At 43.1% G+C, this 72,089-nt stretch overlaps 1 long non-coding RNA gene and 1 pseudogene across 1 annotated transcript; one reads left to right on the top strand and one right to left on the bottom strand.

Annotated features, from left to right (window-relative positions):
* Nucleotides 1–13,948: 13,948 nt before the first annotated feature.
* On the bottom strand, nt 13,949–14,115 carry LOC129698460 (U2 spliceosomal RNA; annotated as a pseudogene).
* A 16,645-nt stretch (nt 14,116–30,760) lies between these two features.
* LOC129697991 (uncharacterized) lies at nt 30,761–40,200 on the top strand. Its single transcript, XR_008723602.1, has 3 exons — nt 30,761–31,344; nt 34,803–34,881; nt 36,221–40,200. It is a non-coding gene; the product is annotated as an uncharacterized LOC129697991 (long non-coding RNA).
* Nucleotides 40,201–72,089: the final 31,889 nt, after the last annotated feature.

Consider the following 72,089-nt stretch of genomic DNA (forward strand, 5'->3'; position numbering starts at 1 on the left):
CAAACTCACCGGAAGGCCTATCTGCTGAAACGCCAACTAACCGAAAGGTTGCGTCGCCTACATGCCAAGTAACCTAATGGCCACTCGGCCGAAAAGTCAAATACCAGACATGATGTCTCCGGGGGGGGGGGGGGGGGGGGGGGGGGGGGGGGCGAGACTTGTCAGCGATTGGTCCAAACCCTGACATCCATCACATCACTGGCCGATGGAGATGGGAGGGTGGGGTCATTTTCCCACACAATCCATAGGTGACTGGGCATTCTGAACCCGAGCACCAAGTTGTAAGCAGCCCATGTGAAAGGACAGCACCTACCAACAATGAAGGCACTATGAAACTAGCTGCCACAAGCCCTTCCCACAGGTAGGGATTTTAACTCAGCATTAAAAATCAAAAAAGAGTTATATTGATTTTTTTTTTTAAATGTTACATGTATAAATAGTTCTTACAATCTGGTTAATTAAGTGGTGGGAATATTTCCCTGTCCTAACTATCCCGTTGCTTTAGCCGGTGGTTACATCCATTCCAAACCTCCATCGCAAAGATGTGAGGTTTCATAAAGGATGCACTTGGATGAATAAATGCAAGCGGCATGTAAAAGGTCTCTTCCATGCGCACAACACATCAAGCCGATGAGACAACTGTCACACCAAAGATAGACACAAAATGCTGGAGTGACTCAGTGGGACAAGCAGCATCTCTGGAGAGAAGCAATGGGTGGGGTTTCGGGTCGAGACCCTTCAGTCTTCAGGGCTGAAGAATGGTCACGACCGGAAATGTCACCCATTTCTTCAATCCAGAGATGCTGCCTGGTCCGCTGAGTTACTCCAGCTTCTTGTGTCCATCTTCGGTTAAAACAATTTACGGATTATATGGTGTTTTGTGCGTGGGAGCTTGTTTTGTGCGTTACGCAGGCAACCAGACGGTAATAAATAAAACATGCTCTCTTGTTGTCAGTAGGGGAGTGGGAGGAGAAATAATTGTTCGTTGTCATGCACACTTGTCATCGGCCCGCCAGGGAATTTGTGTCCCCCCCCATGTTTTAAAAGTGATTTATTATGGCTGCCAATGGCCCGAGCTGTCTATATCCGCTGCCGGGGTGGGGGTGAATTACCCAGTATGGGTGTCAGGGGGTAAATCATCCCATATGTCGGTTGGGGTCCAGATGGCGGTGCATCGCGGTCAGTGACTCTGGGTGGACAGAGGGACCAACCTGTCCCACACCGCTGCTCCACACAACGTTGGCGACACACAGCCCGTCATAGTGCGGCCGCACGGGGTTACTTGACTTTTCAGCTGCGCGGCCATTCGGTTGGTTGACTTGTAGGCGACGCAACCTTTCGGTTAGTTGCTGTTTCGGCAGAGCGGCCTTTCAGTGAGTTTGCTTTTAGGCGACACAGCCTTTCGGAAAATTGGCATTTAGGCATCCCACCCTTTTGGTTAGTTGGTGTTTTGGCTTTGTACGCTTTCAGTTATTTGTCGTTTGGGTGGGGTTGATTGGCATACCAGTGGACATAGGCCAGAGATGAAAAGAAGACCAAAGGTTGTGAGATAAGGAAAGAAGAGGAGTGAAATGTGAAGAGAGAGGAAGGGATTTATTATTATTATTATTATTAACATTATACTTATGGGCGCCTTTCAAAGACTCTCAAGGACGCCTTACAAAATTTAATAATCAGATTACAAAACATATAAGCAGAATAAAACAAGAAACAAAAAATAGTAGGGACAACACACAATTCAAAGAGAGAGCTGCGGCAGCTAAACGTGCCAGCGTTCACGCACCCTTCTGGCAGCCATCTTGGAGACAAAACAATCAAAACACCTTTTAACATTGAACATCCACCACAGTGACTTCAACACACTCCTCACTGTGGTGGAAGACGAAATATAGTTCAAGTACTTCCCCTTGCTCTTCCTCGGTTGTGGGCCTCGAGCCCCTGTTGATGGGACAATCATGACTCCCATAGCCGGTGTTTGGGCCCTTCCTTGCTCTTCCACGGTCGTGGGCCTCGAGCCCCCGTTGACGGGACAATCTTGACTCCCAGAGCTGGTGTTCGGGCTCTCCGCATCAAGGCGCTCCACTCTTGCATTGGGGGGGGGTGGTAATATCAGCTCCCCCGCACCGGGCGAACAAACCTCGCGTCGGGGCTGGCCGAGCCTTCCGCGGCGTTGGAGCTCCCAACTAGCCTCACCCCGAGACTACAAGCCGTTGATGATAAAGTCCATGATGGTCATGGTGGGAGCGATCCCAGACAAGGGAACCACTCCGATGTAAGTCCACGCCCTGCAGTGGGGCTCACGACAATCCCAGGTAAGGACTTTGAAAAAAGATTCCCTTCCCCCTTCCCCCTCCCCCCTCCCCCCTCCCCCCTCCCCCCTCCCCCAACGTGAAACATACCAAAAGAACATTAAAACAAACTTCTAACAAGGGAAGGGATTTAGATAACATTTGAGAGGAAGGGATAAAGAAGGGTGCGATTATACGAGAAATGGGTGCATATTCATGTGGGGCATAGGGTAGAGGGGGGGGGGGGGGGAGGGGGTGAAAGGAGGTGGGTATTTTTAGGTTAGTTAACTGAAATTGGAGAATTCAATGACCATACCATTGGGTTGTTATTGAGCAGAGCTAATATGAGGTACTCTTCCTCCAATTTGCACTTGGCCATACTCTGGCAATAGAGGAGGCCCAGAACAGAAATGTCAGTCTGTTAATCGGTAACCAATTATGAGTAATTCGGACAAATGGTTAGTGAATGGGAAATTCCACAAGCCTTGGTGGACTGAGTGCAAGTGTTCGGCAAAATGGTCGCCTAATCTACGTTGGGCTCGCTGGTGTAAAATAGGCCACATTGGGAGCATCAAATGCAGTATATCAGGTTAGAAGAGGTACATGTGAACCTCTGTCTCATTTGGAAGGACTACTGGAGTCCGTGAATGAATGAAGGGAGAAGGTGTAGGGACAGGTGTTGCATCTCCTGCAGTTGCAGGGGAGTGAGGCACTACTGGATACACATGATAATTCCCATCATTGGAGTCACAAGGAACAACAGGTGCTAGAATCTTGAGCAAAACACAACGTGCTGCTGCAAAATCATCCTCAGACACAAGTGCGACTGACTCCCCTCCGCATGCTGCTGGAGCAGGATCTGAAGTCGGATACTGGGATGGAGATCAGCAACAGTCCATTGGTAAAACATGACTGGGATCAGTGGAGAAGATAGCTAGAGATGAAAAAATGACCCTCGGAGGATGGAACCAATTGATGACATCTCCTCTGAACAATGTAATACATTTTTCTAGGCAATGCTCCTGCACTGACTTGGAAATCACTCATTGGGGCATGTTAAAATGTGACTGTAAGTGCCTATAGGAAACTTTAACATGGCTAGATTGTTGTAAAAATAAAAATTTATAGTCCCATTCTATTTAACTTCTTGTCTCTCAGTCCTCCCATCTGGTCGCTGTGCTTCCATTCTCTGCGGTGCAATTTAATTACTTTTTGGCAGTGGAAGGAATACGCTGTGGGGCTTGATAAATCTTCTGTCTTATTAATTGCTTAAAAGTCTGATGTGTCTGTATTTTAAAACAGAGACTTGCCCAAATTTTTCCTATCATTCGCTCGTTATATATTGACTGTTTTGCGCCTCAAATTCATTTGTTTTCAATAATTATATCGGGATTTTTAGCGGAGGGCACGTAATACCTCATCGTAACTCCTCATAAAATACAGATCAAACTTCAAACTGGTAAGTTCTCGTTTAATCTTACTATTTTACTTCGGAGTCACATGAGTGACTATGTGAAGACCTCAAATCTCTGTGATTTCAAACCGTGTAACAGTTTTATTTCACTCACTGCCGAAGTTCTTGAGGGAGGAAGTGTGTTATCGTAACCAACCAATGAATCTGTTGTTCAAGAAACAAAAATGGTATTTAGTAACAATAACAAATTAATTGCTCCCCCGGGCTTAAATTAAATATTTGCAGTTTGTAAAAATTTTCTGCAAACGAGTCAGGTTTCGTCAACAGCTTATTGTAAAAATTTCTGAATGTCGTTTCCCTCGACCATTCTGCTATTGTCAGAAAATGGTCAACCGGTACGTCCATTCTTTCGGCCGTTGATGTAGACGCTGCCCTAGTGGAATGAGATTTGAAAAAAGTTAGTGTCTATTCCAGCAGCCTTTAGTACCTGCTTGAGCCATCTTGCAATGGTTTGGCTCGTTACCCGGCCATGAGGTTTTTTGTTGCTGACCCATAAGGCTTTTTCACTCCCTCTGATGTTATAGGTTGTGTCTATATAATATAGTAGATAGGTCATGACACACAACCGTGGCTCTGGCGGGTAACCCCGGAACATCACAACTGGTTGGCTATACCTGGCCTGCTCTGTTCTACCAGACCCTGGATGATGAACGAGATCTGGTCTGAGGTGGTCACCATGTTGTCCAGTCGCAATCGATGTAGTGACTGGACCCTCTGAGTCGATACAAATGCCATCCACATGAGCATTTTCAGGGTAGTTTGTTCGAAGCTGAGGGATCTGGCTGGTGGTCATCCCCTGAGGTACGTCAGGACCACACTGACATCCCATAAATGGGTATACCTTGGTCTAGGGGTTTGATGTTATAGATGCCCTTCATTAATTTGACCACCAGTGGATGGGATCCCATCGGCTGTTGTCCTGGTGCTGGTTTCAAATAAGCAGACAGGGCACTCTTTGCTGTGTTGACGGCACTGTAGCTGATTCCTCTTTGTGGTGTAGGTAGGCCAGGAACTCCAGTGCGTTGGTGACTGTTGTGTACGTGGTCCCTGTTTCCTGGCAGTACTTCTCCCATTTCTTGATGCTGGTTAAGTACTGCTTCTTAGTGGATGTTCGAAAGGGATGCTGACATGGTGTTGATGGTTTGTTCTGACTTCAACAAATATGTCATGCAGTACTGGGAACCATGGCTGTGCAGGCCAGTCGGGTACTATCAAACCCTGATTCAGAGTCCATCTGTAGTTTTCGTAGTACCTGACTGATGAGACAGAAGGGAAGGGAAACATAGAAGAAGGAATTTCCCCAATCCAGCGTGAAGGCATCTACTACTGCTGCTGCCTCTGGGTCTGGTTCCCAAGCGACATGCATAGGTATCTGGTGATTTAGCCTTGATGCAAATAAATCTATGTCTGGCGTGCCATATAGCTTGATAATTTTTGCAAATACTTTGGGTTTTACATCCATTCGATGTTGTCATTGAATTTGCGTGACCTGGTGTCTGCCACTGTATTTAGCTTACCTGATAGGTAAGTTGCTGACAGCCAAATATGTCTTTTTGACACACCATTGCCAAATTGTGTTGAACAATTTTACGTCTCCCATATGGTTAATGTAGGCCACCACCGTAGTATTATCCATTTGTAACCGTACATGCAGTGATGCATATTTGATGTATATGCTTTTAATCCATAAAAGGCACCCAACATCGCTAAATAATTAATGCCCCGTATAAGTAGTAATGATGACTTTAGGTTAGTCCATCTACCACCTGTTGGATAATGATAGGGCTGAAACTATGCTAACTGTTTTGATATAGTTTCAGTGGGGATTTTCATGACCCGATCATAATGACCTGCATGATATTTTAATGCCTGTACCTTTGCTCTTTGTAGATTTTATAATGCAACGGTCCAAATTGTGTAGCCAGGAACGCTGCTACCATTTTCCTAATTACTCTGCTACTTGTCGAATAGTTGGTTACTCGTTGACCATTAAATTGTGGCATAATTGTGCCAATTCAACCATTTTGTCTTTTGGCAAGTTAGTCATATCGACTGAATTAATTGTGAAGTCTAAGTAGTCCATGATAGTGGATGGCTTCAACTTTGATTTATCTGGATGTAAAACAAACCCCAGGGTTTCGAAAACTGTTTTGTAGCTGAAAAACAGCTGACATAGCCAATTCCATGGTCTTCTTATTAGTTTTGCCAGGGCTGGTTTTAGTATCTTAATGAATAACCTTGAGCTGACGTTACCACATGGGGTAATGCTTTAACTGTCATAGTTGCCCCATCCAGGTAAATTTTAGGTATCTGCGTAGATCCTTTTGAATGGGTACTGAATAGTAAGCATATTTGAGGCCAATGCTTGCCATAAAGTATCCTTTGAAATTAGATTCCTTATTTTACACATTCTTGTAGGCACCAGACCTACCTACCTCCATGGATATGGGCATTTCTTCTGTCTCTTCCCAGACCAGCGAGTCTGGCGCATTGTCTGACGTGTCGGTGATGTTGGGGGATGGCGCATTTTCCATGGGGTCCTGCTCTGGGCCGTGGTCGAAAAGACTCCCAGGCATAAAAAAATGCAGTCCCCGAGCTTTCACCAGTCCCATATGGTAGACGTCGACTGGTGGACGCGATGGGGTGCTGCCACTTGGGTATTGTATTTTTGGGGTTTGCTTGTCCTGGGGCCGGCCCTCAGCAGGCCGAAAGTTTTTATTCCCATGAGGTTTTTTGCCAAAGAGCAGTGAGGTTGATTCAGTGGCTGGGGTTTAGCACAACCCAAATTCGGGATTTAGGGCAGGTCTTATGATTTATATACGGAGGTAATTTATCTCGCTCTGCGTGTTGCACAAACGTGCGAGAGTGATTTGTTAGTTAGTGGTCATCTCCGTATTGTCCACAGAAAACGAGCAAATGGTGTGATGGCTGACGTCAGGAGCATGAGGATCCGCTGCAGTATCAGCTCCAGGTCCGAATATTTGTCCTGACGTGCCCTCAGATTTGGCTGTTGACTGCTGGCACTTTGAAGGACTATAATTTATTGGAGCTGTACATTTTAAAGCCTCATTAATGCCCTGCTCCTGTAGGTGCCTGTCGGAGAGGTGGTCAACGCTGGCTGTTAGTTTTTAGGCTCCAATGGCCTTCCTGCACGTGGGGTAGCCACGTAGCGATCCACACACACCCAGCAGCCCTTCCTGTTCCTGCACCCCTGGCATACTCCCAAATTCTTCAGCCAGCGACCCCCTCTTCATGACCAGCCCAGCCCAGGTCACCCCAAAGCTAACCACACTAAGGAGGAAGCGATGGGCAGTGCCTAGGCACTGTGGAGGGTATGTCTGAACCCTCCAGCGAGACTGCCCCTCACGTAGCGTGACTCGTAGGAGCTCCTGCTCCAGGAGCCGCTCCAGCGGCTCAGGCGGCTGTCGCTCTCCCATGCGGGTGGAGAGACGTCTGCTCTGACAAGTCGGAAGCCACCGGCCGGATGCCTTTTCGGATGGCTAAACATCCAGCCCGCAGCTCAGGCACTAGCGGGACTGGGCTCGGCGCGGTGATGGGGATAGCGGAGCGTGTGGTAATTGTTCCTACCGCCTGTTGCTGCCTCCCCTGCAATGGAACGCTCCTCCGCTGGAGTCGAGCGGGGGACAGGTTCTTCTAGAGCGTTTGTGCCTTGTAGAAGCGAGAGTGCCCCTCAAGCAGCGCGTCTCACAGGCACCTGCTCCGAGAGCCGCTCCAGCGGCTCAGGCGGCTCGTTCTCCCCCCGTGCGGGTGGAGAGACATCCCATCCGAATCGGGAAAACACCTGCCGGATGCCTCTTTGGGTGGCTATGCATCCAGCCCGCTGCTCAGGTACTAGCGGGCTGGGCTCGGCACGGTGTCGGGGAATAGCGGAACACCGTGTAAACACTCCTACCGCCTGTTGCTGCCTCCCTCCCTGACGGAAAACATTCCTCCTCGAACGGTGGACAGTTTTGTTCCAGAGCCTTTTTCTCTGCCTGTAAAACACAAGCAGAAAAGGGCTCCCGTGTAATAGAAACCCGACCTCAGGGTACTCACCTGACGGTCCGTTTCATTCTGTAGCGGGAGAGCCTAACTCCCGTTGCAGCCGCTGTTGCACTGCTAGCGTTAATGCCGCACATGCGCGCTGAGCGGGTTCTTGACGTAGTCACTCATGTGACTCCGAAGTAAAATCATACTCGGTGTTTGACCTAAAATAGTAAGATTAAACAAGAACTTACCAGTTTGAAGTTTGATCTGTATTTTATGAGGAGTTACGATGAGGGATTACGTGAAGAACCCACTCAGTGCGCAGGCGCTGCATACTTCCAAGCAGCGGTGTGGAATCACAGATAGACACAAGTATTTGAAGTAACATAGTAAAGAAAAAGAGACATCAATTTATCAGTTTGATCCATATAATGAGGGTGGGAGCAGGAGGGCACGTAATCCCTCATCGTAACTCCTCATAAAATACAGATCAAACTTCAAACTGGTAAGTTCTCGTTTAAATCTTACTACTTTACTTCGGAGTCACGTGAGTGACTACGTGAAGATTTCAAAGCTCTGTGATTTCAAACCGTGTAACAGTTTTACTCACTCACTGCCGAAAGCTCTTGAGGAAGGAAGTGTTATCGTAATTAACCAATGAATCTGTTTTTCAAGAAAAACAAAAGGTATTTATTAACAATAACAAAAAACAAAATTGCTCCCCCGGGCTTAAATTAAATATTTGCAGCTTCTAATATTTTTGCTGCAAACAAATCAGGCTTCATCAATGGCTTATTATAGAATGTCCGGAATGTGGATTCCCTCAACCATTCTGCTGTGTTCAGGATGAGGTCAATAGGTACATCCATCCTACCTGCCGTTGATGTGGAGGCTGCCCTGGTGGAATGAGATTTAAAAGTGTTAATATCTATCCCAGCAGCTTCCAATACCTGTTTTAGCCATCTTGAGATGGTCTGGCTTGTTACCCGGCCATGAGGTTTTTTGTGGCTGACCCATAAGGCTTGTTCACTCCCTCTGATGTTGTGGGTTGTGTCGATATACTGTGTTAGGTGGGTCACCACACACAACCGTGGCTCTGGTGGGTAGGCTACCACTAGTGAATTGGATGTTCCTGGCCTGCTTTGTTTTACCAGACCTTGTAGAATGAATGTTATCTGGTCTGGCGTTGTTTTCATGCTGTCCAGTCTCAATTTGTGTAGCGACTGAACCCTCTGAGCAGATACCAGTGCCATCAGCATGAGCGTCTTCAGTGTTGATTGCTCGAGGCTGAGGGATCTAGCTGGTGGCCATTCCCGGAGGTATGTCAGTATGACACTGATGTCCCAAATATGAGTATACCTGGGCTTGGGGGGCTTGATGTTGTAAATGTCCCTCATCAGTTTAACCACCAGTGGATGGGATCCCATAGGCTGATGTCCTGCTGGTTTGAGGTAAGCGGAGAGGGCACTACGTGCCGTGTTGATGGCACTGTAGCTGATCCCTTCATGATGGTGTAGATAGGCCAGGAACTCCAATACGTTGGTAACTGTGGCTGTTTCATATGAAGTCCCTGTTTCTTGGCAGTACCTCTCCCATTTTTTGATGCTGGTTAAGTACTGCCTCTTGGTAGATGTTCGTAGGGATGCTGACATGGTGGTGATGGTTTGTTCAGATAATCCCAGGTCCAGGTAGGGTCTGTTCAGAATCTGCAACCCAGGAGTTTAATGTCTTGATGGCATGGGTGGCTTATGCCCGACACTGGGTGAATCAATAGTCCTGGATGACTTGGAAACACCATTGGTGATTCCACCACCATGTCATGTAGTACTGGGAACCATGGCTGTGTAGGCCAGTCGGGTACCACCAAAATACCAGAAGCCGAGTCCATCTGGATTTTGCGAAGTACCCGACTGATGAGGCAGAAGGGAGGAAAGGCATAGAAAAAGAACTTTCCCCAATCCAGCGTGAAGGCATCTACCGCTGCTGCCTCTGGATCTGGTTCCCAAGCGACATACGTAGTTAATTGGTGATTTAGTCTTGATGCAATTAAATCGATATCTGGCGTTCCATATTGCTTGACAATTTTAGCAAATGCTTTAGGATTTAACATCCATTCGATGTTGTCATTGAATTTGCGTGACCTGGTGTCTGCCACTGTGTTTAGCTTACCTGTTAGATAGGTAGCTGAAAGCCAAATATGTCTTTCGACACACCATAGCCAAATCATATTGACCAATTTGTCGCACGATAAAGATTTTATGCCGCCCATATGGTTAATATAAGCCACCACCATAGTATTATCTATTTGTAATCGAACATGCAAGTGCTGCATATTTGATGCATATGCTTTTAAACCATAAAAGGCGCCCAACATTTCTAAATAGTTAATGCCCAGTGTAGATAGTAATGATGATTCTGAGTTAGTCCATCTACCACCTGTGCTGGATATGGAGTTAGTTGCTCCCCAGCCTTGAGCACTGGCATCTGTTTGAAGAACTAAAGTAGGATTAGTAATGATAATAGTAAGATTAAACGAGAACTTACCAGTTTGAAGTTTGATCTGTATTTTATGAGGAGTTACGATGAGGGATTTCGTGAAGAACCCCGCTTCCACGCATGCGTGTCATACTTCAAAGCAGCGGTGTGAGGTCACAGGAACCTATAATGATCTAACATAGTAAGATTATCAAAGAGATACCAGTTTTTGATATGATCATAAGAGGGTGGGAGCGGAGGGCACGAAATCCCTCATCGTAACTCCTCATAAAATACAGATCAAACTTCAAACTGGTAAGTTCTCGTTTAATCTTACTATTTTACTTCGGAGTCACGTGAGTGACTTCGTGAAGATTTCAAAGCTCTGTGACCTCATGCCGTGGAACGAGTCCATGCTTCACAACTGCCTTGGGTATTGGGAGAGAGCATCATTAGTAATTTTAAAACACAATTATACAAAGAGTTGTGTGGTATAATGAAAAAATTATATAACATTTTTTAAAATTTGAGAATCATAGCCCTGTAACCTTTCGGGCAATTATTTTGTTGGACATAAAATGTCTTCTTAATACAAATGATGGCTCCAAAATTTAACTGGTTTATTATAAGAACCTGTGGAAAAACCCTTTTTGAATGACCATCCTGCCATTCTGAGGATTTGGTCTGTGGGTACCTGTACAAATTTTTGCTGCGGATGTTGCTGCAGCCCTGGTGGAATGAGAGTTAAAACATTAGTGTCATGTTTAGGACCTATTTGAGCCACCTAATATAGTTTGAGTCGTGACCCTTTCATGCGGTTTCTTTTAAGAGATAAACAACTCCATTTCCTGACCTCGAATGTTCTTAGTATATTCCATATATTGTTAGATGTGTCTTGCTATACACAGTCGGTTGCCATATGGGTGTACCATAAATTCAAACACTTGACCCGAGGAAACCCGATCTGTTTTCTTTTATTAAATCCTGTATGACAACACCAGTTTCTCGGTGAGATGATCAGGGAGTCCAGGCTCAGTTTGCTAAATGGCTGGACTTATTGTGCGGTAAATAACACCATGAGCATAACCATCTTCCTGGTCTGTTACTGAAGTGACAACGCTGTTATGAGCTACAAGCTCCTCAGCATGTTGAGAAACGACACCCACGTCCCAGATTTCGGAGTACCTGGTTTTCTTACCAGGGGTGCGTTCCCACCGCGTGCCGCTCCGTTCCTTGTGATAGGTAATTGGAGAGTGCACCTGTGGCACTATTGATGGCACTGTAGGCCCATCGATTATCATAATGGAGGCTTGTTAAAATTCCAATACGGCCAGAATGTTCTTGGCCTTTTGGTCGAGGTTGTTGTCCAAGCAGTTTATGCCCCATTTCTTGATGTGTCCAAAGGTACTGCTTCCGTGTTGACAGTCTTAGTGCAGATGAGATGAGATTCATCGTCCTGTCTGACAGCCCAATGCCGTGCAGTGGGTCTTTTAGACTCTATAAACCCATAATCCATAGTCTTATGGCATGGATGACTGCCCGCAGTCACTGGATAAATTAATAATTTTTGGCTATGTTCATTAGGGAACATGGTTCTAAACCATCCCCTGTATGACCGAATACCATGATTTAGAAGGTCAGTCGGAACTCTGAGAATTCCAGATGCCGAGTGTAGATGAATTATCCCTAGTACCCCATTGATGGGGCCGATCGGGGGAAAAACATCACCCTATGGTTTTGTTACATAACAATGCCAAGCTGGTTTTAGAATTTTAGTAAATAATATTGGAGCTAATAATTACCCCTATTGTAAGCTCTATTGCCAAAGTTCCTCTTTTAAGTCAATGCCTGCCATATAGAACCCCGCAGCTGACACCAAGTCTTATCAAGAATAAGAGTATCCATCTTAAAATGAATATCTAGAACAAATGTGTTTAGGGTTAAAATCAATGATAATCCTGCAACCCTACTCTATTTTATTTTTAATAAATATGTTTGATACAATTCTAATGTTCCATGAAAAGTATGCTCAATCACATCTTTTGTGTACAATTTTTGTAGACCATGTGGGTTTTATGTAAGGACAAAATGCCCTTCTGGTGTATGTTGTACTGTGGTTATTGGGATGAGTAAATCTTATCAGATAACCCTGAATACTGCTGAGATTATATGAATCTGTAGTGATTATATACCATACATAACTGTAGTGTTGTAACCTCCCCTACCATCGTAGGTCCCTATTTTAAACAGAAGAAACCCCACCCACCTACCTCCATGGTTACCGGTGGTTGCGTTATTTCCTTGTTTTTTTTTTGTTTTTATTTGAAAAAAGGAGGTTCTGGTTTGATATCTCTTGTTCGGGGTTGTGTGGGAGGTTGAGGTTTCCGCATCTTCCAGGGTGGCCGCCCTGGCCATACCCTAAAAAAGGATCCTGCGGGTTATTGATTTCTAGCACTGCCACTGGTATGAGCCACATTATTTATGGCGTTGCCTGTGGCCGGTATCATGCTCCAAAATAGGCCCTTGCACTGGCCTTGATGAGCCCCAGTGTCTTGGCTTTGTCCACTCACGGTTCTTTGTTTGCAAATGGTAGCATTTTTTGGGGTCCCAGTGCTGGCTGAATGGCCGCCTTCCACGTGTAGTTCAGGTCATATTGCATATTACTAAACAGAGCTAGTGCGTCTTGATGGTCTTTGGTTACCTAAGTTTAGTCCAGGGTGCGGGTGTATTCTATGATGCCTTCCGTCAATCCCTTTAAGGTTCTCTGGATCTTGAGGTCCTGTTCCTGATGTTCGTCCCCATATGCTGCCAAATGCATTGGTTTACACTGGGCACCTGTAATGCCTCACCGTTGCCAGGTGGCAGATGTCTGGCCAGTGTCTGTAAATTTTTCCCTGTTGGCGTTTGTGGCCAGACATATAGTAATACTATTGCCATCCTGGATCCAAGTCTACCCATGTTTGACTTGGTTAAAGTAATCAGCCACCATGTCCAGCAGAGTCCCTGCTGTGATAGGATCATGGGACGCTGTATTACCAGGCTCTGGCCCATCAGGGTCCTGCCTACTCTTTTTTATAGAGTTAGAGATCTCTAGGGTCCCGCACGGGGTACCCATGTGGGCTTAACTGCTGCCCACTTGTCTTTTGTTCTGCGGACCCCTCTTGCAAGTCAATCCAGAACAGACCCACAGTGCTCCCCTCTGATGGGGTAGAAGCATTGTGCAGCCCTCAAAAAGGTACTGCTGTGGGTTTATCACGTTGGAGCAAGGCTCCATACACCGCTTCTTCCCGCTCTAGCCCTCTCGGGCGCTGGTTGCCGGCGGTTTTATGCAAAGTCGGACCCTCTGAGTCCACTACCTCGTTTGATTTGTGTCTAGCCTTACCGCTCGGCCTCATGGAGCTGGCCCGTGTGGGGCCGACATCGGGCACAGCTGATCCCACTACGGATGATCCAAGTGCCGCTGGCTGCTGCTGGCTGCCCGCTGTTCCACGGTCCTCCTTCTCCAGTATTGTCCTTCCTTCCGTGGAGTGGATATGGCCGGTGTGGAGGATAACTGGCACAGCTGCTTCCATCTATTCCTTTAAACCCGGCACCAACGCTCTCAGCACTCCTGGCTGCTCCTTTATCTTAGACCCCTGGGACCCACCCCCGTACTGACGGTACTGGTCCCTTCCGGTCGTTGCAGCCGGTCAACCCCACTGTAATGCCCTCAATTCTGGGCACTCCTACTTATATGGTCCTTAGCTAAGGGACATATAAGACATTAAAACTGATGATAACAGCTACTATAGATTTTATTAATATATGGTCCCTAGATAAGGGACGTATCAGATATTAAACTGATAAGAACAGATACTACACTTAATCTTAGCCAAAAAGCCTAGAAGCGATCATTGTAACTAAAAAACACCGCTGGGACCGACCCTGGTACTCACATACTGGTCCCTTGTAGTAGAGTGCAGCCAGTCAACTGCAAAGTCCTTTGCTGCTGAGAAATGAATTTTTTCACCGTGCTGGAGCGAAGTTGGGCACAGGTGTTTTCCTCCTCCAGGAATCGATGTGCCCATGCTGCTCCTGCCGCTGCCAGTGCCCCTGCAGCTGTCAGTACTCCTGCAGCTGCCGGCTGCCACTGCTGCTGCCGCTGCCGACTGCCGACTGCCGCTGCTGCTGCTACTCCTCCGCGGTTCTCCCGCCGGCCTTCTGCAGCTTACATGGACCCGGTCCATGTCTGCACCTAGAAGGTAAGTGGAAGGAAACGCAGGGTCTCTTACCTGCTGTTCCCGACTTTCCTTCTCCCGCTGGTGACCGTCGTTCCCTCCGTTGCGGGTTCGAGCCGCTCGGACCGACCCCGGTATCCACGGGCCTGGTCCTTCGCGGCAGTTCCGCAGCCGGTAAAACCCGGCTGTTCCTATCCCGGTGCCTACCTTTTGGAGAAGGTTTTCGTCCCCAACGTCCCGTTCCTACTCCATCAGTGCCTCTGCACTCGCTGAGTGTTTCGAGCCTCGGTACCGCTGGTCCGTGCTGTCTGACCCGCAGCCTCTGCGCTGGCTGCTAGCGACTGGTCCCAAGCCAGTCTCGCTTGAGACTGGCATACGGACCTCTTTACTTTGCTTCCCGCCCGGCCGAGAGGTGAATTTTGCCGGTGCGGGAGCAAAGTCGGGCACAGGTTGTTCCCCTCCAGGGAAACTCGTGCTGTTGCTGCTGCCGGCTGCTCGCCCTCCACGGGTCTCCCCGCCAGCTTTCCGCAGCCACCTAAAAGTAAGTAGTAAAAAAGGGAAACGCAGAGTCTCTTACCTGCTGTTCCCGACTTTCAAATTCTCCCGCTTGGGGAACGCCGTTCCCCCTGTGTGACTCGTTGCAATGCGTGTAGCGATATGACACGCATGCGTGGAAGCGGGGTTCTTCACGAAGTCACTCACGTGACTCCGAAGTAAAATAGGACTACAACTATGCCAAATATTTTGTGTCCACCACTGTAGCTCTGATATTGCTTCAGTGGGTAACATCATGACCCGATCATAGTGACCTGTATGTTGTTTTAGTGCCTGCATCTTTGCTCTTTGCAAATTTTGATAATGCAAAGGTCCAAATTGTATAGCCTGAAATGCTGCTACCATTTTACCAATTACTGTTGCTACTTGTCGAATAGTTGGTCTTTTGTTGACTATTAAATTATTGCATGATTGTGCTAATGCAATCATCTTTTCCATTGGCAGGGTAATAGTCATTTGGACTGAGTTAATTGTGAACCCCAGGCAGTCCATAATAGAGGATGGATTTAACTTGGATTTATCTAGATGTAGGACGAATCCCAGAGTTTCAAGAAGCCGTTTTGTAGCTGATACTGCTGCCACAGCTAATTCCATAGTTTTTCCTACTATGAGGATGTCATCCAAATATGCCATGACTATATGTTTTTGTTTCCTTAATATTGCCATGGCTGGCTTTAATATTTTTGTGAATAATCTTGGGGCTGACGTGAGCCCATTAGGCAAAGCTTTGTACTGCCACCACTGCCCCATCCAGATAAATTTTAGGTATCTGCTGTAATCCTTATGTATGGGTACCAGATAGTAAGCATCGTTGAGGTCAATGCTTGCCATATAGTATCCTTTGGAAATCAATTGTCTAGCAGTCACAAATGTTTCCATTTTGAAATGGATATACTTAACAAACTTGTTTAAGGATGTTAAGTCAATGATGATGCGGCATCCACCATCTTTTTTGGTTTTGGTAAATATATTGGATACAAATTCCAAGGGTTCATGTTTGGTCTTTTCTATGACCCCCTTATTTATAAGCCTCACCAGTTCAGCTTGTCCCTCCCGTTGCTCTTTTTTGGATGGAGAAAATGCCCTTTCGGGCCAATGTTGAACTGGCGGTGTTGTTTCTGATATAAACTGAATTTTATATCCTCCAATGCTGTTGAGTATATACGTATCACTGGTGATCATTCCCCATGCTTTCTTAAACAAGTGTAACCTCCCCCCTGTTAGTAAAGCACCCTTATTCTCTATATGCTGGTAGGAACCAGATCCACCTACCTCCATGGTTATTGGCGATTTTGTCTTTTCTGTTTTCTTTGTGTTTTGTTCTGTCGACGTGCTGGCGATGTTGGGGGGAGGCGCATTTTGCAGGGGGTCCCCAGCGGGCCCTGATCTAAAAAAGATCTTTGGGGATAATGCGGCCCCAAGCTTTCACCAGTCCCATATTCCAGACGTCGACTGGTGGATGCCTTGGGGTGCTGCCGCTTGGGTATCAGAAGTCGTGGTTTGCTCGTCCCGGGGCCTGCCCTCATGAGGCCGAAGGTTTTGGATGCCTCTTCCATGTCCTTCAGCTTCTTGTTCAGGTCTCTGCCAAACAGCAATGAGTCAGCCTCCGCAGCTGGGGCTTTGCACAAGCCAGCAAATTAGGGATTGAGGGCATGTCTTATATTTTCCCTCCGGAGATTGTTCAGTTCGAATTGAGTGGTACACATCAATGCCAGCACATCCTGCTGGTGTGTACTCATCTCCGTTGTCTCCACAGAATGAGCAAAGGCTGTGATAGCTGACATCAGGAGCCTTAGGATCCGCTGTAGCTTTAGTTCTTGTGCCCGAATAGGGGCCCCCACATTTCCCCAGATTTGGCTGTTGAGGCTTTTAACCTTAAGGGCCTCACAGTTCTCTGGTGCTGTATGTTCTTCCAGCACCTGGGTGAGCACCTTTTCCTGTAGAGGCTTGTTGGACAGGTGATTGATACTGGCTGCCATTTTTGGCTCCAGAGGTGCTCCAGCCCGTGGGGTTGCTACGAAGCGGTCCACCACACCCAGCAGCTGTTCCTGTTCCTGCACCCCATGCATACTCCCGATTTCTTCCACCTGCCCCTGTTCCAGACCAGCCCTGCCCTGGTCACCAATGCTAGCCTCCTGCTCCAGCCCATGGTATGAGGTAGCAAAGGGCAGTGCCTGACACGACACTATGGAGGAGGTACCTGTCCTGTCTCCCCGTGAGCGCAGCTGTTCCCGTTGGACCATCTCCTCCAGGAGCTGCTGAATACTGCTCAGGCGGCTGTCTCTCCTCCGTTTTGGGGAGGACATTTCCCCCTCTGACGAGTCAGATTCGACCGGCCGATTGGTCTTTCTGGACGCTTTCCCAGTCCGCCGTGCAGGCTCTGGCGTGACTGGGTCAGGCCCGGTCTCGGGGATAGCGAACCGCTCAGAGAGCGCCGCTGCCGCCGGTTGCTGCCCCGCTGGAATTGGACGCTCCTCTGGTGGAGTTAAAGCGCGGGCAGTTCTATACGAGAGCTTTCTGCGTTGAGACATTCTTGCACTCTGCAAAACACTAAATGCCACTCTCCTTCATTAAGTCCCAACTCACCGTCTACTTACCTGACGGTCCATTTTAAAGCGTAGCTGGAGAGCCTGACTCCAGCTGCCGCCGCTGTTGCACTGCTGGCGTAATGCCGCGCCTGCGCACTGAGCGGGTTCTTCACATAGTCACTCACGTGACTCCGAAGTAAAATTAACCATTCATTATCAGAACATTATACATAATATTCTAGTTTCAAAGAAAAGTAATCAAATATATAAATTATAATAGTTATTTTGATAAAATAAAATGAATCATGTTTTCATAAAACTATATTCAATTAGTAATCTCAAATGTAGCTACCTCATGATATTTGAACAAAATCCTCTCATAGTGTACCATATCGTAGTCAGGAGAAATAAATGTCCTAAATACAGGTAACACTGAAGGTGGCAATTGAAGTGACTGATATAAAAGAACTAACCTGAAATGAGGAGGTGGTTATTAAGCTTTGACAGAAACACTAGTCATGGGAGATAACAAAATCAATGCATCCATGCAAGATTCAGAGTTAGAAAGAGGCACATCTTAATTTAGACTGGTGAAAAGATTTGTCCATGTAATATCTCAATCTCTTTGTCCATGTAATATCTCAATTTCACCATTAATTCACTATTATTTTATGTTTTAAATCCTTCCTCATCATAGCAATTCAGACAGTTAGACAATCCCCAAGAGGATGAAGAGATAGGTGAAAGTAATGTTCCTTCCTCATAGATAATGGCAGAAAAGAGAAAAACAGGTGTAGAATGATCAAATAAACCAGTTTGCAAAAGAGATCCTGCCCCTGGCACCTGAGTCAAAACATTCTCCATTTCATCCTTTCACATAGCATCTAGCAGCTTACGTAGTGGTTGCAGAAAATAGAAGTGAGAACGTATTTAGTTGTGATTCAGAGAACATAAGGTGCTCAGTTTTTCATAGGGCTCATAATTATTCATACGTTGAGGAAGAACAAAGCAGTATGGATAAGTTGTGAAGCTGCAGTATGCAACCACTTGCATGAACCAGGTTTTGGATGCCAAGTTCAAGTTATCATGGGTTCACCCACTGAAGTAAATAAAAGGATGGGGCTTACAGATAACATCCATAAGATGAAGCTATTTTACCAACCTGCCTCCACTGCATAACACACCCTCCAATAATAAAGATCCATGACACAACTGAACCAATATCTTGGAGCAACTTAACAGCAAAGTCAAACATTAGTGCTGAATTTACCCATGGCCTTCGGAGCACCAATGCCATGTGATGAAAAGAGTACTTGATAATTATCATTTCATAACCAGCAAAACCCCATCATCGGCGGTCACTCGAAACAGGTATGACTCGTTTATGATGAGATGAGTAATGACGAGTAAGGATTGAAATTGTGGAGTGCAGAAGACTCAGGTGACTGTGCCTAATGAAAACAGGTACGTCCTCTTGGGAACTGTCTGGGAGACGATGTTTCCAGTCCGAGCGGCGGACACGTCGGTGGCTCCAATCCTGGAGATGGGACTCGACCGGCGAGACCGACGTCGGGCACAGCCCTAGTGGTGGGTGACTCCATTGTCCAAGGAGCAGAGAGGAGATTCTGTGGCGGCAAACGAATGCGAGGATGGTCTGTTGCCTGCCTGCTGCCAGGGTTCAGGATGTCACAAGCCGAATTCTGAACATCCTCGAGAGGGAGAGAAAGTGAACAGCCGGCAGTAGTTGTGCACATAGGCATGAGCGACATCAAGAAGAAGAGGAAGGAGGTTCTCCAACATGACTTCAGAGAGTTGGGAAGAAGACTGAAATGCTGGACTTCTAGGGTGGTTATCTCTGGATTGCTTCCAGTACCATGTGCTAGTGAGCACAGGAACAGGAAGATAGGGGATCATAGAAACATAGAAACATAGAAACATATAAAATAGGTGCAGGAGTAGACCATTCGGCCCTTCGAGCCTGCACCGCCATTCAATATGATCATGGCTGATCATCCAACTCAGTATCCTGTACCTGCCTTCTCTCTATACCCCCTGATACCTTTAGCCACAAGGACCACATCTAACTCCTTCTTAAATATAGCCAATGAACTGGCCTCAACTACCTTCTGTGGCAGAGAATTCCAGAGATTCACCACTCTCTGTGTGAAAAATGTTTTTCTCATCTCGGTCCTAAAAGATTTCCCCCTTAACCTTAAACTGTGACCCGTGTAACCATGTAACTGTGATCTGAATGTGTGGCTGAGGGGCTGGCACAGGGAGCAAGGATTTAGATTTATAGACCACTGCGATCTCTTCTGGGGTAGGGGTGACCTGTACAAAAGGAACATGGATAGGAAAGGGTTTGAAGGTTATGGGCCAAATGCAGGCAGTTTAAACTAATGTAGATGGCACATCTTTCCCATGTTGTAAGACTCTATAACACTTTGTGTTACAGCCCAGTGAGAATGGTGAAAGGACAATGCTATCTTGAGAACTGCCCATCTCCCAAACCCATCAAGTACATCCTGTCTATTTGTGAATGTATCTGTCACATCTGAACCAATGGAACAACAGTAGTAGCAATCCTTCATCATCCTTGACATTAAGGGACTGCCTAAGGAGAAAATAAATTACTGTATGTAATTTTCAGTGCTGAGAGCTTGGAAGTGTCTGTGATAGCAACGTGGGGGATCTTTGATCCATTATTAATCATCTGTCTTGGAACCTATCTTATATTCAGTGATCACAATTCTTTGGAGTCATGCTTTGAGTTTTCATTCATTGTTCTCTGACTTTAAAGCAACAGGAATCACCTCCTTTGGCATCTCTATGTTGAGACAATGCTAAATCACTAAGTGAGCAACAATAACAAAATCTCCAGTCACATAAAAGTATTTTTGCAGATGGCTAGAGAAAATTAGACTACATTTACTGTAGCTACAGGAACATCTCAAACAGTATAGAACTGTATGGACCATACTTCATCCCAAAGTGATTTAATTACCTCTGCAAGAAGTTAAAAAGATATCTTGAAAAAAACCCAACTGTGCTAATTTTTACAATCAAAATCAGTGTATTCATACTGGTGTTTTTTCAGTACTTGAACACATTTCATCTGTGACATTTCTAGTGAAGCTTATTGTGCTACATAGATCTTTCAAACACTGTCGCAATAAGGGTATCCCATTTGATTCATCCTCCTTAAGAGCTGTTAAAAACCCTTTAAGTTCTTTATGAATTTTTCCTACAGTATTGTTTTAAGACAATCCCCTGAGGAAGAGATATGCAATGTTTTTCAGAACAGCACAGATAACTGAAGATATTCTCAAATATTAATTTACAAAAGTGACTAATGTTAAAAAACGTCCACCAGGTTTAGAAACTTTATTTCTTTGTTTTTTTTTCAATTGCATTAAATAATGGCTTTGATAATTTCTTGGTTTATTATTGAAAAGCACCAAGTTACAAATGTGCATTGTTTAAATGATCTTGTGTAAATAAGGATGAAATTGATTCTTCAAATTGATCCTTTAATTTTACTGGAACTTCAGCCTTCTAAAAATCTCACAGACACCCACAGAAATTGTTTTTTTCTCTCATATGATGGCTGTGAAAATGACATCTGGCTTTCCATATTTAACAAATGAATTCAGGGTTATAGTCATGAGTACCCTTTATTATGTCTTATGATATCCCATTGAGAAATGTATTTATACTACATATGAACATTTGACATATAATGCACAAAAATTTTAACTTATTATGTATTGAAGATATCTGTTGAAATGTGTGGTGTTATGTCTGTCTTGAAGCTGTTGTGGCACTGTAATTTCCTGTAAAGGATTATTAAAGGTTATTCTATTCTATTCTATTCTAGCATTCAGTGTCCTCTCCGTAATGTCACTTGAAGGGTAACATCTGGTTTGTGTTCCAGTGGCTGTCATCATCTATGCTGAAGGCAAGGCAAGCTGTTAATTGATTCCTCCAACGAGACGCAAATTAACTTCAAAGGGGAAATTAATTTAATATATGCAGATTAGAAATATGTAGCACAAAAAAATTGAATTCCACTCAACAATTATGCTACAATGCCAAAATAATAATTTCATGATAATAATTAACATGAATAATTAATCTGTTGTTTGGTATAATATCGACATTTCACCTGCATGTGGAGGTTAAAGAGGGCCGACTGATACAAGAGGAAATAATTAATTCAAACAGATGTTGCAATATAAGAGAACACATCTTTTGTAATTAACTGAAGATGTTCCGTCCCCTTTAAAACAAGCATGATCCACGTTATTTGGTAATGAACAGGTCCGGTAACCAGAAAACTTCTTCAGCTTTACCTTTAGTTGAGTTTAGTATAGAGAAACAGTGTGGATACAGGCTCTTCGGCCCACCTGTGTCAACCAATGATCAGCTGTTTGCTGGTAGATAGACACAAAAAGTTTGCTAAGTTTGCTAATTCTATATTATCTCAGTCTTGCATCCTACACCCCAGGGTTAATTTACAGAAACCATTTAACCTACAAACCTGTGCCTCTTTGGAATGTGGGAGGAAACTGGAGCACCCAAAAAGAACCCTTGCGTTCACATGGAGAACATACAAACTCTGCAAAGATATCATTCACAGTCAGGATCAAACCCGGGTCACTTGGCGCTGTAAGGCAGTAACTCTATCGCCGTACCAAATTGCTGCCATATATACCTGAAACTTCAGTTTCATAATCTTATAAATATTTATCATGAGCGAGGGATGAATTCCCAATTTTTTAACCTACCTTTTTACTATCCTTGGACATATTTTATCTGGACTTTGTCTATTTCTAACACTATATTCTGTACATTGTTTCTTTTCTATTTGGCACTGCCTGTTGTACTCATCATAAAAAGTAAACAATTTACTTACTATGCCTCACTATTCTAACATGATTGAATATTCCAATTTTAAATTACTAAAGATCAGTTAAAAAACACATAGAATTATTTTCTGGCGATGTTGATATAGAATAATCCTGCAGTACATTTCCTAAAACAATGTTCAAGATCTTTCAACCCCATTCTGTTAGTGTCCTTGAGTCCAGGATTTTCTTTGAAGAGGAATTCATCCCAGGAATAGGAATTAGTCCCAAGGCAATTTATTAACCTTGAAGCTATGGTCTATTTCTTAGAAAGCTGCTGTTTCTAGTGCAGCAATTTAAAACCAAGTGGAAATGATCATTGAGAAAAATCAATATGTGCTACTAATTCAGTTCAGAATTCTGCATAGTTTACAAATGTTGTGCCTATTCCAGGTAATATTTTGCTCATTTACTGAGCGACAGAATTGAAATTGTGTGCCACTGTCTGCAGTTACATTCATCTTTCTTTTATTATTTATGCTGTAGGTCTTGGAATAAACTCACCTCATCTGGAAAATGAGGTGGGAAATTTAAAAGCATCTTGCTGGACTGAAAATTGTCCAAACAATAAGGGTAAATGTTCTCTTCGACAGCATAAACAGGATTTCCCACATGATCAGGAGCAATAAACTAACATGACTATTTCAGAAGAATGGCAGCATTGTCAGAATTATTGAATGCAGAGAATGGATGAACTAATTAAGACAACAAGTTAGACTAAAATTGTCTATAAACTAGTATATACTAGTTAGAATTTACTAAGCTACAAAAGATTTGCCAGAATTCTCTCCCCGGTTTTCTCATAGGTTTGGTATTTTTTGCTCTTTGGATTTAAATATAAATCATGTTGCACACAAAAAGCTACGTAATGTCAATGGAAAAGCATTAACCATCCTGATGGGCATCAAGCTGTAAGTGAAAGATTGTGGATCGGAGAACAAAGTGCCATGATGTGAAGTTATTAAATCTAGGACTTGGAGATTCACAGCTATAAAGATCTCTAGGAGCATTTAATATATCAGGCATGAGTGAACATACCTGAAAGGCAACATTTGTCACTAACTGCATGTGACTTTCGCACTTCGTGTGTCTTTTCAAAACACACCCCAAGGATCTCTAAAACCATCTGAATCTCAGCATGCAGCCAATGAAAGCATTAAGGCAGCCAGTATACATCCGTTGTCAACTAAGACATTAATTTGAGAAAGTTGTGGGCAGGGATTCAAGTATCACCACAAACCACTAGCATAATAGGGAAGCAAAGCAATGTGGCAGGCATTGTTCACAAATTGTTCAAATTAATAGAAAGATTAAACGAGAACTTACCGTTTGAAGTTTGATCTTTATTTTATGAGAACTTGAAGTGAGGGGCTACGTGAAGAGTTCACCAGCCCGCATATGCATCAATCTTCAGAGTAATTGTATGAAACCACAGACCACTTGCACAAACTTAAACTATAGTAAGATTAATAACCGTTGACTTACCAAATTATCTTTATGGGATTCAGGGTTAGGAGTGGAGGGCACGTAGTCCCTCACTTCAACTTCTCATAACATAAAGATCAAACTTCAAACGGTAAGTTCTCGTTTAATCTTTCTATTTTATATCGAAGTCACGTGAGTGACTACGTGAAGCGTTCGAAGCTCTGTGGTTTCATGCAGTAAACAAATCTGTGTGTGAAACGCTTAAACAGATAAACCATAAATGGCAGAAAAGACATGGGTTATTAACAACATGATGCTAACTTGCATACATGTCCATTGCCCTTAATCAGACCACAGTCCCAATTGGCTTTGAGTTAGACAATAACTCATGCAACACTGTTCAGAATTCTACCTGCAATCATCCATGCATATTCAACCAAATTATACAACTTCAGAAAGTGCACTATGTAAGCCTCCTGCCGTTGCAAGAAGATGATCAAATGGGAATATCCATTCTATTGGCTGCTAATGAGCCAGCCCCCTTGGAAGAGTGAGACTTGAAATTATTTGAATTCACACCAGCTATTAGCTGCTTACACTCTATTCAAGTTGAGATGGTCTGCACCAGCAATCTCTTGAGAAAACTATTAAATAACAATGAAGAAACTATCCTTCATCTCATAGGTACTAGCAAGCTCAGTGTACCTGTATACATAATAACACACCCAAACTCCGATCTAGTGGGTATGCTGTCAACTGCAAATTGTACCCAACCGTACCCATTTTGCTTTATGAGATCATTCCCATAACAAGCTACCCTCATGTCAGTTATGACCCAGAGACCGAGCCGGAGATTGATTAAAGACTGTTCTTTGTGCTGAAATCAGTTGCTAAAAGCATAATCAACTTAAAAGATACTGCTCCCATTAGGAATACAGTAAATGAATACCTGCATAATAATTTACTGATACACATTCCACACTACCATGAGTCTAGGCTTTAGAACGTTCATATAAAATACACCTTGCATAACGTTAGTCAACAGTGGGTGAATAACCAATCATTTATTGTCACACTTATGGTACTGGAGAGAATGACAAAGCAGCACAAGCAGTGTCAATTGTGCTATAACATAATCTAAGCCCAAACTGAAAGAAACACAAACCTCTGCTACTTCTGTGTAAAAGTAGCTCACGTGTCTTCTTATCAAACTTCCCATACAACCGTGCAGAGCTAGCAGCACGAGAAATAGGCTGAACTAGCCATCACTCATGACTTCCAGTCAATAGAAGCTTCTTTCACCCACCTTTTACAATGGACACCCTGAATAAGTAGGCTAAATTGGCACTATTAAAATTCATGTTGCCTCATCTTTAATATCGTAAGAGGCATCTACTGATAAACCCCCCGAGTCTTATCAGCTACAAAAGCATGTTGTCTATAAACTCCATGACACAATGCCCTTTTGATCTGAGTAGGGCAGCATTAGCTTTAGAATCTCTGTAAATAGCCTAGGCCTGAAGGCAACCCCTAGGTAGAGCCTAAACTTTCCACCACTGGCTTTGTCATCAAAACCACCAGATATATCTGTGCCTCTCGTGTATAGATATGGATAAGTATGCATCTTCAATGAGGCCCTAAATCCTCTGAATCAGCTAAATTTCTGAAAGATAATTATCCATCTTAAACTGCTTAACCAAACACATGATCAGACTAGCCAAATCCTAACCTGATTTGGCATGCTCCACTTTTCTTCAACCTTGAGAAAATATTAGAAATATACCCCTCTTGTTCTTGGGCAGACTACTCATCCTTTGTGAGATGTCTCTGTTTCCACTTGGATAACCATTGTTTCCTCTATTGACCATACGGACAGACATTTTGGCTTCTCTATTGACCATACGGACAGAGATTTTGGCTTCTCTTGCCGCAGAGGATGTATTTATTTGTTTGTTTGTTTGTTATTTATTTATTTATTTATCTATTTATTTATTTATTTATTTATTTATTTATCTATCTGCCTATTTATTCATTTATCTGCCTATCTATTTATCTATTTATTTATTTATTTATTTATCTATTTATTTATCTATTTATTTATTTATTTATTTATTTATCTATCTATTTATTTATTTATCTATCTATTTATTTATTTATTTATTTTATTCACTCATTACATATAATCAGATCCTTATTAGAGTTGAAGCACTACATTCACTTGTTGACAGGGAATACGAGTTCCCTGTCAACTCTTCACCATCAGAGTCACCACACATCCTCAGCTTCCTTCCTCAGAGTGGAAAAATAGCATAATGCAACCCTGAACCAGGAATTGCTCCGCAGTCCTCTGACCTGTCTCAGTCGCCAGTGTGCGCAACACACTCTTTGACCAGCCACTCAAGCAGGAATTCTGGTACTGAGAACCTACAGATTATTATATATATATATTTTCTATTCACATGAACCTGCAGGTTTCCAATGAACTGGCAAATCTACTAGCAGAGCTGAAAGAATTAAGCATGTGTTGAGGGAAACCTCAAACTCCCTCACTCTAGTGAGCTGCCTGATAACCTCAATCACAGATGTTGAAGCAGTGCTTCCCTGGTCAATATGTTCCATATGGCAAGCCAGTTCCAAGTTGGTCTACCCTAAACCAGGGTAGCCAACCTGTTCCAACTTGGAACTTACAGAAGTTGCTATGCAAGGCACCCTGCCAATGTTTCTGCATCAACCTGATCTTTTCCAGAGACAGTGAAAGGTACTAGACAGACAATGCTGCCAGTAAATCCAAACCCGGGGCGACAGACTGCTCCATTTCGCAGTTTTACGGAGGATAGTAAAGAGACCTTACTTGCCCGCGTCTCTGACCCTAGGTCGACCTGCTTGTTGGAGCTTCAGCGAAGTTCCATTGCAGACCATGGCTGACCACATCTTCAGCCCCACGCTTGCCAAACAGCTCTTTTCCGGAGCTTAAAGCAACATTGCTGTGCAAGGCACGCCTGCCAGCATTTCTGAACCCAATGGGACAGACTGCTTCTTCGGCCTACATCCTCTTTGGAGCCTTGCTGGAGCTTTACTGTGCTGGTCATGCTACTAGTTACTCCCAGCCTGGTTTGACAGGCCATTCCTTCGGCCCCTTCTGCTCCTTTGGAGCCTTAGCGGAGCACACTGAACAGGCCGCGCCTACCAGAACTCCAAGCTTGCCTCGACAGGCTGCTCTTGCAGGCCTTCTGCCTTTATTGGAGCCTTTGCTGGAGTTGACTGTGCAGATCGCGCTGTCAGTTTCTCCCAGCCTGGATTGACAGGCTGCTCCTTTGGCCAGCTGCTCCTTCGGAGCCTCAGCGGGACTCACTGGACAGGTCATGCCTGCCATTACTGCAAGTCTGGATCAACAGGATGTTCTTGCGGGGCCAGCCAGTGACTCCCGACTGCTCCTTTCCGGAGCTTCTACAGCGCTTCCTGCCCCTTGAATACAGGGGTGAAAACCCACCGGTATACTGGAGCTTTACCCACATAGGATGGTAAGCCACCCCGCAGCCGCCTTAAATTCCCTCTGCAAGTGTTCAACTTGCTACATATGTCTTCTCTGAAAATATACTATGCAGGCTCTGTACATTACTGGCTCTGTAAAAATTAGCAATTTATGGTAATGATCTCATGCCTTACAGCATTTTTCCGAAGGCAATAGCCCCAACTGTGTATTACAGAGAAGTGTTAATGCAGCTTTCTGCACTTCCGAGAATTGAGACACAACTACTGACGTGCAAAAGGCCGTAATGACTCCAGTGAGCAGTTTTTGGACTCGCTGAAATAATTATTTGCCTACATATCATCACTGAGATATCCCAACTGATGGAATTGAATTATGGAACATCCAAAAGTCTGGCAGTTATCTGGACTGGCATATTTCCCAGCCGTATCCAGCATATCCCCCTCCTTAGCTAATGTGAAGTTAAATCCCTAATGCTCTTAGCCAGATCTTCCTCCAGTGAGTCTCCTATCCCCAAAGGGATGGCAAATATGTGACAAGAGCCAGTAGCTCCTTCATATGATTAAAATGAAGGGTAACCACCATTAGTTCAAGGGATTCGAATTCCTTATCCACTTCTGAGCGGGAAATATTATAATGCAACCCTGACCCAGGTGTTGCTTCCCTTCTTCTGAGCGGGAGATATTATAATGCAACCCTGAACCAGGTGTTGCTTCCACAGGCATCTGACTGACACAGCCTGTATGTGAGCCAGGAGGACATTTCCTTTTTTCATCTATTTATCTATTTATTTATCTACTTATCTATTTATTTATATGTATTTATTTAACTGCATGTTCATCTATTTATTTATCTATTTATTTATTTATTTATTTGTTTATTTATTTATAACTCACTAGACAGGTTGCACCTGCTAGTGACTCCGAGTCCGGCCTTACTCCCTTCTGGAGCCTCAACGGAGTTTCTTAGGGGAGGAATATAATGCAACCCTGAACCAGGTGTTGCTTCCTCAGGCCTCTGGCTGGCTCCCTTTCGGAGCTCCAAAGTAGGTGTCTGAACAGGCCTTGCCCATCAGATGCTCCGAACAGCTGCTTGCTCCCTTGGAGCCCCATTCCTCCATGGCGGTCGCTGTCCCGGACGAGCCGTCAGCCACTATTTTTAGCTGCCAGCCCCTTTACGGACCGTCCATGGCAGTCGCTGTCCCGGCCGAGCCGTCAACCACTATTTTTAGCTGCCAGCTCCTTTACGTCAGCCAAAAAATTTAAACCACCCGCTCCTTACGGAGCCTCCACGGCGATCGCTGCACCGGCTGAGCCGTCAACCGAAAAATATAAACCGCCAGCTCCTTACGGAGCCTCCATGGCGACAGCTGCCCAGGTTGTGCCATCTTCTCCGGGCTCGCTACCCCTATTTTCGGAGCAGCGGCCCGTGCCTGCAACAAAAAAAACCCTTACCTGCCGGAGCAGTTTCGAACTGCTCCGATTCTCGCAGCATACGTCGACGTATTGACGCGCATGCAGGCTGGTGGGCTCTTCACGTAGTCACTCACGTGAGTTCGATATAAAATTAATAAATATGATGTCCATGATTTTTATAATGCCTTCCGTTTTGTATTAAGTAATACAGCGCTTTCAATACAATGATGGGTATTGGTGATATTGTTGATTAAATAATCACTTTTAATGTACCTTTGAGTAGATCAAATAGGATAAAGTGTCTTTTTGTGTTCTGTAATCCTTCAGAAAATATAAATTGTATTTCCATCATCAGCCGCATGTGCTGGGTTGCAGAAAAAAGAAACTGCGGATGCTAATTAATAATGAAAAGGACACAAAGTGCTGGAGTAACCTTGACAGTCTGGCAGCATCCATGGTCAACATGGATAGGTGATGTTTCTGCTCAAGGCCCATCTTCAAACTGCTTGTGGGGGAATGAAGAGAACCTAGACGAGAAGAGAGACAGGACAAAGCATGGCTGGTAATAGGTGGATGCAGGCAAGATGTGTGTGTGTGTGTGTGTGTGTGTGTGTATGTGTGTGTGTGTGTGTGTGTGTGTGTGTGTGTGTGTGTGTGTGTGTGTGTGTGTGTGTGTGTGTGTGTGTGTGTGTGTGTGTGTGTGTGTGTGTGTGTGTGTGTGTGTGTGTGTGTGTGTGTGTGCGTGTGTGTGTGTGTGGAGGGGGTGTGTTGAAAGGCAGATGATTGGAATAAAGAATACAGAAGTTGTGAGTTGCAAATTGCTAGAGGGAGGAAGTAGCAGGAGGGGAGGAGGGTGGGGTGGGTGGGGAGAGAAATGGCCTAGGAATCTATGTGAGGAACAAGGAAAGTGTGGGGGATGGTGGAGATAAAAAAGGGGGGTATAGGAGAAATGGGGGATTGTGGGGGTTTACTAGGAGATTATTTAAAACTGGAGAATTCAATGTTCATACCATTGGGTTGTAAGCTAACCAAGCGGAATATGTTACTGTTCCTCCAGTTTACGTAGAGCCTCACTTTGCCCATGGAGGAGGCCGAGGACAAAAGGTCAGTATGGAAATGGGAATGGGAGTTGAAATTGTTAGAAACCGTGAGATCCAGTAGGCTTAGGAGGAACGAGTGTAAATGTTCAGCGAAATGGTTGCCAAGTCTTCACTTGGTCTTGCTGGTATACAGTAAGCCATTTTGAGAACACTGGATGTGGTAGATGAGGTTATAGGAGTTGCATGTGAACCTCCATCTCACTGGAAGAATTGCTGGGGTCCCTGGATGGAGGCAAGAGAGGAGCTATACAGGAGTTGCAGGGTAAAGTACCTGGGGAGGGGGTAGTTTGGGTGGAAAGGGATGACAGAACCAAGGAGTTGTGGAGGGAGCAGCCTGTCACCTTTCCATCCTGCCCCTCCACCATTACCAGAGTGAGGCCCCACGTAAACTGAAGAAACGGCACCTCATATTCCACTTGGATAGCTTACAACCCAACAGCATGAACATTGAATTCTCCAATTTTAGGTAACCTCCTACTAACCCTCCACACCTCCATCCTTTCTCTCCCTCCCCTTCCCTATGATCCATCTAGAGGCCCACCTGTTTACCCCCACACCATTTCCCTTCTTTCAACTCTCTGCCTTCTAGCTTTGCAATTCACAACTCTTCAATCCTGTCTCACACCTTCTGCTTTTATCTCTGGTCTTTGTTCCAACCATCTGTCTATCAAATCCCCCTCTCACCTGCATGCATCTTACCATGCTTTGTCCTGTCTCTCCCCTCTTCTAGCTTTCTTTTCCGCCCACACAATCAGTCTGAAGAAGGGTCTCAACCCAAAACATCATCTATCCATGTTCTCCAGAGATGCTGCGTGACCTGCTGAATTACTCCAGCACTTTGTGGCTTTCCATGTGTTGGGCTATTTACTAGAACTTTTTTTTTCTTTTGCTGGATTGGGAATCTTTATTTTACTAGAATGCAGATGGCGATATAGCTCTGGAGAAATATTTATCTTAAGCTATCTAGCCCTATGAATTCATATTACTGTCCAATAATAACAGAGTGATTCACTTGCTTTCGTATCCACTCTGCCCCACCCTGTTCCTCACTGGCTGCTGACAGACTATCATTAGAGCTACTACTATTCCTCAATGGGAAATATTGTGAAGCAGCTGCTTGACATTTCAGGACACTGTAAAGGAAGCAAACACATGTGAAGTATTTAAACACCAGATTTTACTTTATCGGAATGTCTTGGGCATTTAAAGCCAATTAATTAATTAAGGCAGAGGGCACTGCTAGGCTTTCAAGGAAACCTTGGTGAGTTGCTTCAGTGTATATTCTGGGCAGTGTACAATGCAGCCTGTGGTGAACAGAGTCAATATTTTATGCCATAAATGGTTTTCCAATCAAGCTAGTTGTTTTTCCTATCTGCTGCCAAGCTTCCAGATTGTTTTTGAGCTTTAGTCATCTCGTGGAGAGTATTTCAGCGGACTCTATCCTTATGCCTTGTGGATGTCCAAAAGGTTTGGGAGCCAAGAGGTAAGCTGCTCAACAGAAAACCCAACTTCTGAACTGTAATTGCAGCTACACTTTTTGTAAATGAACATACCTGACATTATGATGGAGGGAAGGTTAACAATGAAACATTGAAATGTGGTTATGATCTAGCCAAGCTTCTGATCAATGATAATGCTTGAACTAAAGATGTTGGGAGATTCAGAGTTGGTAATGATTTTGGATATCAAGGGGAGTTAGACTGGGTTTTGTTGGAAATGGTGTTAGTCTAACAATTGTGTATTTGCACTGTAATGACAGTTACCAGCTCATGCCTGAAAGTAATCCAGGTTACATTAGATGTGGTTATGGAATATCGCAGGAGTTGTAACAGGAAATTATCATTTCACCTTCTGACATTATGATGGAGGATGGCTCAACAATGAAGCAATTGAAGCTTAATATGCCTGAAAAGCTTTCACGGAGTAATTCTATATTCAGTGACATAATTTGTTCTCCAACAAACACAATCATTGTGCTTTGGACTCGGCATGAGGCCAGGCAGTTGGAAAAAAAAAGTTCCTCTGGAATTCCACTGACCTCTAACATACTCGGGGTTATTGATGACGCATTGGGTTAAATACCGTGTTGATTTTAAGGGAGGTCACTGTCCTAATTACTGGAATAAGTCCCTTTTTGATATTTGAACTAAGGCTATAGTAATATCTGGAGATGAGAGATCCAAATGGAATCCCAATGGACTATCAGTGAGTGGGCTGTTGAATTAATGCAGCCTGTTTGGGAGTAAAATAAATTGATGGTGAGGGGATATGCAGGGAATGGAAAAGTGTGGATTGCATTGTGGAGAGAAAATCACATTTAAATATTTCAAATGATTCAAATATTTTAAATATTTCAAAGCTGGAGACACAGTTAGTTGCAAGCCAGAATATTCACTATTATAGCTGGAATGTTGTTTGACCTATTGTCTTTGTTGTCTCCTGATACTCATCTATTTATTGAGGTCAGTTCAGGTAGCTTCAGTTCAGTAGGAAGAGAACCAGAGTCGATATTGTTGAACAATAGCAATTCATCAGAACTGGAAAATTAAAAATAAAAATAAGTTTAAAGTTGCTTAGAGAGGGTGGATGAAAAGAACCCCCACCCCCTCCCCCCCCACCCAGCGGCACACCATCTGGATTGGCGCGGCCTTTCTAGCCAGAGACCGGCCTGGGCTTCAGCAGCGAAGCAATACTGAATTCCATTGCGGAGCGGTCGATGCCTTGCCGGAGATAGCCTGTTTTGAAGCTCCGGAGTGTTGACCCTGCTGCTTTAACATTGTGGAGCTGTGGTTTGCAGAGCTTCAAGCCTCGGGCGGCACTGACTTTAACCCCAAACTCCTGGGATCTTTTGCCGAGGGTCACCAGTGTTGGAACTCCACCCAGCTTGGCCTGTGGACATTCGGAGCTGTGGTCTCCGGGAAGAAGTGGCTGATTTGGAAACTCCAAGCCGCTGAGAGTGTTCTTCCGTTCCGATGTCGAAGTTCCGATCATCCCGGCGAGAGTCCACCCAGCTTGGCCTGTGGACTTTGGGAGCTGCGGTCTCCGGGAAGAAGTGGTTGACATTCTTTATTGAAGCAGAATTGAACTTGATGTCAATGCTTCAGTGAAATTTAAGTCAAGTCATGAAGTCATAACTTGTAGATTACTATTCTGCTTCTGCCATACTTCTCATACAGATACACAGACTTGAGTTTGGTCTGTATCTATTCCTTGCAACATGGATATAGTGCAAGACAACTTGATGCAGATTCCCCTCAATGTGAAGATTGAACTTTGCAAAGATTTTCTGGTTGTCCCTTAACCAATATTGACATGGATAGATGCATTCATAACAGATACATGATGTTCATGAGGTCACCGTTGAAGAGTATTTGAATATTTTAGTTCAAACCACATGTGAAAAAAACCACCATTGTTTAAATTTGCTGAAAATTATAGTCTGAGGAATGAAAGCACCTAGGATGTGTGTTGGTATCAAAAATCAGACAACACATGTTTTGATAATTTGCATAATCCAAGCCTATGAATTGGGTGTGCTGTTCACACCAACACTTAACTGAGAGTTGAGATCTACCTTGATTTTAGGTAATGCAACATCAAACTTGCCTCTTCCACAACAGTGAAGTCAGAGGCAACCATTGCCTTCTTTTAAGGTTATTTTTTAAGCAATTTATTTGGTGTATATTTTGTTTCCTACACCCCAATACCTTTCTGCAGACATGTAGAGCAGCTGGGCTTGTACACTCTGGAGTAGAAGGATGAGAGGGTATCTCATTGAAACATATAAGATTGTTAAGGGTTTGGACACGCTAGAGGCAGCGAACATGCTACCGATGTTGGGGGAATCCAGAACCAGGGGCCACAGTTTAAGAATAAGGAGTAAGCCATTTAGAATGGAGATGAGGAAACACTTTTTCTCACAGAGAGTGGTGAGTCTGTGGAATTCTCTGGATGCTTTCAAGAGAGAGCTAGATAGGGCTCTTAAAAATAGCAGAGTCAGGGGATATGGGGAGAAGGCAGGAACGGGGGGTACTGATTGGGGATGATCAGCCATGATCACATTGAATGGCGGTGTTGGCTCGAAGGGCCGAATGGCCTACTCCTGCACCTATTGTCTATTGTCTATTGTACCATGACCCCTGATTACATATCTAATTTTCCCAATATTCCAAATCACAAATCCAATCTCCCCACCTCAATCCCACAAAGTTGGCATTTCCAAGCCTGCCTCATCATCACCACTACCCAAAGGTGTGTCCATTCCTCAATGCTCTATGTGTCAATGCTTCCAACTGTGCATCACATCAATACATCTACAGTAATTCCCCCTCTCTATACCCACTCACCCTGATCCCATCTTTGCAACCTCTCATGATCTGTGCATGACCTGACTTGCTCTAACACTACAATATAATTGAAAAGCTGAAGGTATTTGAGCCACTTCCATGATAACATTTTATTGTTTGAGGGACTTCACACAAAACTCATGAGGCCATTCTTGCATAGTGATGCTTTAAGGTGTATTTCATAACAGAGAATATTTTCTAGCTGCATATCCTGAAAATTATATTCATAAGCACAGACACTGCTCAATGCACAATACTCCATCACTCACCAGCTATCAGGCTTCATTAATTCAGCCTCATGCCTAATATCCATATTCATGTACGTCCTGGCACACATAAGAGAACTTACCTGCTGCCAGCGGACACCCACATCTCACAGGTTATGTGGGCTGTGAATCAGAGATATTCAGCGTATTATCAGGAGATGGTTTTCAACTGACTGAATAAACATAACAATCAAATTGGATGACAAATTCTATTGGCAATGATTTTATTCTCAAACTTATGTAATAAAAAAATACTTGTTTCCAAATTAATTTTGTTTTACCTCCTCATGTCAATCATTCTCTATTCATTGTTCACATTGGGAATTTAGGTCACATTATACAGTGGAGTTCCAGCCTTTGGGACAACTTGGTCTTGGTCGTGCAGGAATAGTAATTGATGGCCTTCAGGTAAGCACATTAATTTAATTTATGGATCATCAACTCCCACAATAAACTACCATCCTCTTTCCTCACATCACAAAGTGCCACATCTGCTTCAGTCACCTTGTGATCCAAAGGCTGGTGTCTGCCCTCCACAAAAATTCATATATTCATCTTTCTTTCCCTGCAAACCTCAAGTGCTGGTCTTGTATTCCTGATCTCACTACCTACTCCACCAAAAAATGATGGATACTTATTTTCCCTTCAATGTGGCCCATGATCCATCTCCTAAGATAAAAAAGTCTAGCCTTTTGCAAATGAGACAATGGACCGACATAAAAAAACAGTGTGCTGCCTGGTCATAAGGTCAAAGGTCATTCGTGGCATCCTATCACATTCTGCGTTAAAAAAAAACAGGCTCTGCACATCACATTTAAACTTTGCCCTCTGACCTTAAAGCTATGCCCTCTGATCCGATATCTCCACTCTTGGTCAAAGATTCTGACTTTCGACCCTATCAATAATTCCATAAACGTCTATCAGGTCTCCTCTCAACCTCCAGTTCCAGAGAAAATGATCCAAGTTTGTCCAAACACCTCTTTTCGGTAATGCCCTCCAATCCAGGCACTATTCTGGTAAACCTTTCTGCACCCTCTCCAAACCCTCCACATCTTTATTCTAATGGTGTGACTAGAACTGTTACCAATTACTGCAGACAAACAACAATTTACCATTTTTATTCTGCTGATGTACATCTTCCAAATCTTCCTCCACTTTGGTAACACATTGTACTTTGTTAAACTAAAATAATAAATTCTAAGTTAGTTTAAATGTTTTAAATTATAGTTGTGTTTAATGGTTATTTGAAAGTCTCAAAAGTAGCGACAGGAACTGTGTTTCATTTTCAAGATCACTTAGGTGCTTAAGCTGTTGCAGAAAACAGCTGGATCAATTGACCAATGAAAATGCCCCTGACTCGACTTAACCAAAACATTTGAAGTATAGGAATAAATGCACCCAGTATTGCTCCCTCTCACTATATTAACCAACTTTGTATTCTGATTTAGACAAATTGAGCTCTTGCTCCAATCTGACAATTTACAATTACCTTTCCATATAAAATTAGTTGATTTTGATTACGAATTCTTGATGCATCAAAAATAACATTACTGTCCAAGTATCAAAATCAATAATTGCCCCTCATGAATTTAGTTTAGTTTAGAGATACAGCACAGAAACAGGCCCTTCGATCCACCGGGTCCGCGCCGACCAGCGATCCCCGCACACTAACAATAACCTACACAAACTAAGGACAATTTAAATTTATACCAAGCCAATTAACCTATAAACCTGCACGTCTTTTTAGTGTGGGAGGAAACCGAAGATCTTGGAGAAAACCCACGCAGGTCACGGGTGGAATGTACAAACTCTGTACAGACAGCACCCGTAGTCGAGATTGAACATGGGTCTCTGGTGCTGCAAGCACGTTAATGCAGCAACTCTACCGCTGTGCCGCCAATTCTGAAGGTATATTGGTTCTACAATGACTGAACGGAATATGATTTTAGACTGAGTTAATATAGAAGTTTTAATTAATTCAACATGGATCATTTTCTTCTTCGGCTATCTGTATCATTAGACCTGACACTGTTAAAGAACCTGTGAAATGTTATACCTCATGCAAAACCAGCCACATGAATCTGTATTTAATTCACACAAACATACTGTAGGTCGTAAGGTCATAAGTGATAGGAGCAGAACTAGGCCATTTGGCTCATCGTCTACTCTGCCATGCAATCATAGCTGATCTATCTCTGCCCATACTCCTGCCTTCTCCCCATAACCCCTGACACCCATCAAGAATCTACGGTATCTATATCCGCCTTAAAAATATCCATTGGCTTGGCGTCCACAGCCTTCTGTGGGAAATAATTCCACAGATTCACCACCCTGCACTACTTTGAACATATCTGCTCTATTGCTTCATAGATAAGTAAATGTATTGCTAATTTAATGAAAACTAGTTGATTAAAATCATTGCTAGTGAATAAAACTTGAAATTGTATAACTTAACTCGGTGCTAATATTTAAAATTCCCATGATCTTCATTACTTCAATTGTATTTTGTTCAGTGAGATTTTAATCAGCTTCAAGTCAATGTCATCTATCCATTCATTAACTTTGAAGTAAACAACTCTGAAGTTATTTTAAATCTGGGTTAACTTAGCATTACAATGCACTTATCACTTTCGCTCTTTTTGATCACAAAGTCACAGAATGTGAAAAAAATCTCATCCCCATTTGCAATTTCTTTTTGTCATTCTCTGATATTAACTTTGTTTAGACTAGTTTTAGTTAGAATAATATGATACCTTCTAATGAAAACAGCTGGCAGCTATGATAAACAGTCCTCATTTATTGGGAAGAAAAAGCAATGTAATTCAGCAAATTATGTTTGAATACTTATTCTTATTTAAGGAATTAATGAAACATAACAACTTTGATGAAAATAGTCTGTAAGTATTAATAAACACCTCCTTTACACTTCTAAATTAATAGAAATATCCCATTATTGGTTTTATTGGAAAATTGAATGATTCACGACATTAAAAATATATTTTATTCAAAAAGAAGCAATTCCACAGCCAATATCCTGCAAATGTGACATGAGTTAATGTAAGTATATCTTGACATTTCTGTGCATTAATTAGGGTGTGCAAAAATGGCGCAAGGTCTCAATCAGAACAGACCAAGTATTGCTAATTTATGTAGGTGAAAATATATTGGCCATGAGTTTCATGTTTCAATTGAAAATGTTAATAGTCATGAAAATGGCAAAGCACTCCAAAATGCTTTGTATTTTCTCTTTATACCATCATTTATAGCAGTGTATGATGCCAAATCACACCACTCTATTTATGACATGGAAAGAGGCCTATTAGCATTTCAATTCATGCCAGGTCCAGCAGAGCAATCCTATCAGTTCCATAATCCTTCTAATTCCCCTGTAACATATTCTACCACATGTGCCCATTAACTCCCTTGGCCATCAGTCAACACTAAGTCAATTATAGTATACAATGAACCTGACAGCACACCTGTGGAATGTGGAAGGAAACAGAAAGATAGTGTGCACTCCACACTAACAGGATCCAAGGTCGGATCAAACCCAGTTACTCGAACTAGGAAGTAACAACTCTAATTATGATGATGTTGTGCTCTGCCACTATGCCACTGAAAGGAAGAGATATGCAACAGATAGAATAAAATATTGATGTACTATTCTTAGATGAGCATGGTTATTTAATTAATTGTACTGTAATTGCATATTTTATTCATTATATCTGTATTGTTTAAGAACACAGCATGTTTTCCATATTGATGCTTATACAATATTCAGTGGCAGGTTTTCAAAATAAACCTTGATCAGTTCATTAATTTCATGAACATTTTTAGCACTCATGTGTTTTTTTTGTGTGAACAAATGTATTCCTTTTATCTTAGGTCACTGACAAAAGAGATGAAAAGCATCAGTCTCTCTGTGGATATCTGAAAAACTCTATCTTTATCTGGACTCCATGCTGAGCTGTTCATAATAATTATTTCCTTTTCCTAGAAGTGAAACCAGCATAACATTTACTCATTTGTTGCACATTCCAAAACCGGATCCAAATCATTTCATCAAAGACTTCTGGAAAGTAATGTGCAAAATATGTCCAGGGAAATAATATCTATCAAAATTGGTACTTTTTTTTTTTAAGAGTGACCATGTTATTGGGCAGGATTTTTCGATAAACAACAACATAAATATCACTTCTTCCCTCAATGATGCATACTCAAAGATATCCTTCAATTTAAATCACACAGACTTGTTAACACACTGACTGTTATATTTTAGTTCCCTTCCCTTTCCCACTATATGGGCCAACCTTTAGTTCAGGGAACTGATGCTACATTTTGTTAAAGTACTTGAACTGCTGGCCAAAAGGTAAATTTCTCTAAATTCACTCTGTGCTCAGTCAAGTGTAAACTAATTTTGGGTAGGTTGGGTTATCACTTTTCACAAGTTATCCAAAAAAAGCTGTCTGACATGATCATTGTAATAATCTGAAGCTGAACACTCTGTCTATTACAAGTATCCAATATATAAGTGTACTTTTAAGGACTAAGTGTTCCACATTTTATGTGCTGCATATTTCATTGTGCCATGCACAACTCTTCACCACCTCTGGCAGCTCCTTCCATACACCCACCACTCTCTGTGCAAAAACATGTCTCTCAGATCTCCTTTACATTTTCCCCTCTCATGCTAACCTATGTCCTCAAGTTTTACACTGTCCTATCCTGAAAAAAGACTGACCATCTTCACAGTCTAAACCACAATAAGATCATGCCTCAGTCTCAGTTTCCCCCAGGGAAAACTGTCTCAGTCTATCCTGGCTCTCCTTATAACTCAAGCCTTCCAGTCCAACATTCTTGTGAATCTTTTCTGTAACCTTTTTGGTTTAATCTTAACCTTCTTATAGTATAGCGACTGGAACTGCACATAGTATCTGAATAGAGACCTTGCCAAATTCTATACTCAATGCCTTAGTTGAAAAATCAAGCACGTCATATGGATTATTCACCACTCTATCTACCTGTGTCAATACATTTAGTAAACTATGTACTTATACCCTATAGTTTTGCTTTTCAATCATACTCCCCAGGGCCCTACACTGTGTGTGTCCTGCCCTGATTTTACTTCCTAGAATGCACTATTTTACACTTGTCTGAGTTAAATTCTGACAGCCATATCCATTGTCCACTTTCCTAGTTGATTTAGACCCTGTTGTAGCATTAAACAACCTTCTTCACTGTCCTTTTTAACACCAATTCTGGTATCATTTACAAACTTATTAATTATGTTACTCTTCCTAATGTGATGAGCACAAAATAAAAACAGTACTGATCCTTGCAGGACACCATTGTCCACAAGCCTCTAAACTGGAAATCAAATCTCCAATTCTATAACATTCTACCTCCTACCACCAAACCAAATTTGTATCCAAGTTGCTATCTCACCATAGTTGGATGTTATCCAAAAGTGGAGAATTTCATGTTAATATAATTAGTTTGAAAGCTGCTCAAGTGGAATATGAGGTGTTGTTCTCACAGTGTTCGTGTGGTCCCACTCTGGCAATGGCAAAGAGCCAGGCCCGATAGATTGGTATATGGGGAGGGAAATGTGAGTTAAAATGGTTAATGACCAGGATAGCAATTGTTAACAATAGTATTCCCCCACATGCCCCATCCACCTGTATCCTTCCCTTTGGCTTTACATTTCACGTCACTTCTCTCCTTTTCTGACACCCTTTAGTCCCCTTTTCATCTCTGGCTTTGTCCACCTCTGCCAACCAACCACCCCCCCCCCCCCCCCCCCCCCCCCATCTGTATCCACCTGTCCCTTGCCTGGCGGGGTCAAGGAAAGAGCGTCACGTCGCGGCCCTGTTTTCACCAATCTTTCCACCACCACGCAAAAGAAGCACAAGAAGCGCAAGACAGACACCATTGTATGCAGATGCCGAGAAGTGTGTTCAGCTCTGGCTGAACAAATTCTGAACTTGTGTATGGACTCGATAAGAAGAAGACTTGCCTGGCTTTGTTTGCCTCCTCACCACTTTTCCATATTTCTCTACCCTATGACGAAAAGTCTGACGAAGGATCCCGACCCAAAACATAGCTCGTCTGTGTCATCCAAAGATGCTGCCTAAATTACTGAGTTAGTCGAACACTTTGCATTTATTTTTTAAGGAAACCCAGAGGATAGATATGTGGGTGATGGGCAGATGGAACTAGGTAGAGAGGAAGTATTTCTTAATAACAAGGTGTGGGGAGGAATCAAACATGTGAACAAAGGGAGTGTGAACCTGGGTAGGCCGTGAGAATAGGAAAGGTATGTATGAGTATGGTTATCTGAAATTGGAAAATTAATTGTTCACAAAGGTGGATTTTAGGCTATCCATTTAGAATATAAGATGTTGTTCTTCTTGTTAACATTCAGCCATTTTAAGCTTTAGAAAAACTCTTTAATTTACCAGCAAGGAGATACAGTAGATAAAAGCTGACTCAAGTTCAAATATTACATCAATGGCAATTCGAGTAAAATGTACAAATTTACTCTCTCCAAGCCAGATAGGTATTGTGATCAGATGTTCCTTTTAATTTATTCCACATCCATCCATTATGAAGTAGAGTTCTACATTGCAGAGGGACAAATAGTATTATTAAATATCAAATGACTGAGCACAATGCTTTCTGGTTTTCTACATTGGAGAAGTATGAACCCCATCAACCTTATCCTCCTCAAATGCACCCACACACACGCACATGCTCGCACACACACAAAGGAGTGTCATATCTCAAATGACAAGTGACATTACTTGGTTACATTATTTGGTTACTTGATTAGAAGTGTGATTAGAAATTAGAAGTGTGAAAACCCACACCACCAGATTCAGGGACACTTTCTTCCCAGCTATTATCAAGCAACTGAATCATTCTACCAGAACCAGAGAGCAGTGCTGAACTACTATCTACCTCTTTGATGTCCCTCAGACTATCCTTGATCGGACTTTGCTGGCTTTACCTTGCATTAAACATTATTCCATGGTAAATAACATTAAACCATACAAGACTCAAACAACGACTCTATACAATCATTTAGAATCTAGATTCCTACCTTTAACATTCAATAGCACTCCTCCCTATCATCAACATATTCGAAGCCACAGTTCATCAGAAGCTAAGCTAGACCAGCCATATTAATATTGTTTCTACAAAAAAATGGGTAGAGGTTGGATATCTTAAGACAATTATTTTTTTTAGATAGGCACAGGGAAGTGCAAGGAATAGCAGGATATAGATCATGTACAGCAGATGAGATCAGTTCAACGTGTTTGGCACAAACATTGTCGACTGAAGGGCCCATTCTTGTGCTGTACTGTTCTATGTTTTATAAGACGTACAGGCAAGATACAGTTCAGAAGCAAATTCCATAGTCAATAAAGTACATGGTCGCTAATGACAGAGTAAGGAGACATGTATATATAGGGAGTCAGAAATTGAAGAATGCAGAGACTTAATTAAACTATTTCGAAGAATTATAATATTATGAATGGGATACTATTATCTAAATGGTGGCCGATTAGGAAAAGGGGAGATGCAGCGAGACCTGGGTGTCATGGTACACCAGTCATTGAAAGTAGGCATGCAGGTGCAGTAGGCAGTGAAGAAAGGGAATGGTATGTTAGCTTTCATAGCAAAAGGATTTGAGTATAGGAGCAGGGAGGTTCTACTGCAGTTGTACAGGGTCTTGCTGAGACCACACCTGGAGTATTGCGTACAGTTTTGGTCTCCAAGTCTGAGGAAGGACATTATTGCCATAGAGGTAGTGCAGAGAAGGTTCACCAGACTGATTCCTGGGATGTCAGGACTGTCTTATGAAGAAAGACTGGATAGACTTGGTTTATACTCTCTTGAATTTAGGAGATTGAGAGGGGATCTGATAGAAACTTACAAAATTCTTAAGGGGTTGGACAGTCTAGATGCAGGAAGATTGTTCCCAATGTTGGGGAAGTCCAGGGCAAAGGGGACAGCTTAAGGATAAGGGGGAATTCCTTTAAAACCGAGATGAGAAAAACTTTTTTCACACAGAGAGTGGTGAATCTCTGGAACTCTCTGCCACAGAGGGCAGTTGAGGCCAGTTCATTGGCTATATTTAAGAGGGAGTTAGATGTGGCACTTGTGGCTAAGGGGATCAGAGGGTATGGAGATAAGGCAGGTACGTGATACTGAGTTGGATGATCAGCCATGATCATATTGAATGGCGGTGCAGGCTCGAAGGGCCGAATGGCCTACTCCTGCACCTAATTTCTATGTTTCTATTTTTCTACTTCCTAAATGTAAAATGACTTGATTCTACACAGAATATTTTACTATAACTGTTTATTACATTCACTAATACACACTATGCAATAGCTGTCCGTGGTCATCACTGGAGCTAGAGAGCGAGCTAGAGGTGGGGACACTACAATTATACTGGAGACAATGGGGAGTGGTTAGTGGTGGGGAGGTCACTATGTTAAAGGAACATGCACTGATCTACATCCCTCCTCTTAGAAACAAAAGCATGGGAGTACATGGCAATACACAGAGCGACCACGGCTCATACGCTAAAATTGTAAACCGCACCGGGAACAGTTAAAAGCTACGCGAACTCCCCGTAACGGACAGGCGGCTTGACCAACCGGCCAGAGCGGGTGCGCAAACCGCACTCCCCTTCCACGGCAGGAGCAGAAGTGACAGCAGCAGGGACATCGGTTGGAAAGCCGGGCGGTGAAGGGACAGGAGCAGGAGGAGAACTGCGAGGGGAGACGGGTACGCTGGCAGGCGAGGCAGGGGAAAGAGGCTTTGGAGAGCGGGGTACAGAGAGCTGGGAGGGAAGCGTCCGCGACATGCGAGGAGTGACAGGGGCCGGCGGGGCGTCGGACAGGGCGTTAGGGATAGGTGGCTGGAACGGGTCCGCGGGAGGCGGAGTAGGTTCGTTAACGAGCAAGAGGTGCTGGCGAGACCGACGGTAGATAGCCCCCTTGTAATCGACGAGGTAGGACCGGGGAGAGCCGGCGTTGCCAACCACTACGGCCAGCCGGTAGTGGCCGGAGGGGGACTGCATACGAACCACCTGTCCCGGGAATAGCCGTTGGAGCGGCCGGGCGGACTTGTCAAAGTAGCGCTTCTGGATGGCTTTCTTTTCGATGATGCGATCCGTGACAGTGGCAGGGTTCTGGACCGAGGGCTTGAGGGACTGTTGTGAGACAGGGAGCGGGGGTCTAGTGGTGCGGGACATGAGGTGCTGGGCAGGTGAACTGAGCGCGGGATCGCGGGAAATGTTACGGAGGTTGAGCATGGCCAGGTAGAAGTCGGAATGGGAAAGGCGGTATTGTTCCAGCAGCTCCTTGGCACTGCGGACGGCCCGTTTCGCAAGGCCGTTGCTCTGAGGATACTCGGGGCTGCTGGTGATGTGGCGAAAGTTCCAACGGGCAGCGAAGGCACGGAACTCAGCACTGGAGAATTGGCTGCCGTTGTCCGATCGGAGGGTCACCAGGGAACCAATGGTGGAAAAGTGGCGGCGAAGCTTCCCGATGATGGCGGCAGATGTGATGGAAGGCAGCTGATCCACCTCGAACCAGCTGGAATATGAGTCCACCAGGACCAGGAAGTGCTTTCCGCGCCACTTGAACAGGTCTGTGGCAACGGACATCCATGGGAGCTCGGGTGCCGGCTGCTGCAGGAGAGGCTGGCGCTGCTGATGAGGATGAAGGCTGTTACAGGCAGAACAAACGGAGACTCTGTCACGGATGTCCTGAGCCATGCCTGGCCAGAAAAACTGGCTTTGGGCCTGGGACAAAGTGGCTTCCACCCCTGGGTGGCCGCTGTGAGCGGATTGGAAATAGTGATCCCGCAGGGCGACCGGCACCACAACCTTGTGACCCTTCACCACCACGCCGTCGTGCAGCACCAACTCATCCCGAACCAGGAAGTAGGCCACCGCACCAGCAGGCAGGGAAGAACGTCGGTCAGGCCAACCACGGCGGATAACGTCCGCAAGTTGTTGCAGGATCATCAGCAGTGTGTTTGACCAGGGACTGCATCTGCTGTGAAGGAACAATGTTAACGTTCAGTACCATCAGGTCAGACGATTCGTAGGGGTGGCGGGCAATGGAATGGAGCCGCGCACGGGACAAGGTGTCGGCCACAAACATATCTTTGCCCTTGCGGTACACAATCCGGAACGTGAAACGCTGTAGCTGCAGCATCATCCGCTGCAACCGGGAAGAGGCAACATGGATAGGCTTATTCAAAATGGTGACCAGCGGCTGGTGGTCAGTTTCAATGGTGAAGGTGTTGCCCAGAATGTAGTCCTTGAACTTGGAGCAAGCGAACACCACGCAAGTAGCTCCTTCTCGATCTGGGCATAACGTTGCTCGGCAGGGGTCATGGTGCGAGAAGCGTAGGAGACAGGTAGCTGCAGGCCGTCATAAAGCTGCAGACAAGCGGCACCGAGACCGAACTTAGAGGCATCGCAAGTGAGGACAATGGGTCTGTGCAGATCGAAGAATTTAAGAGTCGGTGTGTGTGCGAGTTTTGACTTCAGAGCCACGAACGCCGACTGGTGATGCAGGAGCCAGACCCATGCGGAGTCCTTCTTGATCAGCTCCCTCAGGGGAGCACTCAGTTCGCTGAGGTCGGGTATGAACTTACCCAGGTAATTGACCATGCCCAGGAAGCGCTGCAGGCCAGGGACGTCAGTAGGAGTGGGCATCTCGGTGACTGCTGATGTTTTCTGGGGGTCGGGCTTCAGACCCCCCGCCGTGAAAACGTGGCCAACGTAAGTGACTTCCGGGACTCGGAACCGACACTTCTTCGGGTTGAGCTTGAGATTGATCTCACGAGCCCTGTCGAGGACTTTGCGGAGGTGCAGGTCGTGCTCGGCGACGTCCCTCCCGTACACCAGAATGTCATCCACGATGATAGCACACGGCAACCCAGCAAACAGCTGTTCCATGGTGCGCTGGAAAACCTCACTAGCCGAGTTGATCCCGAATGGCATGCGGAGGAAACGGAACCTGCCGAAGGGTGTGCTGAAGGTGGTGAGGAATGAGGAGCGTTCATCTAGAGGGATCTGCCAAAAGGAGCTCTTGGCGTCTAGGACAGAGAAGACAGTGGCAGGACCGACCTGTGCAGCGACGTCCTCCACCGCCCGCATGGGGTAGTGCGGGCGCTTGATGGCAAGGTTCAGGTCCTTTGGGTTAATGCAGATCCGGATTTCGCTCTTGTCCTTCTTGGCAGCGACGACCATGGTGGAGACCCACCTGGTGGGAGCGCTCACCTCCTTGAGGATGCCCATGGTCACCATATCACGCAGAGTACATTCTACGCGGCCCTTCATTGCAAAGGAGACGCGGTGGGCCGGCCGAAACACCGGGTCGACACTCGGGTCGACAACAATCTTATAGTCACAGGGCAATTTGCCCAGAATGTCATCAAAACGGTCGGGGTATTCGCCCAGGGGGTCCATGGGCGCCTGCACCAGGTGGATTCCGCGGTGGAAGGAAAGCAAACCGAGGTCCTGGCACGCACGGGCGCCCAACAGGGTAACGTTGTCAGAATCCAGCAGGTGGAAAGTGAGGGGCCGTGAGGTCTCAAGGACTGTGCAGATAACGTTGCCTTCCCCACTTGTCCACCGCTGGAACACAGTCCAGCGGTGGACAATGTCCGTGTCAAAGACCAACGTGTCAGGTCGACAACAGGAGTTGGACATAATGAAAACGGGAGTGGGGGGGAACAACTGGGAGAAAGCAAAGAATAAAAAGAAAACCGATAAACAGGAGACGCGAGTCTACCGCTATGACACCATGTAAAATGACTTGATTCTACACAGAGTCTTTTACTATAACTGTTTATTACATTCACTAATACACACTATGCAATAGCTGTCCGTGATCATCACTGGAGCTAGAGAGCGAGTAGAGGTGGGGACACTGCAATTATACTGGAGACAATGGGGAGTGGTTAGTGGTGGGGAGGTCACTATGTTAAAGGAACATGCACTGATCTACTCTAAATTATAAAATTATTTCATTGGCACATTCCATGCTCATTTATTGGTGGTGTTGATGATGAATTACCTGCTTCATGCATTTGATAGTATAAATGTAACAGGATAATCTATTTTAATTGTATTGGCTCATGTTAGAAAAAATTGCTTTCATGGAATGGTGTTGCAACTTCACTAAACTTCATCAAAGATCTTCCTCCAATGGTCACAAAGCTGTTGCCATTTATTCACTGGAAAAAAAATTCCCCCAGAGAAAGATGCCATTTAACAAAATAAACATTCAACTGAGACTAATAAAAACTGGGGAACTGGCCTAAAATTTATCGCATCAGGTGGCACAGCAAGGTGAGAACAGAGATGTTGATCAAATTCCCATTTGACTGGAGTCACTTTCAACGTCAGTGCTCCGGTGATCCACAGAAACAAGGACAAAAAGGAAAGCTCTTTATTTTTTTATGAGCCTTAACATATCTTTGATAAAACTCTGCTTACAAATCATTTTTTAAGGAGGGTACATATCTGATAAAAGAACTCGAGGTAAAGGAACCACTTGGAGGTAGTGATTATAATATGATTAATTTTAATCTGCAATTTGAGAAGGAGAATGTTAAATCAGAAGTGTCAGTGATGCAGTTGAACAAAGGGGACTATGAAGGCATGAGAAGGTAGCTGGCCAAGGTAGACTGCAAATGGATCCTAGCAGGAATGATGGTGGAACAGCATTGGCAGGAATTTCTGGGCATAATCCGGAAGACACAGGATCATTTCATTCCAAAAAAGGAAGAAATATTCTAAGGGAAGTAGGAGGCAACCATGGCTGACCAGAGAAGTTAGGGATAGAATAAAACTAAAAGAAAAGATGTATACCACAGAAGGAAACAAAGTGGGCATTATGGGCTGAAAAGATGAAGTTACGAAGGGAAGTTGGCCACAAATATAAAGAAGGACAGTAAAAGCTTCTTTAGATGTGTTAAGGGGAAAGAGAGTAGCAAAGTCAAATGTGGGTCCCTTGAATGCAGACACAGGTAAAATTATTATGGGCAACAAGGAAATGGCAGAAGAGTTCAATAGGTACTTCAACCTGTCTTCACTAAGGAAGACACAAACAATCTCCCAGATGTACTGGAGGACAGAGGATCTAAGGGGGTAGAGGAACTGAAATAAATCTTCATTAGGCGAGAAATAGTATTGGGTAGGCTAATGGGACTGAAGGATGATAAATCCCCTGGGCCTGATGGTCTGCATCCCAGGGTCCTCAGGGAGGTGGCTTTAGAAATAGTGGACGTATTGGTGAATATTTTCCAATGTTCAATAGATTCAGGATCAGTTCCTGTGGATTGGAGGATAGCTAATGTTATCCCACTTTTCAAGAAAGGAGCGAGAGAGAAAACGGGGAATTACAGACCCATTAGCCTGACTTCCGTGGTGGGAAAGATGCTGGAGTCAATTATTAAAGAGGTAATAATGGGGCATTTGGATAGTAGTAAAAGGATTAGTCCAAGTCAACATGGATTTATGAAAGCGAAATCATGCTTGACAAATCTTCTGGAATTTTTTGAGGATGTGAATAGTAAAATGGATGAAGGGGTGCCAGTGGATGTAGTGTATCTAGACTTCCAGAAAGCCTTTGATAAGGTCCTGCACGAGAGACTGGTGACTAAAATTAGAGCAAATGGTATTGGTGGTAGGGTGTTGACATCGATAGAAAATTGGTTGGCAGACGGGAAGCAAAGAGTAGGAGTGAACGGGTCCTATTCAGAATGGCAGGCAGTGGCAAGTGGAGTGCCGCAAGGCTCGGTGTTGGGGCCAAAACTGTTTACCATATATATTAATCATTTGGAAGAGGGAATTAGGAGCAGCACTAGCAAGTTTGCGGTTGACACAAAGCTGGATGGCAGTGTGAACTGTGAAGAGGATGTTAGGAGGTTGCAGGGTGACCTGGAAGGTTGAGTGAGTGGGCAGATGTGTAGCAGATGCAGTATAATATAGACAAATGTGAGGTTATCCACTTTGGTGGCAAAAAAAAGGGGGCATATTATTATCTCAATGGGGTTAGATTAGGTAAGGGGGAGGTGCATCGAGACCTGGGCATCCTTGTACATCAATCACTGAATGTTGGCTTACAGGTACATCAGGCAGTGAAGCAAGCTAATGGAATTTTGGCCTTCATAACAAGAGGATTTCAGTATAGGAGTAAAGAGGTTCTTCTGCAGTTGTATAGGGCTCTGGTGAGACCACATCTGGAGTATTGTGTACAGTTTTGGTCTCATAATTTGAGGAAGGACATCCTTGTGATTGAGGCAGTGCAGCGTAGGTTCACAAGAGTGATCCCTGGAATGACGAGACTGTCATATGAGGAAATATTGAAAATACTATGCTTGTATTCACTGGAGTTTAGAAGGATGAGGGGTTACTTTACTTACTAACCAATGTACTGCTTTATTATTATTAGCTGCGCCATTATTATACTACTACGCCATTCATATTGTCGCAACCCAACATGTGCTGTTAGTTGCTACTGCTGCATGGTAAGATTAACATGCTGCAGTGTTTTTTATACGTTACTCAATTAATACTGTTATACCAGATCCATGAGTATGTGTGATTTACTCAACATGGTGTCAGATGTGGCCAACCCACCTTTTAATTTTCAGTGTTTTATTCCACCCGTTTTGTCCTTTATCTCACGTTGCTATGGACAACTCATTCCGTAAAACTGATCCACCGATTTTTGACTCGGACCTCGCTGAACATTTACGGATTTTCGAGCGCGATTTCAACTTTTACATTCATGCTGCTCTTCACAACGTTCCACCAGACCACCATGCATCTATCCTTCTCAACATTGCAGGCCCAGAACCTATCAAATGAGCAGAGCACTTCAACCTTGCTCCTGCAGTTCTGGATCACAATAATCATATTGTGGTACCTGCTGAAACTCTAGATGATCCCAAAGTTCTGATCTCCAAATTCAGACAGCTATGTGACCTTCGCACTAACTCCATACTGGAAGTACTAAATCTTTGCTTGAAATCAGCTACAAGGTGAGCCTGTGGAGACATATATCAGCACTCTAAAACATATTGCTGCACGCTGCCATTTTGGGAATCTGTGTGATGAACTTGTGGGCGGAATCCTCAGTGATAAAGTACGTGATGAATTACACAGTGATACAATACAACAATACAATACCTTTATTTGTCATTTGAACCTCACATGAGGTTCAAACAAAATTTAGTTTTTGCAGCCATACAATAAAATAACCAAAACACACACCAACACTATTCACATAAACATCCATCACAGTGGCTCGCCTCCTCACTGTGATGGAAGGCAAAGTTCTTGTCTAACCCCTGCATATACTCAAATTCTGGAAAACGCTATGAAACGCTACTATACCAACAATAAATATGTTGATTTCAAATATGTTCAAAACATTACACCTGGAAGATATGAGACTCCTCCTTGCAGGCAAAGCAGACTACTTCGTGGTCTGCATTTATTGACTTACTGCATGTATAAGGTGCAACAGTAATTTAAAAAATAAATGGTGCCAGGATCTGGTAACGGGGGATGAAAAATATGAAGTTGGTATATCCCTTTTTGCGTAGTTTTTTATAATAGACCAATTGTTTATCTTTCTTTCTTTCTTTTCTAGTGTCTATTTTCTTAACTTTCTTCTCTAACTTTCTAATGGGCTTTTTTTTTTCAACACTTTCTCACACTATCACGACTCACTTTCCTTACTTCCTTTATTTCTATCTTTCTTAAAGCACAAAAAATGAAGGGGTACAACAAATGTAATATGATATATGTGGCATGTACTACTGTAACTTACTGTACTTCAAATAAATAAATGTTAAAAAATAAAATAAAAAAATTAAGAAAGGTACTGGACCGTGCAAAAGAAATCCACCTGAAACTCAACCCTCTGAAGTGCAAATTCCCTATCAGGGAAGTCCAGTATGTCATACACATCAGTGACGGCCACAGACCTGACCCCTCCAAGACCATTGCAATCAACAAGATGCCAGTTCCCACTGACATAACAAGTTTACAGAGATTCCTGGGAACGATTAGCTATTTGGGGAAATGAATTCCCAACCTCAGCAAAATATCTGCCCCCTGCGACATCTGACTCACAAAGACAATGCATGATCTTTGTTCCCACAACACCAAAGGGCGTTTGAAATTACATTCCCTAAATTACAATTGTCCAGTACACCTACCCTTGCTTACTTCGATTTAAAACTACTGGTGACACCTATGTGTGATGCCTCCCAATATGGACTTGAAGCTGCTTGCCTACAGTATTCCATCGAGGGAGACTGCAGACGTGTTGCTTACGCCTCCCGTACCTTGTCTGAGATACGCCCAGATCAAAAAGTAATTACTAGCTGTAGTTTCTGCCTGCACGAAATTCAAGGAATTATTTTTGGGAAGTCCCTGATTGTTGAAACCGACCACCAACCTTTGGTCACCTTTCTGAACAAACCCATTCAAGCTGCTCTTGCTCGACTGCAACAGATGATGATGCAGCTACAGAGTTTCAATTTCATCCTAGTCTACAAAAGGGGCAAGGACATTCATCTGGCTGACATGCTATCAAGAGCCCCACGAAAAACCTGTGAACAACAGCCATCTGAAAATGGCCACACAGATGGTGTCAACGTACCTACAGAATGCCTCAGTGACCTGGCAGAGCAAACGGCTGCAGATACAACATTACAGCTACTGTCTTCAGCCATCCAGCATGGCAGGCCAGATAAACAATACCGCGCACCACTTCCTATTCGCCCATACTACCTGGTCTGTGATGAGCTGGTGCTACAGGACAGTGTCGTAATCCAGGGTCACAAGGCAGTCATCCCAACTGCCCTATGGGACAAATATTTTGATGCCATCCACAGTGTCACCCTAGCGTGGAAGCAACCATACTCCGAGCAAAGAGCATGTTTTTCTGGCCGGAATGACCAAATTTGTATGTGAGAAAGTTAAAGCCTGTGCTATCTGCAACACCCTGATGCCACATCAACAGAAACAGCCCCTGCTATCACACCCTGTTCCTCATCTGCCTTGGTCCATGCTTGCTACTGACATATTCGAGTGGCGTGGCAAACAGTATCTTGTTCTCGTCGACTCATATTTGGGCTGGTTCGAAATCAACCTGCTCCAAAGCCCAACATCCGCTGCAGTAATCCAAAATTTGGCGCACAATTTTGCCTTACACGGTGCCCCGCTCTCCTGCCTTGCCGTGTTTGCTCCCGCCGCCCGGGACCCCAGCATTCTCACCGGTGAAGAGAGGAGATGCGGATCTGTACCGTACACACACGGGACGGGTTTGTAGCCCACCCCTTAGATACGGGGACTTTGTTTGAACCATTTGAACTTCCTTGTTTGCGCTATTAACGTTTTGGTCACATTATTAATCAGTTAGCACCTGGTAACGTGCTTATACATATATATCACTTTATTGTAGATGTTTCACTTTTTATTCTTACAAGGAAAGAAGTGTATTGGTTACTTTAGTTACTAACCAATGTAGTGCTTTATTATTATAAGCTCCGCCTACTGCCACACCATTCATATTATCGCAACCGACATGTGCTGTTAGTTCGTACTGCTGCATGGTAGGATTAACATGCTGCAGTGTGTTGTATACGTTACTCAATACATACTGTTATACCAGATCCGTGGTATGTGTGATTTACTCAACAGACAAATATTGCAGCCCTATTGTCCTGATGAAAGATGACATGCATAATTCTGCCTGGTTGGTTCACTTTGTACTGTTGTATAACCAAAACTTGGCATATGAGTGATGGTTTTGTTTAAAGCAGTCAAACTAGAGATCATTTGAAAGTAATGAGCTGGCACTGAATAAAAATAATTGGGTAGACATTTCCAAGGATATTGGTCAGAATAATTGGGATCCCATGTTGGAAAAAATAACAAAGCATATCCCATGATTTTATATTTGTCTACACAAGTTAACTTATTTAACTATTCTCTCAGCTCAGAGGATTAGGTAAAAAAGGTTATATTGTGTATCGCAACTGTTCCTTATTTACTTATGTCTTTTGTTGAAAAAATTCACAAGTAATTCTAATAAAATTAAAGTAAGAGTTTTTGTTGAAATCCTAATTAAAGACACAGTCGGATGTATGAACGAAAATGTTAGAATGGAAATTAAAATAGCAAACAAGGTTTTATTTATTTTATCATTGACAAGCTTCTGAACGTTTGTAGAGATGAATGGGAGGGAATCATTCCTGAAGGCTCAGGGATTTGCAACATACCCGGGGGAGTAGTTGAAGCTTACATCACTGTCAACTGTTAAAATCCCTCCCATCAGGGAATTTCTGAGTGTGATCCATGTCAATTTCTCTGTTGTTTTCTTCCATCTGATGTGCATTGAATGGATTTCAACCCATGTGTAATACCCATTAACATGGTTATTTTCAGAAAATAAATTTTAATGGTGACACCTAAATTCTGAGCTTTTCACTCACAGTTAAAGAAGATGAACTTCTCCCATCCTCCAATGGTCACAAAGCAATTGCCATTTATTTACCAGAATAAAATTTCCCCCTGAGAATGATGCCATTTAACAAAATAAACATTCAACTGAGACTAATAAAAACTGGGGAACTGCTGGCCTAAACTTTCGCGGATCAGTTGGCACAGCCTGGGGAGAGCAGAGATGTTGATCAAATTCCCATTTGACTGGAGTCACTTTCAATGTCTGTGCTCCAGTGATCCACAGAAACAAGGACAAAAAGGAAAGCTCTTTATTTTCTATTGAGCTTTAACACATATTTGATAAAACTCTGCTTACAAATCATTTTTGAAGGGCAGTCATTGTTATTAGGTGGACAAGTATTGCAGCCCTGTTGTCCAGATCAAAGATGACATGTATAATTCTGTCTGGTTGGTTCAATTTGTACAGTTGGATAACCAACACTTGGCATTGAAAGATGGTTTTGTTTAAAAATCAAACTAGAGATCATTTGAAAGTAATGAGCAGGCACTCTGAAAAAAAATAATTGGGAAGAGATTTCGAAGGATATTGCTCAGAATAATCGGGATGCCATGGTGGAAAAAATAACAAAACATTTCCTGTGATTTTATATTTGTTTACACGTTAGCTTCAAAAAATAAAGAGGATGAACTCAATTTTTTAGGCATATTTCTGCCTTAATCCAAAAATTAAATTTGATACCAAAACTTTCTGGTGTAGCGTCTCTTTGGAAGGATCGCTGGGGAATTGATTATAAAACACATGAAGGATTGAGATACAATTAGTGGAAATTTATTAGTCTTATTACATCTCGTGGTACATAACAAATTGTATGGATAAGGACAGGGGTGATCCTCAAGTTGAAGTTCTAAAACGGGGAAAGGTCAACTTTGATGGTATAGGTAGTAGCTCGCAAAAGTTGATTGGAATAAATTGTTTGCAGACAAAGTGACATCCAGAAAATAGGATGCTTTTAAAAGTGTGATAGTGAGAATTAAAGGTATGCCGTTCCTGTTAGGATGAAGGACTGGTCAGGAGAAATAAGAACAGGTGTAGGCACTTAGAATCAAGTGTATCGCTGAAGGTGGGGAAGGGATTGAGGAGCATAATTATGAATTAAATCAGGAGGGCAACATAGGAGAATGACACAGTTCTGGCATGAAATGATTAAGGAGAATCCAAAGTGACTCTGTAAGTACATTAAAGGGAAAAGAGCAACCAGAGAGAGAGATTTACCCCCTCAGAAATCAAAGTGGTCATTTATATGTAGAGCCGCAGGAGATGGGCAAGATCCTACATGCATATTTGTGTTCTATTTTTACTGCAGCAAAAGACATGATGACAGGGGAACTTGGGATAGTTAATGGAGTTGTGTTGAGTACAGACCATTTTGCAGTCAATTTAGTGGTGGATGTACTTCTTCAAGTACATCATGCACTAACATCAAGAGAGTTAGATTTAGCTCTTAGGGCTAAAGGAATCAAGGGATATAGAGAAAAAGCAGGAACGGGGTACTGATTTTAGATGAACAGCCATGATCATATTGAATGGCGGTGCTGGCTCGAAGGGCCGAATGGCCTACTCCTGCACCTATTTTCTATATTTCTATGTTTGCTAAGGTACAATGGTAGATCAATCCCTGGGCCTGATCAGATATAATTAAAGGCATAACGCTGGAAGCTAGAGAAGAAATGGCAGGAGTCCTGATTGAGTAGACATGGGTAAGTTGTCAGAAGACTGGAGGGTGGCTAACGTGGCTCTATTTAACAAGGGCTGCAAAGAAAATCATGGGCACTTTCAGTAGGTCTAACAGCTGTAGTAAGAATGTAACTGGAGAGGATTCTGAGGAATAAAATATCTTTGGCTTTAGAAAGATTGGGGTTAATTAGGGGTTGTCAGCAATTATTTGTGATTGAGCGATCATATCTCATGAATTTGATTTTGTTTTTTGAAGAAGTAACCTAAAGGTTGATGAATGCTGGGTCATAGACATAGTCTATATGGATTTCAACAAGGCCTTTGATGAGGTTCTGCAAGGTAGGCTGCTTCAGAAAGTTACATTGCATCAGATCCAGGGAGAGCTGGCTAATTGGATACAGAATTAGATTCATGAAGAGATGTTGAGGCTAGTGGTGGAAGGTTTTTTTTGGACTGGAGGCCTGTGACTAGTGGTGTGCCACATGGACCGTTGCTGACGCTTTCCTATTTGTTATGTATATCAATGCTTTGGATGGGAATGTACAAGATATGACTAGTAACTTTGCAAATGACAATAAAATAGGTGGCATCATGGACAGTGAAGATGGTTATCAAGAATTACAGTGAGATCTTGATCAGCTTAGTAAATGGACCGAGGAACAGCAAATGTAGTTTAATTTTGATAAGTGTGAGGCGTTGAATTTGGGAAGTCAAAGAAGGGCAGAATCTTCACAGTGAACAGCAGGGCTCTAAGAGATGTTGTGGAGTAGAGCGATCTAGGAGTACAAATACATATTCCCTGAAAATGGCATCACATGTAGATAGTGTGGTGAAGAAGGCTTTCGGCATGCTGGTCTACATGAGTCAGGGCATTTAGTATGGAAGTTGAGACATAAGGAAGATTTTTTTCCTTTTTTTTCTTTTCTTTTCTTTCTTTCTCTCATTTATTATATTTTTTGTAGTGTACTATATTTACATATTCTGTTGCGATGCTGCAAGTAAGAATTTCATGTTTCTATCTGGGACATATGATAATAAATCTCTTGACATTATGTTGTAAAAGATAATGGTGAGGCTGCACTTGTGGTGAGTTTTAGTCATGCTGCTTCAGGAAAGATGCCATTAAATCGGAAATGGTGTCAAGAAGACTTACAAGGATGTTGTCAGGACTTGATGACATGAGCTGCAGGGAGAGATTGAACAGGCTAGGACATTATTCTTTGGAATGCAGGAGGCCGAGAGGGTGACTTTATTGAAGTGTATGAAGTCAAGAGGAGATTAGATAGAGTGAATGCAAAGACATTGAATCAAACTAGATGGGAATGTTCATCGTTGGGTTCAAGCCATGGAATGTTCATGGGTTGAACTGGTAGCGGGGAAGATCTGGCAATTGTAAGTCAGGAATTGCTGGAAGTGAGGGGGTGTTATTGTCGTTAGTTGAAGTAGTCAAGTCAGGGAGGGGTGGTGGCAGTTTGCTGGAGGGGTGGTGGCAGTTTTGTTACGGTAGCTGCATATGTTTAATGGGGTAGGGGGAGTAATAAAATAAGGCTGCAGTTGCCCTTTGGGGCGGGGGTAGACATGTCAGAGATGTATGGTTGCCAGTCAAGTTTGTGGTAGGTTCTGTGATTGTCAGATGGATAGGGATAGTTATAGTCATAGAAACAGGTCCTTTACCCCACCATATCCATGCTGTTCTATCTAGTCTGAAACTGGAATGGGCTAATGTCCATTAAAATCTTGAGCAAATTGACCAATTTATTCATTTGTGATAATATAGTGATATTACTATCTGGTAGGTTAGAAATGGAATGCAAATTTAGCGTCCTATACAATGCCTTGCAATTTACTTCTCCTGAATACATGACAGCCTATGCAAAAACACTTGGATCTTCCTCCTCAGATCATTTATATAGGACTGGTATTTCCAATGACTTATGCCCAACTCATAAATGTTGACAGCCTTATAGATCACTGGAACTCAGCAAATAAAACTTCAACTTATGTTGCTGCTTGACTCTCAGACCTTTCAGTGAAAGGGAAAGCAGTGGCGTCCAGCAGTAATATTAAGAGTCGAAAATGCTGCATCAGTTATCTGACTATCTTGTTTTCATGGCAACTTAAAAGTCAAACCTGTTTCTTATGGAAGCAGTCTATTCCTTTTCTAATGGGGTGCCATTAAGGAGATGGAAATCTGACAGGCTAAATATCTGTCCATTTTTCCTATGCTGTCATGTTCCACAATGGAGTTGTAGTATTCTTTCATTAAATGGTCCATCAGGATTTATTTAATCTATTTTTACTATTATTGGTGCAGTTCCTTGTCTATGCCTTTCCCTTTGCAAAATGACCTATCTTACCCTGGCAATTCTTTAATGTGATTAGTTGATCCATATATTATCTAAAAACAATAGCACACAAAATGTTAAAATAAAAGAAACAAAATTAACCCAAATGAACAATAAACATTCAAAATTGAATAATAACCGGCCATTTAAAATTGTGCTTTTAATGCACATTAATTAAGAAAAGTAGAGTATAAATAAAATTAAATTTCTCTGGTCAGTTTAAGACCAGGGTCAAACCATTTGCAGCAAACATTAAATTATCTGTTAAAATAAGGGCTGGAGGAATTTGCATTCATCCAATAATGTTGAAAAGCTAATATAGCACAGAGTACTCTCAACATCTTAACCTTTACATTTCAGGAGGCCATAGATCAGCCCAAAGATATTTGATTTCCTTTATATAGGTTTGATTTGTAATGACAGTGTTCAATCATTCAATAGTACATGATTAAATTGTCACGTGTACCTAGATACGGTGAAATTCATTTTTTTGCATACAGTTCAGTAAACATCTTACTATATATAGGCACAATCATACTTAAGTACCAGAGTGTAAGATCGGTAGATTACCCTGAGGCACTACACATTCGGCGCCGCCTTGTACCATTCAAGTACCAAGTTGAGAAAATGAAGTCTTAAAGGCCCGTTGACCAGGCAGCACCATTGGGTTGGAGTTGCAGAGGTGTGCCTGGCCACATGGTGTTGTTGATGTCCTCCATTACTGCTCCACAGCAATGGAGGACTACCACATTACGAAGGATATGTCAGGTCTTTAATCAATTTAATTTAATGCTGGTCTTGCCAGTGATGGCCATATCTTGTACATGAATTTTGAAAATATGATGGAGGCAGATGGTCTCACAGTAGAACTGTGCATCCATGTTAGTGCCTTCAGGAACCAAACTCTTATGATAAATATAGTGAAGAATGGTGCATAAGGCGAATAAGCTTTAATAAGTACGATCTCACCAAAATACATCACAATCTACAGTCACGATGCAATTTGGCATTTCAATAATGCAGTGTGATTTTAAATAGAGCAAGCAAATATCTTGTAGCTTTGTTCTGTTAAAATGCTGGATGCCCTGCTGACATGTGCAATCACTCAAAAACAAGGTGGCAGCTTACCACATGGTACTATCACCATAATTAGCAGGCAGTGCAAAACCAATACATTTGTGCAACGGAAGCAACAGTTATTCTTGTGTTCTGATCCTCGCACTTATTTTTGGGCATAAGGCCAAATGGTAGCTCTTGGGCAGTGTGTGTTTCAGTATATCTTATTTCAGTAAGTGTTGGCCCAGCACTTACAGGAACAATAAAAGCTGAGTTTCACACTTTCACCAGTATTAGGGCAATATAATAAAAACATTTTGTGGTGTGGAGAAACTAGCCCCTGAGTTGTGAATCACCAAAAATTGTTGGATGGTTTGGGCTGTTCTATTATTAACTCAATGAAAGTAGAAGATCATGATTAACGTCCTTGTGGGCGTCAGGAAACTGCAGTATTCGCATGTTAAATATGAATGAGCTTTGCTGTGGAGACTTAAAGTTGGTATTTCACGTTGTTTGGATTCGGCTATTGAGGTGATAGGTGTTCCCAAAATCTCATTCAACCTTTGAGACACAGAGGAAAGAAGTAGTTAGAAATAACATTTAGGTTAATGCTGTCGCAAAATATAAACAAAAATGGTTTGTTTCTTATGTAATAACTTAAAAAAAAAAGAAAAGCTAAGTTCCATTTTTCTTGGACCAATCTTAGATCACTAAAACATTTCTTACAATTCTGCTTTCCAGAGCAGATATAGATATGCATGAAGCACTGGCGAAAATGTGAATTAAGGTATGTAAGGATTAAATCAGTCGGAGAGGTAATTTTCATCAAGAAAGATGGAATAACTTTTTTTTTTCCTTGTAAAGAAGTGACCAAGCAGAGATCATCAAAATTGTTAAAGGTTTTGATTGGGAAGGTCTGAAGCAAATGATTACTACCTGTGGGAGAAACTAAATCAAGGGAGTACTATATATCAAACGGTTGCTAATTAATTCAATAAAGAAATTGGAGGAACTTCTTTAACCATGAATTGAATAAAACATGGAACTGCCTATTATTATCTTCTATACATAATTAAAACTCTGATCTTTTTATCTTCCGGTTTGCGCGGTCATTCTATTTGCGCAAAAACGGTAGGTAGTAGCGCTACGATTTTTCACCAGCTTACTCACCGTTCTCCTCTGCTGCGATTGTACCAAGTTTCATTCCAATCGGTGGTCTAATCTAATAGTTACAAGGTTTAAAAATTGCGCGTGCGCAGATCGATCTACTCTCCAGCCAGTCAGCACCACGTGGATTGGTCTTTACTCCTGTCACTCCGTGGGATGGTCCGCCCCTTCCTGCGCCATCGTATCTTTACTGGAGCTGAGGGAGGCTCTGCATGGTTGGCAGAGGTTCCAACCACACACGATTTCGGAGGTACCAGAAGCAGCCCAACTTGGCCTGGCGCGGAGTCGGAGACGGAGATGGTGCCAAACAAAAAAGGGAGACTCTGATCCCAGTGGAGGAGAACGTCCAGCGACCTGCGCCTGCTGTGAGACCACATCGCCCGCTGTGAGTCCACATCGCCCGCTGTGAGTCCACATCGCCCGCTGTGAGTCCACATCGCTTGCTGTGAGTCCACATCGCCCGCTGTGAGTCCACATTGCCCGCTGTGAGTCCTCCAGCCCCTTTCCCTCTGGTCTCCATCGCAGGTTCCTGCACCCCTACGCCGTGATACACCCCCAGTCTTTTCTCCGAGCTCTCTCCCCTCAGCCCCCCGCCCACAACCGCTCCCCCCTCCACCCCTGCCTCCGCACCCACCACCTCCACACCCCCTTCCCCGCCATGCCTCCCCACCCCCATCCCCCCCGCATCCACCCACATCCACCCCCATCCCCCTCGCATCGACACCCCCGCCTCTACACCCCAATCCCCACCCCCTTTCACCCCCCCCCCCCCCCCCCCCCCTGTGCACCGTGACTGTAGATTGTAATGTATTTTGGTGAGATCGTACTTATTAGCCTCATGCACCATTCTTCACCATGTTTATCATAAGAGTTTGGATCCTGAAGGCACTAATATGAATGCACAATTCTACTGTGAGACCATCTGCCTCCATAATTATTTTTTTTAATTCATGTACATGATATGGCCATCATTGGCAAGACCAGCATTAAATTAAATTGATTAAAGACCTGAAATATCCTTGGGAATGTGGTAGTCATCCACTTTCAGGATCCAATCTCACCTTTCTGCATGGAGCTGTGGAGCAGCAATGGAGGACATCAACAACACCACCTACATTTATAATATAGATAAATGTGAGGTTATCGACTTTGGCAGCAAAAACAAGGGGGCAGATTATTATCTCAATTGGGTTAGGTTAGGTAAGGGGGAGGTGCAGTGAGACCTGGGCGTCCTTGTACACCGATCACTGAAAGTTGGCTTACAAGTACAGCAGGCAATGAAGAAAGCTAATGGAATGTTGATAACAAGAGGATTTCAGTATAGTAGTAAAGTGTTTTTCTGCAGTTGTATAGGGCTCTTGCAGTGCAGCGTAGGCTCACGAGATTGATCCCTGGGATGGCGGAACTGTCATATGAGGAAAGATTGAAAAGACTAGGCTTGTATTTACTGGAGTTTAGAAGGATGAGGGGGATTCTATAGAAACATATACAATTATAAAAGGACTGGACATGCTAGATGCAGGAAAAATGTTCCCAATGTTGGGCGAGTCCAGAACCAGGGGCCACTGTCTTAGAATAAAGGGGAGGTCATTTAAGACTGAGGTGAGAAAAAAACTTTTTCACCCAGAGAGTTGTGAATTTATGGAATTCCCTGCCACAGAGGGCAGTGGAGGCCAAGTCACTGGATGGATTTGAGAGAGAGTTAGATCGAGCTCTAGGGGCTAGTGGAGTCAAGGGATATGGGGAGAAGGCAGGCACGGGTTATTGATAGGGTACGATCAGCCATGATCACAATGAATGGCTCGAAGGGCCAAATGTCCTCCTCCTGCAACTATTTTCTATGTAATCTATGTAATCTGTAGGCTCTCATTACCAGTATTCCAGATTGAGTGGCTGGTTGAAGACAGAGTGTTGCGCACGCTGGCGACTGAGAGGTCATTTCAGTCAGAGGACTGCAGAGCAACCCCTGGTTCAGGGTTGCATTATGCTATTTTCCATTCTGAGGAAGGCTGAGGTTTCGTGGTGACTCTGACAGTCAAGAGTTGACAGGGAACGTGCATTCTCACATCAACTGGATGTTGTGTTTCAGCTCTAGTTATCAAGATCTGATTATATGTTATGAGCAAAATAAATAAATAAGTAGATAAATGCATCTTCCATGTCAAGAGAAGCCAAAAGTTTCCTCAGTATGGTCAATAAAAGGAATGATGGTTATCAAAGTGGATACAGAGAAGTCTAGTCTGCCCAAGAACAAGAGGGGTATATTTCTGATATTTCTCAAGGTTGCAGCAAAGTGGAGCATGCCAAATCAGGTTTGGATTTGGGTAGTCTGATCATGTGCCTCGTTATCCACTTTAAAATGGATAATTGTTTTTCAGCAATTTAGCTGATTCAGAGGATGAGGGCCTCAATCGATCTTAAAGATAAATACTTTGCCATATCTCTTCACGTGGGGCACAGATATATCTGGTGTTTTGATGACAAAGCCAGAGGTGTGAAGTTTAGGCTCTACCTAGGGGTTGTCTTCAGGCCTAGGCTATTTACAAAGATTCTAAAGGGCCTGTCTCACGAGCAGGCGACCTGCATGCGGCAAACGCGACCTAAAAGGCCGGTCCCACCAGCATGCACGACCTAACGTGGTCGCTTGAGCCGTAAGGCATGCGGCAAGCGCGACCAAACCAGAAGCGGAAGACGCGCGGAGGTCGAGTGAGTGACACGGTGTCGAGGCGGCTGCGGGCCGGCAGGCCATTGCCACTTGGAATATTTAAACACGGTCAGTTTTTCAGAGCTCCGCACGTTGTCTGGACCAGCTCCGCACAACTCCATATGGCTCCAGCGATCGAAGTGGGACCGGCCCCGCGAGGCCGTACGGCTCAACCGACCATGTTAGGTCCCGCTTGCCACATGCAGGCGCATGCTGGTGGGACCGGCCCTTTAGGTCGTGCTTGCCGCATGCAAGTTGCATGCTCGTGGGACAGGCCCTTAAAGCTAATGCTGCCCTACTCAGATAAAAAGGGCATTGTGCCACGGAGTTTAAATTTTGTAACTGATAAGACTCAGGGGTTTATCAATAGATGCCTCTTATGATATTAAGGATGAAGCAATATGAAATTTAATAATGCCAAATTTTCCTTATCATTCAGAGTGCCATGGTAAGGTGGCTGAAAGAAGCTCCTATTTACTCAAAGTATTGAGTGATAGCTAGCTCAACCTATTTCTCGTGCAGCTAGCTCTGCACGATTTTATGGGACTTTGTGGAGAAGATATGTGAGCTACGTTTAAACAGAAGTAGCAGAGCTTTGTGTTTCTCTCAGTTTCGCTCAGAGAAACGATTATGTTATAGTACAATTGACACTGTTTAAGCTGCTTTGTCATTCTCTATAGTGCCATAAGTGGCACAATTAATGATTGGTTATTCTCCTGTTGTTGACTAACATCATGCAAGGTGTCATTTATATGACTGCTCTAAAGCCTAGACTTATAGTAGTGTGGAATGTATATCAGTAAATTATGATGCAGATATTCATCTACTGTTTTCCTCATGGGAGCAGAATCTTTTAAGTTGATTATGTTTTAGCAGCTGATTCAGCACAAAGAACTCACCCTTTACTCAATCTCTGGATCGGTCTCTGGGTCATAACTGACATGAAGGTAGTTTGTATTGGGAATGATATCATATACAGTCGCTAAACGGGCACGGTCGGGTACAAGTTGGAGTTAACAGCATACCCACCAGATCGGAGATTGGGGGTGTTACTATGTATACAGGTACACTGAGCTTGCGGGTACCTATGCGATGAAGGATACTTTCTTCATTGTTAATTAATAGTTTTCAAGAGATTGTTGGTGGCTCATTAGCAGCCAATAGAATTGATATTCCCATTTGTCCATCTTCTTGCAACAGCAGGAGGTTTACCTAGTGCACTTTCAGAAGTTATAACATTTTGGTTGAATATGTCTGGATGATTGCAGAAATAATTCTGTACACTGTTGCATGTTATTGTCTAACTCAAAGGCAATTGGGACTATGGTCCGATTAAGAGCAATGGCCATGAATGCAAGTTAGAACCATGTTGTTAATAACCCATGTCTTTCTACCATTTATGGTTTTATCTGTTAAGTATTTCACAGACAGATTGGGTTACTGCATGAAACAACACATAGATTTGAAGGATTCACGTAGTCACTCACGTGACTTCGAAATAAAATAGAGAGATTAAACAAGAACTTACCGTTTGATTTTTATTTTATGAGAAGTTGAAGTGAGGAAATACGTGCCCTCCACTCCCAACCCTGATTCTCATAAACATCAACCGGTAGGTCTAGGCTCGTTAATATCTCTATAGTTTATGTTCTGCAACTGGTCTGTGGTTTCATACAGTTGCTCTGAAGATTGACATGCATGAGGGCTGGCGGACTCTTCACGTATTCCCTCACTTCAACTTCTCAAAGATCAAACTTCAAACGATAAGTTCTCATTTAATCTCTCTATTACCTTTTATTGTAAGAACCACTGTGGATTACTCTATACACATGCATTTGTTTGGTTGCTGCGGTCTTTGCAAATCAATTATAACATAAGTGCATAAGAAATAGAATTCTTCTTCTTTCATGTCCATCTTCCATGTTACAAAAAATGTTGGCCTCGCTGTCATCGTCCGTCCTGAAAAGGACGCAAGCTTCCGGCAAAAATCAGTGGAAGCCATCACTTGTCGTAGTAGATGATGGTGGTAGCAGAATTAGCTCAGGATAATTCTAGTTTCCTGCCCCGCGATGTGCACGCTTCTGCTATGGGGCCAGAAATAGGATTGCAATTAAACCATTCATTCTTCGCGCCAGCAATACCATTCAAAAAAATGCATTCCACTTCAACACCAATTTCCTACCCTACTATATGTTTCAATGAGGTCACCTTTCATTCATGTAAATTCTCAAGAAGAGAGGGATAGTTTACTCAATCTGTCATTGACATAGATTGTGAATTCTTGGGTCCAAGCACAGATCCCTCTGAAGGGTATATTTATTCCTACACTTTGTTTTTGTATGTGCTACCCAACTCTCATAAACTTTATTCTATGTATGCTCACCTGTGTATGTCCACCAAATGCATCCTTATCAAAATATTTCCGATAATCTCAATATACCACATCCACTGATACTCGCTCATCTACTTTACTTGATATACATCACTGACCGTTTGTCATTTAACAATGCTGCCTTACATATCCCCCACCCCTCCACAATCCCCGCCCCCCTCACTGACCCACTGACCCATTGCCCCCCTCTCCTATCTCCGAATTGCTTCTTGATCCTCCATTGTTTAGTACATATATTAATAACCTGATAAAGGGATCAAAAAGTCAAAAACATCACAGAAAATGTAGGGATTCTATGTTTGGCAATTATATCAACATTGGTGGTAGTTTAGGCCATTGTAACTTTGCAATATGATAATTGATGGAAATGGGTGGTGAGGTACGCATGGGGATGGCGTTCCCCTACTTTTCAGTTTGAGTTTATGTCCAATTTCTGTACAAGACGGAAGTCAGAATTGTTAAATATGGATTTTTTAAACAACGACCATGGATAATCATTACAACGAATCATCGCTGCACCGGCCATGAGACAAAAACAATTTGTTAACTACCACTTGTTAACAGCCAGTAGTTAACATGTAGTTATACAATGTGTCATCAATACATTGATCCACATTCCTCAGTAAATGTAATTATGTTCTGACCATGTATTAATGATGCCGCATTCCTTTGAATAATTTTTTTGTTTTTTTGGGGGGGGGGGGTATTTTGTTTTTTTTATTAGAAGTTAATACTATTAAAAAAAAAAAGAAGTTAATACAGTACAAAACAGTACAGTGGAACCTAATTTTAGGAGCCAACTATGTCATACCGTAATCTATTCTATGTACAACCTCTAGTTTTATGTTTTGAGAAGGAAGTAAGCAAGACAAGAAAAAGAAAACAATAGAAGGGGAAAGAGATGAAAAATAGATGGTAGAGAATAGAAAAACGTGAAGTGTGTATGTATATATATAAAAAAAAGAAAAAGTGGAAAGTAGAAATAGGAGAGAAGGTCCTTTAAAAGAGAAATTTTCAAATCTTTATTCAGAGATGTAGATCTATCCACAGCATGAACTTTGAATAAAATTAATGGGGGAATTTCTTAAAACTCACTGTCATTGCTCCGGACCGCGAGTACGGGCTTCTTCTGGTGTGCAGGTTGTCGCGTTATTTTATTATTCAATGTTATTTTATTATGCACTCGTTCTCTCGCTCTCTCTCCCTCTCTCCCTCTCTCCATCTCTCCCTCTCTCCCTCTCGCCCTCTCGCCCTCATCCTCTCTCCCTGTGTCTCTCACTGTGTCTCTCTGTCTTTCACTCTCTCGTTTCCTCCCTCTCTCCCTCTCTCGCTGTGTCTCTCTGTCTTTTGCTCTCTCCTTCCCTCCCTCTCTTCCTCTCTCACTGTGCCACTCTGTCTTTTGCTCTCTTCTTCCCTCCCTCTCTCCCTCTCTCACTGTGCCTCTCTGTCTTTTGCTCTCTTCTTCCCTCCCTCTCTCCCTGTGTCTCTCTGTCTTTCACTCTCTCCTTCCCTCCCTCTCTCGCTGTGTCTCTCTGTCTTTCGCTCTCTCCTTCCCTCCCTCTCTCCCTCTCTCACTGTGTCTCTCTGTCTTTTGCTCTCTTCTTCCCTCCCTCTCTCCTCTGTATCTCTCTGTCTTTCACTCTCTCCCTCCCTCCCTCTCTCGTTGTGTCTCTCTGTCTTTCACTCTCTCCTTCCCTCCCTCTCTCCCTCTCTCACTGTGTCGCTCTGTCTTTCGCTCTCTCCTTCCCTCCCTTTCTCCCTCTCTCACTGAGTCTGTCTTTAGCTCTCTCCTTCCCTCCCTCTCTCCCTCTCTCGCTGTGTCTCTCTGTCTTTCGCTCTCTCCTTCCCTCCCTCTCTCTCTCGTGCGCTCTCTCCAGCACCCCATCTCATCTCTCGCGCTCTCTCACTCCCTCACTCTCACCCTCTCTCGCCTCGGCATTCCCGGAATCAGTAGGCATTTTGCAGGGATGGCTGCATCTGCTGTTCCTTCCTGTTGGGGGGGGGGGGAAAGCCCTGACCCGTGGCAGCTCCTGGTCCGTTCCGTTAGCGGGTGCCGCCTGGCCCGCTGAACTGCAAATGCTGGAACAATCGAAAGTAGACAAAAATGTTGGAGAACAGCGGGTGAGGCACATTTCACCCACTGAGTTTCTCCAGCATTTTTGTCCACCCATGTTATTTAGTAATTTGTATCCGTCATTTAGGGATGTTATATGAATTAAAAAAAAATAAGTGTATGTGTTTTGTTTTCTCTCTACCCTTCAAGGTTACAATACAATACAATACAATTTATTTGTCGTTTGGACCCCGTTGAGGTCCAAACGAAATGTCGTTTGTTCTTCTGTGCGCCTTTATTTGCTTCAGTTTTATTTAGTGTTATTTACCACATTGTAGTTGTAGCTTTTGAACGATAATAGGCAATAATAATAATAATAATAAGAAGCAATAGGTAGCAAGGTGAAAAGTAAAAGTGGCAGGCAGACAAAACCAGGGCAAAAATCAAAAAGGGCCACTTTTCAACATAATTGTATAAGGGGTAAGAGTGTTGTAAAAACAAGCCTGAAGTCTTTGTGTCTCAATGCAAGGAGCATTCGTAATAAGGTGGATGAGTTGAATGTGCAGATAGCTATTAATGACTATGATATAGTTGGGATCACGGAGACATGGCTCCAGGGTGACCAAGGCTGGGAGCTGAACGTCCAGGGATATTCAATATTCAGGAGGGATAGAGAGAAAGGAAAAGGAGGTGGGGTAGCGTTACTGATTAGAGAGGGGATTAATGCAATGGAAAGGAAGGACATTAGTTTGGAGGATGTGGAATCGGTATGGGTAGAGCTGCGAAACACTAAGGGGCAGAAAACGCTGGTGGGTGTTGTGTACAGGCCACCTAACAGTAGTAGTGAAGTTGGAGATGGTATCAAACAGGAAATTAGAAATGCGTGCGACAAAGGCAAAACAGTTATAATGGGTGACTTCAATCTACATATAGATTGGTTGAATCAAATTGGCAGGGGTGCTGAGGAAGAGGATTTCTTGGAATGTATGCGAGATAGTTATCTAAATCACCATGTAGATGAACCAACGAGAGAGCAGGCTATTTTAGACTGGGTATTGAGTAATGAGGAAGGGTTAGTTAGCAATCTTGTTGTACGTGCCCCCTTGGGCAGGAGTGACCATAATATGGTTGAGTTCTTCATTAGGATGGAGAGTGACATTGTTAATTCAAAACAATGGTTCTGAACTTAAAGAAAGGTAACTTTGAGGGTATGAGACGTGAATTGGCCAAGATTGGCCAAGAAACAGGTGAGTTGATCATGGGGAACAAGGATATGGCGGACCAATTGAATAACTACTTTGGTTCCGTCTTCACTAAGGAAGACATAAATAATTTGCCGGAAATAGCAGGGGACCGCGGGTCAAAGGAGTTGGACGAATTGAGTGAAATCCAGGTTATCCGGGAAGTGGTGTTGGGTAAATTGAATGGATTAAAGGCCGATAAATCCCCAGTGCCAGATAGGCTGCATCCCAGAGTACTTAAGGAAGTAGCTCCAGAAATAGTGGATGCATTAGTAATAATCTTTCAAAACTCTTTAGATTCTGGAGTAGTTCCTGCAGATTGGCGGGTAGCAAACGTAACCCCACTTTTTAAGAAGGGAGGGAGAGAGAAAATGGGGAATTACAGACCAGTTAGTCTAACATCGGTAGTGGGGAAACTGCTAGAGTCAGTTATTAAAGATGGGATAGCAGCACATTTGGAAAGTGGTGAAATCATTGGACAAAGTCAGCATGGATTTACGAAAGGTAAATCATGTCTGACGAATATTATAGAATTTTTCGAGGATGTAACTAGTAGCGTGGATAGGGGAGAACCAGTGGATGTGGTGTATCTGGACTTCCAGAAGGCTTTCGACAAGGTCCCACATAAGAGATTAGTATACAAACTTAAAGCACACGGCATTGGAGGTTCAGTATTGATGTGGATAGAGAACTGTCTGGCAAACAGGAAGCAAAGAGTAGGAGTAAACGGGTCCTTTTCACAATGGCAGGCAGTGACTAGTGGGGTACCGCAAGGCTCAGTGCTGGGACCCCAGCTATTTAAAATGTATATTAATGATCTGGATGAGTGAATTGAAGGCAATATCTCCAAGTTTGCGGATGACACTAAGCTGGGGGGCAGTGTTAGCTGTGAGGAGGATGCTAGGAGACTGCAAGGTGACTTGGATAGGCTGGGTGAGTGGGCAAATGTTTGGCAGATGCAGTATAATGTGGATAAATGTGAGGTTATCCATTTTGGTGGCAAAAACGGGAAAGCAGACTATTATCTAAATGGTGGCCGATTGGGAAAGGGGGAGATGCAGCGAGACCTGGGTGTCATAGTACACCAGTCATTGAAGGTAGGCATGCAGGTGCAGCAGGCAGTAAAGAAAGCGAATGGTATGTTAGCTTTCATTGCAAAAGTTTTGAGTATAGGAGCAGGGAGGTTCTACTGCAGTTGTACAGGGTCTTGGTGAGACCACACCTGGAGTATTGTGTACAGTTTTGGTCTCCTAATCTGGGGAATGACATTCTTTACATAGAGGGAGCACAGAGAAGGTTCTCCAGACTGATTCCTGGGATGTCAGGACTTTTATATGAAAAAGACTGGATAGACTTGGCTTGTACTCGCTAGAATTTAGAAGATTGAGGGGGGATCTTATAGAAACTTATAAAATTCTTAAGGGGTTGGACAGGCTAGATGCAGGAAGATTGTTCCCGATGTTGGGGAAGTCCAGAACAAGGGGTCACAGTTTAAGGATAAGGGGAAAATCTTTTAGGACTGAGATGAGAAAAACATTTTTCACACAGAGAGTGGTGAATCTGTGGAATTCTCTGCCACAGAAGGTAGTTGAGGCCAGTTCATTGGCTATATTTAAGAGGGAGTTAGATGTGGCCCTTGTGGCTAAAGGTATCAGGGGGTATGGAGAGAAGGCAGGTACAGGATACTGAGTTGGATGATCAACCATGATCATATTGAATGGCGGTGAAGACTCGAAGGGCCGAATGGCCTACTCCTGCACCTATTTTCTATGTTTCTATGTTTCTATGATACAGCATGGAAACAGGCCCCTCAGCCCAACTTGCCCACGCTGGTCAACATGCCGGCTACACTACTCACCTACCAGCATTTGCCCCATATCTCTCCAGACCTGTCCTATCCATGTACCTGTCTAAATCAGATATCTATAAATTTCAGATTTGTGTACCCTTGTGAAAATGAGCATACTGAGATACTTTAAAAGACAGCATCTTCAGATCGATGAAGAAATAAATGATAATGAAAACACTCAGCCAGAAAAAGAAGGCAAAATTACTTGAAAATGATAATTTAACTGATGCAGCTATTTCGCCTGATGCTGCATGTGAAGACATTTCAAAATATATTGAAAAATGTAATCTTCCAGACTATTGGACACAAGAAATGCACTTAAACAAAAAAAAAGAATATCCCTGGCTAATTGTTAAAAACAGAAAACTAGGATGTAGTGTATGCAGCTAGTGTGGTCATCTTGGACTTGAACTAACACAAGGAATTCATTTGTTTCGTGAGTGGTGCAGTGTTAATGTAGTAGGAGTGATTAATGACAATGCAAAACAGTTAATGAGTTTAAGAAAAAAGATTTTTAAGCATAAAAATAGTGACGCTCATATCAGATGCCAAAAAATCAATGAAACAGCTGGAAAAAAAGCAGTAAAAAATGTACTATATATATCACTGAAAAAGGACAAAGCAAAAACAGGTCGAGTTTTTAGAACTGTATACAATATTGTACACAAAGGTAGGCCATACACAGATATGTCTTCTGATATTGAACTGCAAGAAAGAAACGGCATCGACTTAGTGTACGTTCTACTCTCTCGTAAGTCATGTGCAGATGTTTCTCACCATATAGGGAACCAGATGCGAAAGACAGTGATGGAAAATATAATTTCAAAACAATCTAAAATGTCTCTTATGTTTGATGGATCTCCTATTATTAATGGGAAAACTGTTCTAGTAGTCTGTTTGAGAGCAGCAGTTGGTGAATTTTCCCAACCTATAACATTCTATTTTGACTTAGAACATATGAAACTTGGTGCCAATGCAAAATTTATATATGATGGGCTTCAAAATTCCTTACAAAGAGGTGGTTTTTCAATACAGTACCTAAAAGAAAATGTGATATCACTTGTAACTGATGGTGCATCAGTAATGTTAGGACAAAATGCAGGGTTTGCAAAACTATTTCTTGATAATTTTCCTAATTCAACTGTTTGGCACTGTGCCAGTCATAGGCTTGAATTCAGTGTAGATGCTATAAGTGAAGTTGCAGGTTTGAATCATTTTCAGATATTTTGTGATAAATTGTATTCCTTATATCACAGGTCTCCTAAGAATCAGGATGAGTTAATTGCATGCGCTGAGGCTCTTCTCTGTCAACTGTTGAAAATTGGTCGTGTTTTCAATGTGAGATGGGTTGCTTCATCTTACCGAACTGTAAAGGCAATGTGGCAGTCTTATAAAGCTATTTGGGAGCATTTTGGAAAAGCAAGCTGTGATGCTTCAAGATCTAGTGCAGAGAGAGCAAAGTACGAGGGGCTGAAAAAAGTATTAGAATCATCAGCTTTCGTAAATAATTTGGGCTCGTTGATGGACAGTTTGGTAGAGTTGTCTGAACTGCCACTTGAACTGCAGAACTGAAATTGTACACTTAGTACAGCACATGAGGAAATTAAACAAACTAACGAGGTTCTTGAATGTCAAATAGAAAAGCCAGGAACATTTTATACACAAGCGGAGAAAGCAAAAAGTCAGATGATAATTAATGGAATAAATTTGAGAGCTGGTAAAGTACCTATTATACATAGACAACAGTTTTTGAGGAGTTTGGTCAATAATATGAAATCCAGGCTGCTTGAATCTTCAACAGTTTACAATGATAAATGTAAAAAGTTAATTAACAAGTTGAAATATTTAGATCAATATTCCAGAAGATTCACTTTTTACCTTTGGGAATAATGATGTAGAAGAAATGGCAGAACAATTTGGCTGAAATGGTCGGCTTTGTATCAGAGCCTTCAGAGAATTCATGGAATATAAAGGGAAGATAGTTTCTGCAGATTTTCAGCAGCTACTAACGGCTGTAAATACAATTCCGGTATCAACAGCAGAACGTGAAAGAAGTTTCAGTGGCATAAATTTCTGCATGTCACCACAACGTGCAAGACTTCAAACTGATCATCTCTCAACTCTTCTAGTTGGTGGGACCTCCTCTGTCAAAATTCAACCCGGAAGAATATGTGAGGACATGGCTTCTTAGTGGCAGAAGATTTGCTGAAGAAACGGCATGCAGAAAGAAAGAGGTGACAGAAAAAATTGGAGATTATATACCATTATGGATAATTTTGTAATGTAAACAGAGAGAGAGATGCAAGAAAGCAGCTATGACATATAATACACAATAAACTGTATTATAAATACACAATACACAAGTTATGCATTCTTGTACGCTTACATGGGTATGACCGCACATTAAAAAATTCCCCCCTCCTGGGACATGGCAAATCTGGCACATGGAGTGTAACATGGAAAACTGTGAGGCATGAGGTAAGAAGAATTAAAATATAGATTATTGTGTAACAGGAGAGAGACTGCAAATGAGTGAAGTTCAGAAAAATAT

The sequence above is a fragment of the Leucoraja erinacea genome, chromosome 6 (genome assembly GCF_028641065.1).
Source record: "Leucoraja erinacea ecotype New England chromosome 6, Leri_hhj_1, whole genome shotgun sequence".
NCBI lineage: Eukaryota > Metazoa > Chordata > Chondrichthyes > Rajiformes > Rajidae > Leucoraja > Leucoraja erinaceus.